General features: G+C 38.1%; 1 protein-coding gene across 1 annotated transcript; it reads left to right on the forward strand.

The window, feature by feature from the left end:
• The first annotated feature begins 26,346 nt into the window (after positions 1-26,346).
• LOC130470015 (uncharacterized) lies at positions 26,347-29,391 on the forward strand. Its single transcript, XM_056839568.1, has one exon. The coding sequence runs from the start codon at positions 26,347-26,349 to the stop codon at positions 29,389-29,391; it is 3,045 nt and encodes a 1,014-aa protein (XP_056695546.1).
• Positions 29,392-72,089: the final 42,698 nt, after the last annotated feature.

Here is a 72,089-nt window from a genome sequence, read left to right on the forward strand (position 1 = left end):
GCCTGCTGGGCCTGGCCTTGCGCTGGGCCTGGCGTGGCTGTTTGTGTGGCGCGCTTGGCTTGCTGGGCGATGGCCTGGCTTCGTGCTGGGCCCTCGTCCGGCAGGCCTCGTCCGATGCTTTTTCGTACGATACGCTTCCGATTAAATTTCCGATTCCGGAATTCATTTCCGATACGAACAATATTTAACATTTCCGATTCCGGAATTAATTTCCGTTTCGAACAAATATTTAATATTTCCGTTTCCGGAATTATTTTCCGATTCCGGTAATATTTCCGATTCTGACAATATTTCCGTTTCCGGCAATATTTCCGATTCTGGTAATATTTCCATTTCCGATAATATTTTCCGATACGTACCATGTTTCCGTTTCCGGCAACATCTACGACTTGGATAATATTTATATTTCCGATACGATCCATATTTCCGTTTCCGGTAATATCATGGTTTCCGGAGTATTCATTTCTTGCCTGTGACGATCTCAGCTCCCACTGAAACCAAGATCCGTCGATTCCGAATATCCATAGATGGAGTATTTAATGCCATTAAATACTTGATCCGTTTACGTACTATTTGTGTGACCCTACGGGTTCAGTCAAGAGTAAGCTGTGGATTAATATCATTAATTCCACTTGAACTGAAGCGGCCTCTAGCTAGGCATTCAGCTCACTTGATCTCACTGAATTATTAACTTGTTAATTAATACTGAACCGCATTTATTAGACTTATCATAGAATGCATACTTGGACCAAGGGCATTATTTCCTTCAATATTAACACAGGGTTTAGCGAATTTGACTTTTTGTTTAGAAGTAATAAAATGGTCGAGTCTTACTAACTTGCCTACATGAGTGAGAATTTCAGCTAGGCTATTAAAAAGACCAATAGTGACAAGTAAGAAGATAAATCTTAACTCATTGATCAACTCCAGTAATTGTGGCATCATGAGGATATAAATCTGAAGACCATTCCAATAAAACGAAGTTCAAGCCTTGTACAAACCAAGGTCTCCCATTTCAAACCATGGATTTATCATCAACATTAGAAATGTGAATTAGAAGCCCGTCATTTCCCATAGGTTTAAAGGTCACATCACCTTTTAAAAAATACAAAGACCTTTTCATTTTACCTTATTTAAGTGTTTTGAATGTGTTCACCAAAGACTTTACCCACAAGACAAGAAGAACACATTTCATTTTTAATAGCCTCATTAGGAGTGGGTATGACAATGATAGGGGTGGCACTGTGTTGAGGGTTTACAGGAGGTGGATGAGCAGATAAAAGAACAGGGTCTGAATTGGGATTAAGCTATGTACCATGGGAAGAGGAAGAAGGAAAACGAGTTTGACTTCCATTACCTGAGGGTTATGAGGCAACATACGTGCATTGAGTTCCATTATAAGTGTGATCACCACCTCCTCGAGCATGTGGTATGGTCCCTAGATTAAGAGGGCCAGTTGGAAAGGATAGGACACTTGAAGCATAGGTAGGGTGAATTGCCACACTAGAAACTAGAGGGGTAATAGGCTGAATTGGGGAGTTATTAGACATGAGGCTAAGAGTATGAACACAAAGGGTATCACAGGAGAGTGAGTATAAATTGGAGACAAATGAAAGCAGTAAGGAATTAAACCAAGTAGCATAAGTTGCTTATTAGTTGTCATACATTAGGTAATTGCATAAGTAATATAGATAAGGGGCCAATCCATGCAACAATTAGGCTTCCTTAAAAGAACACAATCTAATATAATGACATGTATCATGATTTTCTGATGGAAAATAACAAAATTAGGATATATGTTGTGAGTTCTTAAGCTTACACCTCAAAGTAAATAATTAAGAATATAAATTGATAGAGTGACACGTAGTGATAGTAAGCATGTAATTTCAATGAAAATAAGTACACAAAATTATAAGAGAATAGTACTTCCTGATATGGAGTAAGGCCATCCTTCATTTCTGAGAGACAATATGTCATTCTGTGGAGGTTTCCATGAAGAACAACAGGTGTCAATGGACATCTGAGCATTAAAACTCCAAAACTCCTTATAGCGAGTACTATAAACATGCCGTTGATGATGGATTAAAATCCATACTTGCTATATTCTTGAGGTTTCAGTAATGGAACTAGAGAATAAGATGTACCGAGAAGAAAGAGTATCCATATATAGTCAAAGTCGAAACATTTTCATAAATTTAATCCAAATGATATATGGATTAAATAATTTCGTATGGATTTCTAATTTGACAGAAATCTCAATTTGTCGAAATACAAAGGGTTCGGGAGTGTTTGGGCCTACATACATGGCCAGCCCAATTCGATATAAAAAGACGAAAATGCCCTTGGGCCTTAAGAACCAAGGAGGACATTTGTTCATCAGAAGTAGATATAATTACATAATTACCCCTGTGTAATCATATAAATATTCTGCTGTAATCATTAAAAAAGGCTATCTAATCATTACCTAAAAAAGCAAATCAGTCACTCTCTCTCTACTTCTTCTCACTTAACAACAACTTGTCTAATTTTAATACGAAGGTTCCTCGGATACATTCAGGGACTATCTAAGAACGGTAACACAGGTGGTCGGATATAAGGAAATCACGGTCAGACACGTCATCGGTTAAGTTAATTCCCGAGTTATTACATTCATAGTTTCTCCGGCAGAAACAGTTTGGCGCCGTTTGTGGGGAACGCTTAACAAAAAGCCATGGTGAACACCAGACGTGGTCGACGACCGTCACCCATTCGACATCCTTCACCTACCCAGTCAGCCTCTCAAGGAAGATCCTCGGCCTCCAGACATGTGGACGATCAGTCGCGTCATGGTCTAGTGCTGTCTTCTCGACACGATCACGTGCTTGAGTCGATCCATGCCAGCGACCCGCGACCTCATGGAGAAGTCGAAGGACCTTTGCCCGTCACACAGGAAGACCTAAGGAGACTGGCTGAACAGTTCAACGACACCTTAGAGCACAGCCTCAGGGCCGCCGTGTTGAACCTCCGGGATGGTAATGAAGGCCCATCTCGACCTAGAGGGCAACCGAGGTCGTCGGAGGAGGTCCTAGCCCAGCGGGAGACAAGATCACGCCTCCGGCCCCCCAGAAGCACACTCTCTACGAGAGGCCCTCCTCGGTCCGAAAGAGGCCATGAACTACTACTGAATCTTCCTCGACACACAGGGGAACATCGGAAATCGAGAAGCCTTCCCCCGCCACCCCAGAGGCATGGCCGAGGCGATGCTCGAAATGTGATTGTCCAACGAAGACTCAGGAGAGGCGAGCTCGACGCCCGCGAAATCATCAACTCTCGAAGAACCGAGGGGAGACAGGGAGATGCCGAAGGGATTTCTGCTCACTCTCAACATGAGAGTTCAAGAAGACCCCTTGATCATCCCCAACACTCCCTCACCCCAGTGGAAACTCCGAGATCTCGGCACGGATCCTCTCGAGAACGAGATCGAGAAGAAAATTCGATTACATCTGGAAGAAGGGCTGATAGACGCACCCAAACAGAGAGAGAGCCTCCTCGGACTGGGAGACGAGAACCAACCCCCCCTCGAGACGAGGAGCAGCTCGGCAACCTCAGCTTCCTGAGTCCTTTTAGCAGACAGATCATTGAAGCACCGACTCCGAACAAAGTCAAGGTTCCTTCCATCGACCCATATGATGGTACCTCTGATCCGAATGACCATATGGATGCTTACAAGGCCCGAATGACTGTCCAAACAGGAGATGAAGCGGCATGGTGCAGGTTTTTCCCGGCCACTCTCAAAGGGATGGCCCTCTCATGGTTCTCCGGGCTATCGGCTGGTGTCATCACAAGATTCTCAGTGCTCGAAGCTCTATTTAAGTCACAGTTCATTGCCGGACAAGTATACAAGAAGACCAGCATGCATCTCATATCCGTCCGACAACAACCAAACAAAAGCCTCAAGGAATACATCAAGAGATTCAATGACGAGTCCTTGAACATACCGAACTTGCAAGATTCCGTGGCCTTCACCGCACTCATGACCGGGCTAAAGGCAGGAAGCCGATTTCGTTGGGTCTTGGCCGACGAGCAAATATCTACCCTGCCCCAAGCAATGGTCCGGGCACAGAGGTACATTCAATCCGCGGAAATCTGCAATCCGTCGGCCGAAACTGACCTTAAGAGGAAAAAAGAGGTCGTTGGACGAGAAATAGAAAAGAAGCCCAAAGAGACTGATAACGGAAACGACCCTCGGTATAACAGTAACAGGAGGGAGATGAAGGAAATAATGCCCTTGGTCCAAGTATGCATTCTATGATAAGTCTAATAAATGCGGTTCAGTATTAATTAACAAGTTAATAATTCAGTGAGATCAAGTGAGCTGAATGCCAAGCTAGAGGCCGCTTCAGTTCAAGTGGAATTAATGATATTAATCCACAGCTTACTCTTGACTGAACCCGTAGGGTCACACAAATAGTACGTAAACGGATCAAGTATTTAATGGCATTAAATACTCCATCTATGGATATTCGGAATCGACGGATCTTGGTTTCAGTGGGAGCTGAGATCGTCACAGGCAAGAAATGAATACTCCGGAAACGATGATATTACCGGGAACGGAAATATGGATCGTATCGGAAATATAAATATTATCCAAGTCGTAGATGTTGCCGGAAACGGAAACATGGTACGTATCGGAAAATATTATCGGAAATGGAAATATTACCAGAATCGGAAATATTACCGGAAACGGAAATATTGTCAGAATTGGAAATATTACCGGAATCGGAAAAATTCCGGAAACGGAAATATTAAATATTTGTTCGAAACGGAAATTCATTCCGGAATCGGAAATGTTAAATATTGTTCGTATCGGAAATGAATTCCGGAATCGGAAATTTAATCGGAAGCGTATCGTACGAAAAAGCATCGGACGAGGCCTGCCGGACGAGGGCCCAACACGAAGCCAGGCCATCGCCCAGCAAGCCAAGCGCGCCACACAAACAGCCACGCCAGGCCCAGCGCAAGGCCAGGCCCAGCAGGCCGTGGCAGCACGCACAGCGAGCGCAACGCGCGCGGGTGCTTGCGTGGGCTTGTGGCTCGCGCAGGCCTCGCTGCGTGGGCTGCTGCTCGCACGCACGCATGGGCGGCCCATCGTGGCTGCCGTGTGTGTGTGCGTAAGTGTTTGTGTTCGTGCACGTTTCCTAAAACGTGCAGAGTTCGGTTAATGATTAAATTCCTAATTCTATTTGATAAATTAATTAAATTAGAGTTCTTGTAGGATTCTAGGTTTAATTAATTTGTATCTGAATAGGATTCCAATTCCCTTTCCATAACCCTATAAATATGTGGCCTGGGTTCACAATTTATAACGAGTTTCAAAGTATTCAAAGTGAGTTTTTGAGAGAAAAATTCAGCCACACATCTTGCTCAAAAGTGCCGAAAATTCTAGTACCTTAAGGGCGATTCTAGTTGGTCAATCTTAAGGCGGATCCGGACGTGCTGTGGACTATCTACGGAGGGACGACACTTGGAGTCCTAAAGACTTGTTCTTGTTCGGTTCGGGCGCAGCTAGGGAGGGCACGCAACAAAGAGTATGCATCTAAATTATGCTATATGATTATGTGTAAATAATATGTAATCCTGGGTTAATGGTTGTTTCCGCATGATTTATGTAATATCATATGTATCATAACCTAACAGTGGTATCACGAGCCCCTTATTATTTTCATAATCTAAATTGCATGAACATGGTTAAATATTACAAATTTGCAAGAATTAAAAGGGGTGATTAATTTTCGTAATTGTTAATTAATTGCAAATTGCGTTTATTTAATTATACGTACGCAGTTTTTCGGCAGTTTCTTCGTTACTCATCCAAATCGAGTGATTTTAGTGTCAATTCCGCATGTAAAAGGCATTCTAAAATTTTGACAAAAATAGTTTTTTTCTGCCGAACCCAGAATTATCAAATTCGAAGCCTAACTATGACTTTTCGAAGGTTTTAGTTTTTCGAATGCAATATTTCGTAAATTTAAGATGTTAAATTAAATATTTGCGATTCTTGTTGATAAATCTTGAATTTTTGATTGACCTATTGTATATGTTTAACAAGTTTGAATGCCTAGCCTTGTTAATTATGCAATCTAATTTGTAATTATGATTAATTTGTTGAAAATTAGAATAATTTAGAATTAATTTGATTTTCATAATTAATTATAATTTAATTAGAAACCTATGATTAAAAACCACCATAAAAATTGTAAATTTATGATAAATTTTAAATTTTTATGACCTAGACTTGAATCCATAACAATCGGAAATCAATTGAATAATAAATTTTCGATTTTTTCGCCCTAAAATTATGAAATTAATATTATTTATTAATTTGTCATTAATTTTAAATATAAATTTTAAAATTTTATGCGATTCGTTCATATAACTTGCACGCACAAAGCAATGGACGCTTCGTGTTACCCTTAAGGGGTGTTGTATAATGCGGGCATGCGACGACGAGCAAGGGAGCTCGTCGCCCGTGCGGCACGAATGCAATGAGCAAGGTCGTAGTGCACGAGCACAAGGTAGCAGCCCTGCCTTGTGTCGTGGGCCACGAGCAATGGACGAATGGGCATGGGCGAAAGGCAAGCCAAGGCAGTCGCGTGTGGGCAGCAAGCAAGCTGCGCCACAACGCGCGCTGCCTCGCGCAAGAGAGCGCAGCCTCGCGCGCAGCGAGCGCAAGCTCGCGTGCCACGAGCGCTGCGCCCAGCGTTGCTCGCGCGCACAGCGAGCGATGGCTCGCGCGCACAGCGAGCGATGTCGCGCGCACAGCGAGCGATGTCGCGCGCCCAGCGAGCGATGTCGCGCGCCCAGCGAGCGATGTCGCGCGCACAGCGAGCGATGTCGCGCGCCCAGCGAGCAATGGCTCGCGCGCCCAGCGAGCGATGGCTCGCGCGCCCAGCTAGCGATGGCTCGCGCGCACAGCGAGCGCTGGCGAGCGCGCACTGCGAGCGATGGCTCGCGTGCGACGAGCGCTGGCGCGCGCGCAGCATGCACCACAGCGTGCGATGGCTTGCGATGGAGATGCAGCAGCTATGCGACGAGCGCATGGGCTGCGCGCACATGGCCAGCGATGGCTGTGTACGAGCGGCCCATGGGCGTGCAATGCGTAGGGTGTTTGCGTTACGATTAGATCGTTTTGAATGTTTAATTTGAAAATTTCAGTTCACGTAATTTTAATTAATTTTAAAATTAATAATTTAAATTATTTTCTTGGATTTTAATTTTGAATATTGTAATTATAATAAATTTTATTTATTCTAATTATTTTACTAAAATTAAAATCATGAATTAATTTAAACACGACTGAAATTAAATTAAACTTTTGGATTCAATTATAAATTCATATGAGCTTTAAATTTTAATTAAATTTGTATGTTTCCGGTTAGACTAGAAATACATTTTTATGTTTAAAATTAGTAAAGCATATGAATTTATTGGTTTAAGTGGGAGCGCTTTTTAGTCATAAACTCTTGATTAGGTCTACAAATCCTTAAGGTTAAAACAACTTGATTAGAATTAATAAGGACTGAATAATTGGTAGATTATTGGTGCCCTTGATTAATTGCTGCAAATGTTTACGTGATGCATAATGTGTTTTACTAACCAGCTATGTGGGCCATTCATGATAATGAATGGGTGAATGGTATATATTGTATATGTACTGTTTTGCAGGTTATGAAGTGACTAGTATGGCCCAAATAGGATAGAAAATATGGTCTGCGTACCATTAATTTGAATGTAATTGGTCTGAAGTACCAAAGTTATTTTTCAATTCAAATATGGTCTGCGTACCATCAAATAGTTGTAATTAGTTATAGCTTATCCTATTTGAAGAAAATGGTGCCTCCCACGGAGATTTTCAAGACGGACTTTGAAGTTAAAGCTTCAAGATGAAGTCGGGCCATACTAGATCACAAATATCTTATGCATGTTTTAAGTTATTTATTGCTTTTAAATATGTCTTAAAATGCATGAGATCAAAAGCTTGATTATGTTGCATGATTAAGGATTTTAGTTCACTTAAAATCTAACCAACATAGTAAGAGCCTTAAGTTCCAAACTTAAAAATTGAGTTAAAAGGTGCCATGCCAAAATATACACTTGCTTGGATATCCTTTACATCAATCTAGTAATAGTTTTCGCTCAGCGATGTGTTACTTATTGGTCCTAAAGGGGCAAGGTACACAAATAATTGTGAGTACATGTTAGTTTTGGTGAAACTCAACGATATAAGTAAGGAGTCCTTTTATGTCGTGGCAAAATCGATAGGTTTACCTAATAAGTTCTTAGACGTACCTATCAACCAAGAGTAGTTTCTAGACTATTAGCAAAAGGCTTTTGCTTACCTAAAATGTTTTAGAATTGAGTCGACAAACTGTGCTTAATTCTTCAATGGTTTTAGGGTCTTGGAATCATTTTATTCACACCTGCCGGAACAATAAAATCGAATAAAATGCTAATAACTTGTTTGAATTGCATGGTTGCTTTAATTTCAAGTTATTATTCATGATAAATGTTTAGACTTTGCATGCTTCAATGTATGTTTTAATTATTGTTTATAATTAAATATCTTGCACTGCAATAAATCCTTTTAGAAAGGTAACAGTAAATTTCCTCGATTGGTAGTGAATCCAAGAACGATTCACGGAAATGAGAGAAAGTGAGCAATTTAAAATGTACGTTTCTTATATCGACTTTTATGGTTGTTTTCGAGAATCAAAATCGAATGGCAAACCGATTGGTGCTTGTGAATTCAAAATACAATGTAGTTTTGAGATCATAAAGCATTGAGTTTAATACGCTCAGCTTTACCAATGGTTAAAACCTAATATCTTTGTCCATTTAATTCTCGAATGAGTCTAGTCCCTAGACATTCGAATAGATCGATGCTTAGAGAACTTTAGAAGCTTCTGGTAAGATCATCTAGTTGAAACAAAATATTCAACATAAATTAAAATGGTAAAGAACCTTGTTGGTGACATTGGACATGTCTAACAAAGTATAAAAGTCAACACTAAAGAATTCAATTCTTAAGACTATAAGAAAGGGTACAAGAAATAGGAAAACGAGGAACAAATGAAAGGAATTTACGATTCCGTTTCTACCTATAAATTTATGTTTATAGAGAAGTGACCTAGCAATCAAACTTCCTTGGTATCATATACCTCTTGAGGTTCTTACTTCGGTAATAACTCAAACAATGGAAGCTAGGATACACTAATGACCTACAAGTGGGAAATGAAGCATGGCATTGCTACATTAATTGTAGGGTCATCTAAGTTTGTTTTAAGTCCTTTCAAAGGCTGGAACTTAATGGCTATTTTGTTCCATAATCAGCATACCTAAATTTCTGCTTCAAACACAGAAAGACTCACATTCAAGAAAAACAAAAACAATGTTTGTTTGTTTATTTGAATGAAATGGTCAATTACAGGTTGAGTCAATATGCTTGATTAAAACAAACAACTCTTTAAAGAACTTTACTAGGTTCAAATCAACCCCTTGATTTGAGTTCCACTAATCTTTGGCACTGTTGCTTAGACCATATCAACAAGTTAACATTCAAAAGCTCTATTTTGATAGACTTTTGAAAATTGATTGATTTCTAGATCAATTTAAGACAACTAGTCTTACTTGTTGAAAGTAACAAAAGATATGAACTATTGTTAGAACGCCTAAACAATAGAGTTCAAAGCTAAAGAAAGATTTTATGACTTTATTATTTCACATGGATTTAAATGAATATAGGTTTATTTACTCAAATGTGATATAAGTTGAATCTGTTTGGCTAGTTCAAAGATTCAGAAGTATAAAATCCACTTGGCAAGAAATCATAAAGATCCAGGTTAGATCATGTTGATGATTACTTGAGACCAAATATGATCATCAATGATTGTGTGTTGTAATTTCACAATCTAGGTCCATAAGATATGGCATATCTTAGTTGGAATAATCGAAGTCAATTAGTACTTGATTCGATCAATGATGGATCATAAAGACTTTTCCTATAATTTCTAAAACAAAATGCTCAACTACCACCAAACTAAACCAAATTCGTCAAAGCTATTGAAAAGTAATTTTAGAATAACTTTTCATAAAATATATCTAGAGAGTTGCAAAACTCAAGGGGAGCTTAGTGTTTGTCATTTCGACAAACTAAGGCCCAAGTATAGATATATGTTTCATTGTGATTTATTCAAATGAGGCACAAGGGTATTGTTTCTACCACGAATTTTGAGAACATAATGTTTGTTTGCTCGAAATAATGTCCTTTTGGAGATTCGTTTCCAAAATGACAAGTGGGAGAAAATAGACCTCGAAAGTCTTCGAGGCGAACAACAAACATAAACAGACATTCCGGAGGCTTTTCGAAGTGCTTCAGAAAATCCGAACATATTTTGTAAGGACTTTACAAGTGGCTTTAAAGAATAGATATCTCTTAGAAGACTTTACAAGTGCTTCAAGGAGAACAGAATATTCAAAGGACTTTCAAGTGGCTATTGATATTCTATTGTTTAATGTTCTATACCCAAGTAGGCATAAAGTTCAAGTCAATGGAACTATGAGATTCTTCTATTAGATAGTAAAGAAACATAGAGTTCTGGTCAATGAAACTATGAGATTCTTCTATTAGATAGTGAAGAAACCTACAACTTGCAGTCAAACTATTATCATGTAGATTAATGAGTTTGTGACTTGTAAGAAAGCTATGACGAAACCCAGATTCCCTAAAATGGTTAGAGGCCATATATAGACTATATGTTTAATTGGTTAAAGGCCATAAAACATACTCAATGTTTTGATGACAAAATTGAAATTTTGTTGATTTGCAAGAATAGTTTCACACCTATTGGTGGCAAGTTTGTTTTAAAGGATAAAAACCATCAAACATTGAATTGTGTTCACACACAAAGCTAGATTAGTTGCTAAAAGTTACAAGCAAATTCACGGTGTGGATTGTGTTGAAACCTCATGCATAATCGTAATGCTCAAGTCTATATTCAAGCAATGATTGCATATTGGTACATATAGCAATTGGATGACAAAACTTATTCCTCAATCAAATGTTGGAATAAACTATGTACATGGTATGTCATAGGATTTGTGGATCCAAATAAATGCTTGAAAAGGAATGCTAACTTATGAAATCTAAGTACAGATTTAAGCAAGCAGTTGGGAATTGGAACTGTATTTTAGTGAAGCTAATAAGCATTTTAGTTTCATAAAATATACATGATTCTTATAGATATATAAGAAGTTTAGTGGGAGTACGTAAAACTTATTTGGTCCTATGTGTATCACACATATCTCTCTATTGTAAAATAACATTCAAATGCTAAAGACTTAGATTTGAAATTATTCATCAATGATGGACCATGGCGAAACTTAGTACATACTGGGTATTAAGATCTATTTACAAAGATCTTATGATATTGTTTTGGATTAAGTAATGGCATTTACTGAATCAAAACACGAAATACTCCATTGGAGATATTCGACCCATGTGAATAAATCTAAGTAAAGAATGTTGAACTATGTATAAGCATTTACTAAGTTAAACATCAAAGGATCTAAGTAAGATTCTTAACCTATATTATATGTCAAAGAATTTAGCTAGATTTAGTATCTACTAAAATTGAATGAGCTAAAGTTACATGAATAGAATTCAATTGAGAATTATTCTGCAAAAGAATTTATCATGTATGATATAATATGAGGATCGCCAAAAACGTATCGTATGACTTTAGGCATGACGGACATATACCAATCTCTATTGATCTAAGTGAAAATCAACTAGATTGAGATCAAGAACACTTATGGTACTTGAAAAGGTACATAGGAATAGTTCTTGATTCAAGGAAATAAAGATATGCTAAATATTGATGCTACACGCATAAACACTGGCAAAGGATCAAGCAAGACCCTTTGGAGTTAACCATTGATAAGGACGAGCTATAGAGCATCGTGTTTTGAAAATGGCAACATGGGTTGGAGACCATGAGTTGTTGTGTGGGAAATTAAAATAATAATTTCTATGTTCTAAGATATAGTTGGAGAATCTTCCACATATCTATGAACTGCCTGGATAGGTAAATCCAAACAAAGCATCACTAGCAACCTATACAGTTAAAGTAAAAGTAATTATTGCCTAAGAAGCAATAAAACAGGGTTGTTTAAAGTTCTTCACTGAACTTGGGTAGATCACCTATCTGCTGGCTTGATGGTTCTTCATTGAAAAATGCGTAGAACCACTCTTGAAGCAAGAAAAACGTCTGCGAACTTGATGGTTCTTCATTGCAAAATGAGTAAAACCACCATCGAAGTAAGAAAGACTAGATCACATAATAAACAAACTCGAAAAGATCTTATCATCATATCTCAAAGAACATTCGATGAAAAGGATGTTAAGATTGGCAAAGCATGATAACTAAACCTATGCAACAAGTGAAAAGCAACACTCACGTTGTAGCACTGGAAATCAAGCATAGCCTTGAATTCCATGAAATGTTTTAAAGATGGGTTAGAGGCCCATGGTTGTAAAACATTGGGGTTGAACATTTATCATATATGAAATGTATTTTCATATTCCATTTAATCTTGGTTTAGTATTAAATGATGAGTCCCTTCAAATTTGACGATATATATTCAAGATAGACTGTCAGGACCAGTCCTGTGACTAAGAAATGTCTATCAAGTGAACTTGAATGTCAAAGGTTGAAAATGGTCCCTAGTCGGAGTTTTCTATAAAATTGGACGCATAGAAAACGTTAGACGATTAGAATGCAAGATGACTAGTAGTTCTGTTTCTTGAACTATGTGGACATGGCAATGTCATAATCATTTGCATAGATACTTACTTTGGGAAGACTAGTATCGGACAAGACCTATGAAACTTTACTGTAAGAGATGAAAATCTGTCATAAGTAAATTTCATTAAAATTATTAGACACTAAATCCTCAATACCTGAGTGATTTGAAATTACTTGTTTGAGAACTGGTTGCTTTGACGTTGACCAACCGTCGCACCGTAAAAGGAGGCTATAAAGGCAACGCTCAGGTATCACCTATCAAACGAAGTCTAATCTCAAGATCGCAAGATTGAGATTGTCCTCCCATAAATCGGGATGAGATGCTTAAAAGTTGTACAAGGCCACTCGGAGAGCTAGAAACTGTGAAATGCATGGCCGTGCTCGGATGAATCATAGGCTATGATTATCTGTTTATTTGATCAGTTGAACTCTGAAACCGAGGAACACCTCTGGACATAATAAGGATGACAACTCTTACCTTATGTTCAAGAGCAAGCATCGAGAGACAAAGGAATTAGGAAATGCACACTTGTCCCTAAGGACAAGTGGGAGACTGAAGGAAATAATGCCCTTGGTCCAAGTATGCATTCTATGATAAGTCTAATAAATGCGGTTCAGTATTAATTAACAAGTTAATAATTCAGTGAGATCAAGTGAGCTGAATGCCTAGCTAGAGGCCGCTTCAGTTCAAGTGGAATTAATGATATTAATCCACAGCTTACTCTTGACTGAACCCGTAGGGTCACACAAATAGTACGTAAACGGATCAAGTATTTAATGGCATTAAATACTCCATCTATGGATATTCGGAATCGACGGATCTTGGTTTCAGTGGGAGCTGAGATCGTCACAGGCAAGAAATGAATACTCCGGAAACGATGATATTACCGGGAACGGAAATATGGATCGTATCGGAAATATAAATATTATCCAAGTCGTAGATGTTGCCGGAAACGGAAACATGGTACGTATCGGAAAATATTATCGGAAATGGAAATATTACCAGAATCGGAAATATTACCGGAAACAGAAATATTGTCAGATTTGGAAATATTACCGGAATCGGAAAAATTCCGGAAACGGAAATATTAAATATTTGCTCCTCGAAACGGAAATTAATTCCGGAATCGGAAATGTTAAATATTGTTCGTATCGGAAATGAATTCCGGAATCGGAAATTTATTCGGAAGCGTATCGTACGAAAAAGCATCGGACGAGGCCTGCCGGACGAGGGCCCAGCACGAAGCCAGGCCATCGCCCAGCAAGCCAAGCGCGCCACACAAACAGCCACGCCAGGCCCAGCGCAAGGCCAGGCCCAGCAGGCCGTGGCAGCACGCACAGCGCGCGCAGCGCGCGCGGGTGCTTGCGTGGGCTTGTGGCTCGCGCAGGCCTCGCTGCGTGGGCTGCTGCTCGCACGCACGCATGGGCGGCCCATCGTGGCTGCCGTGTGTGTGTGCGTAAGTGTTTGTGTTCGTGCACGTTTCCTAAAACGTGCAGAGTTCGGTTAATGATTAAATTCCTAATTCTATTTGATAAATTAATTAAATTAGAGTTCTTGTAGGATTCTAGGTTTAATTAATTTGTATCTGAATAGGATTCCAATTCCCTTTCCATAACCCTATAAATATGTGGCCTGGGTTCACAATTTATAACGAGTTTCAAAGTATTCAAAGTGAGTTTTTGAGAGAAAAATTCAGCCACACATCTTGCTCAAAAGTGCCGAAAATTCTAGTACCTTAAGGGCGATTCTAGTTGGTCAATCTTAAGGCGGATCCGGACGTGCTGTGGACTATCTATGGAGGGACGACACTTGGAGTCCTAAAGACTTGTTCTTGTTCGGTTCGGGCGCAGCTAGGGAGGGCACGCAACAAAGAGTATGCATCTAAATTATGCTATATGATTATGTGTAAATAATATGTAATCCTGGGTTAATGGTTGTTTCCGCATGATTTATGTAATATCATATGTATCATAACCTAACAGGAGATATACCTTGACATCAAGGAAAAGTCATTGTTGCCAAGTCCAACCCCGATCAGGACCCCCGCGTCCAAAAGAGACAAAAGCCTCTGGTGCGAGTTCCACAAAGAGTGCGGACACACTACCAAGGACTGTCGAGAATTGAAAAGGGCCTTGGACAGACTGGCCGACGAAGGAAAGTTGAACAAATATTTGAAGGGCTCCTCCTCTGACAAGAAGGAAGATAACAAGGGATCAGACGTCCATAGTGATCACACCGGGGATATGTTGGGGTGATAGCAGGGGGTCTCGCATCTGGTGGCCTAACCGGCAACGCCAGAAAAAGACACTTACACGCCCTAACCCATCAGATCCTCGATGTCGAAGCACCTTCATCAAACCTCAAATGCCCACAATAACATTCCAAGAGGACCCCTCTCGAATTATCCATGGTCCACATGATGGTCCCCTGGTTGTTGAGATTAAGGTAGCCAACCGAACAGTTAAAAGAGTATTGATTGATAGCGGAAGCTCGGCTGACATCCTAACTCTTGAATGCCTCAAGAGGCTACGTTACAAGAAAAGTGACCTCGTCGACATCAGCCAACCTCTCGTAGGATTCGGTGGTCAATCAGTATACCCCGTCGGCATGATCAAGCTCCCTGTCCGTATCGGAGAAAAAGGAAAAGGAAGAAGCCTTCCCATAGACTTCATGGTCGTCGACACACCCTTGCCTTACAACATAATAGTGGGGAGGCCTCTGCTAAACAAAATCAAGGCTGCCATCTCAACCTACCAACTCCTCCTCCAATATGAAACGGACAGTGGGGTAGTCGGAAAACTCTACGGAGATCAGCGGTCTGCTTGACAATGTTACAACAACAACTTCAAGAATGAGAAAAATTACTTCCCGAACACAGAACCCCCTCTGAAGAAGAGATGTGTGGAGGAAAAAGAGTCTCCGGCTGACGATCTAGGTGTATTCCTTGGCGAAGATCCAAAATATTATGCCCGCCCTAGACCAGCCGAGGAAGATGAGGAGATAGTGCTTGACAAAGATCCGCTCCATACTGTCCTGGTTGGAAAGAACCTAGTGTTAGGTTATGATACATATGACAATTCATAAATCATGCGGAAAAACCATAAAGCCAGGAAAGCATATTATTTACACATAATCATTTAGCATAGTTTAGATGCATACACTTTGTTGCGTGCCTTCCCTAGCTGCGCCCGAACCGAACAAGAACAAGTCTTTAGGACTCCAAGTGTCGTCCCTCCGTAGATAGTCCACAGCACGTCCGGATCCTCCTTAAGCTTGACCAACTAGGATCGCCCTTAAGGTACTTAGAATTTTCGGCTAATGTAGGCAATTGTATGACTGAATTTTTTCTCTCAAAAATCACTTTGAATACTTGAATTGTTTTTTTTTTTTATAAATTATGACCCTAGGCACCTATTTATAGAGGTATGGAAAAGGAACTGGAATCCTATTAGGATACGAATTAATTAAACTAGAATCCTAATAGAATTCTTATTTAATTAATTCATCCTTTTAGGTTTAGGAATTTAATCATATGTTGAAACCTGATAGCTTTAGGATTCGTATAGCACACAAACACACACACGCACGCACAGCAGCCCACGAGGGGCGCCATGCGCGCGCGCAGCCCGCGAGCTCGCAGCCCATTGCCACGAGGCCCACACGATGCCGCGGCCTTGGCGCGCGCTGGGCCTGCCTTGCGGTGGGCCTGGCGCAGCCTTGGCTGGTGCGTTGTGGCGCGCTGGATTGCTGGGCGATGGCCTGGCTTCGTGCTGGGCCTTCGTCTGGCAGGCCTCGTCCGATGCTAATTCGTACGATACGCTTCCGATTAATTTCCCGATTCCGGAATTCATTTCCGATACGAACAATATTTAATATTTCCGATTCCGGAATTAATTTCCGTTTCGAACAAATATTTAATATTTCCGTTTCCGGAATTATTTTCCGATTCCGATAATATTTCCGATTCTGACAATATTTCCGTTTCCGGCAATATTTCCGATTCCGGCAATATTTCCATTTCCGATAATATTTTCCGATACGTACCATGTTTCCGTTTCCGGCAACATCTACGACTTGGATAATATTTATATTTCCGATACGATCCATATTTCCGTTTTCGGCAATATCATCGTTTCCGGAGTATTCATTTCTTGCCTGTGACGATCTCAGCTCCCACTGAAACCAAGATCCGTCGATTCCGAATATCCATACATGGATTATTTAATGCCATTAAATACTTGATCCGTTTACGTACTATTTGTGTGACCCTACGGGTTCAGTCAAGAGTAAGCTGTGGATTAATATCATTAATTCCACTTGAACTGAAGCGGCCTCTAGCTAGGCATTCAGCTCACTTGATCTCACTGAATTATTAACTTGTTAATTAATACTGAACCGCATTTATTAGACTTGACATAGAATGCATACTTGGACCAAGGGCACTATTTCCTTCAGTCTCCCACTTGTCCTTAGGGACAAGTGTGCATTTCCTAATTCCTTTGTCGCTCGATGCTTGCTCTTGAACATAAGGTAAGAGTTGTCATCCTTATTATGTCCAGAGGTGTTCCTCGGTTTCAGAGTTCAACTGATCAAATAAACAGATAATCATAGCCTATGATTCATCCGAGCACGGCCATGCATTTCACAGTTTCTAGCTCTCCGAGTGGCCATGTACAACTTTTAAGCATCTCATCCCGATTTATGGGAGGACAATCCCAATCTTGCGATCTTGAGATTAGACTTCGTTTGATAGGTGATTACCTGAGCGTTGCCTTTATAGCCTCCTTTTACGGTGCGACGGTTGGTCAACGTCAAAGCAACCAGTTCTCAAACAAGTAATCTCAAATCACTCAGGTATTGAGGATTTAGTGTCTAATAATTTTAATGAAATTTACTTATGACAGATTTTCATCTCTTACAGTAAAGTTTCATAGGTCTTGTCCGATACTAGTCTTCCCAAAGTAAGTATCTATGCAAATGATTATGACATTGCCATGTCCACATAGCTCAAGAAACAGAACTACTAGTCATCTTGCATTCTAGTCGTCTAACGTTTTCTATGCGTCCAATTTTATAGAAAACTCCGACTAGGGACCATTTTCAACTTTTGACATTCAAGTTCACTTGATAGACATTTCTTAGTCACATGACTAGTCCTGACAGTCTATCTTGAATATATCGTCAAATTGAAGGGACTCATCATTTAATACTAAACCAAGATTAAATGGAATATGAAAATACATTTCATATATGATAAATGTTCAACCCCATTGTTTTACAACCATGGGCCTCAAACCCATCTTTAAAACAGTTCATGGAATTCAAAGCTATGCTTGATTTCCAGTGCTACAACGTGAGTGTTGCTTCTCACTTGTTGCATAGGTTTAGTTATCACGCTTTGCCAATCTTAACATCCTTTTCATCGAATGTTCTTCGAGATATGATGATAAGAACTTTTGAGTATGTTTATTTTGTAATCTAGTCTTTCTTGCTACATTAGTGGTTCTACGCATTTTGCAATGAAGAACCATTAAGTCAACAGACATGTGATCTTCCCAAGTTCAATGAAGAACTCATTAATATAAACAACTCTGTTTTATTGTTTCTTAGGCAATAAGTACTTTTACTTCAACTGTTTAGGTTGCTAGTGATGCTTTGTTTGGATTTGCTTATCCAAGCAGTTCACAGATATGTGGAAGACTTTCCAGCTGTATCTTAGAACATAGAAATTAATATTTTAATTTCCCACGCAACAACTCATGGTCTCCAATCCATGTTGCCATTTCAAAACACGATGCTCTATAGCTCGTCCTTATCAATGGTTAACTCCAAAGGGATCTTGCTTGATCCTTTGCCAGTGTTTCTGCGTGTAGCATCAATATTTAGCATATCTTTATTTCCTTGAATCAAGAACTATTCCTATGTACCTTTTCAAGTACCATAAGTATTCTTGATCTCAATCTAGTTGATCTTTACTTAGATCAATAGAGATTGGTATATGTTCGTCATGCCTAAAGTCATACGATACATTTTTGGCGATCCTCATATTATATCATACATGATAAATTCTTTTGCAGAATAATTCTCAATTGAATTGTATTCATGTAACTTTAGCTCATTCAATTTCAGTAGATACTGAATCCAGCTAAATTCTTTGACATATAATATAGGTTAAGTATCTCACTTAGATCCTTTGATGTTTTAACTTAGTAAATGCTTATACATAGTTCAAACATTCTTTACTTAGATTTATTCACATGGGTCGAATATCTCCAATGGAGTCTTTCGTGTTTGATTTAGTAAATTCCATTACTTAATCTAAAACATTAATATAAGATATTTGTAAATAGATCTTAATACCCAGTATGTTCTAAGTTTCGCCTTGGTCCATCATTGATGAATAATTTCAAATCTAAGTCATTAGCATTTGAATGTTATTTCACAATAGAGAGATATGTGTGTGATACACATAGGACCAATTAAGTTTTATGTACTCCCACTAAACTTCTTATATATCTATAAGAATCATGTACATTTTATGAAACAAAAATACTTATTAGCTTCACTAAAATATAGTTCTAATTCCCAATTGCTTGCTTAAATCTGTACTTAGATTTAATAAACTAGCTTTTCTTTTCAAGCATTTATTTGGATCCACAAATCCTATGACATACCATGTACATAGTTTCTTCCAACATTTGACTGAGGAAGATGTTTTGTCATCCAATTGCCATATGCAATCATTGCTTGAATTATAGACTTAAGCATTACGATTTTGCATGAGGTTTCAACACAATCCACACCGTGAATTTGCTTGTAACCTTTAGCAACTAATCTAGCTTTGTGTGTGAACACACTATCATGTTTGATGGTTTTTATCCTTAAAACAAACTTGCAACCAATAGGTGTGAAACTATTCTTGCAAATCAACAAAATTTCAATTTTGTCATCAAAACCTTGAGTATGTTTTATGGCCTCTAACCATTTAAAACATTTGAGTCTATATATGGCCTCTAACCATTTTAGGGAATCTGGGTTTCGTCATAGCTTTCTTACAGGTCACAAACTCATTAATCTACATGATAATAGTTTGACTGCAAGTTGTAGGTTTCTTTACTATCTAATAGAAGAATTGCATAGTTTCAGTGACCTGAACTCCATGTTTCTTCACTATCTAATAGAAGAATCTCATAGTTTCAGTGATTTGAAGTCTATGCCTACTTTGGTATAGAACATCAAACAATAGAATATCAATAGCCACTTGAAAGTCCTTTGAATATTCTGTTCTCCTTAAAGCACTTGTAAAGTCTTCTAAGAGATGTCTATTCTTTAAAGCCACTTCTAAAGTCTTTAAAGAATAAGTTCGGATTTTCTGATGCACTTCGAAAAGCCTCCGGAATGTCCGTTTATGTTTGTTGTTCGCCTCGAAGACTTTCGAGGTCTATTTTCTCCCACTTGTCATTTTGGAAGCGAATCTTCAAAAGGACATCATTTCGAGCAAACAAACATTATGTTCTCAAAAATTCGTGGTAGAAACAATACCCTTGTGTCTCATTTGAATAAATCACAATGAAACATATATCTATACTTGGGCCTTAGTTTGTTGAATAACAAACACTAAGCTCCCACTGAGTTTAGCAACTCTTTAGATATATATAATTGAAAAGATATCCTGAAATTACTTTTCAATAGCTTTGACGAATTTGGTTTAGTTTGGTGGTAGTTGAGCATTTTGTTTTAGAGATTATAGGAAAAGTCTTTATGATTCATCATTAATCGAATCAAGTACTAATTGACTTCGATTATTCCAACTAAGATATGCCATATCTTATGGACCTAGATTGTGAAATTACAACACACAATCATAGACCTAGATTGTGAAATTACAACACACAATCATTGATGATCATATTTGGTCTCAAGTAATCATCAACATGATCTAACCTAGATCTTTATGATTTCTTGCCAAGTGGATTTTATACTTCTGAATCTTTGAACTAGCCAAACAGATTCAACTTATATCACATAAACCTATATTCACTCAAATCCATGTGAAATATTAAAGTCATAAAATCTTTCTTTAGCTTTGAACTCTATCGTCTAGGCGTTCTAACAATAGTTCATATCTTTTGTTACTTTCAACAAGTAAGACTAGTTGTCTTAAAATAATTTAGAAATCAATGAACTTTCAAAAGTCCATCAAAATAGAGCTTTTGAATGTTAACTTATTGATATGGTCTAAGCAACAATGCCAAAGATTAGTGGAACTCAAATCAAGGGGTTGATTTGAACCTAGTAAAGTTCTTTAAAGAGTTGTTTGTTTTAATCAAGCATATTGACTCAACCCGTAAATGACCATTTTATTCAAATAAACAAACAAACAAGCATTGTTTTTGTTCTTCTGAATGTGAGTCTTTCTGTGTTTGAAGCAGAAATTTAGGTATGCTGATTATGGAACAAAATAGCCATTAAGCTCCAGCCTTGAAAGGACTTAAAACAAACTAGATGACCCTACAACTAATGTAGCATTGCCATGCTTCATTTCCCACTTGTAGGTCATTAGTGTAGCCTAGCTTCCATTGTTTGAGTTATTACCGAAGTAAGAACCTCAAGCGGTATATGATACCAAGGAAGTTTGATTGCTAGGTCACTTCTCTTTAAACATAAACTTATAGGTAGAAACGGAATCGTAAATTCCATTCATTTGTTCCTTGTTTTCCTATTTCTTGTACCCTTTCTTATAGTCCTAAGAATTGAATTCTATAGTGTTGACTTTTATACTTTGTTAGACATGTCCGATGTCATTCCAACAGAGTTCTTACCATTTTATTTATGTTGAATATTCTGTTTCAACTAGATGATCTTACCAGAAGCTTCTAAAGTTCTCTAAGCATCAATCTATTCGAATGTCTAGGGACTAGACTCATTCGAGAATTAAATGGACAAAGATATTAGGTTGTTAACCATTGGTAAAGCTGAGTGTTTAAACTCAATGCTTTATGATCTCAAAACTACATTGTATTTTGAATTCACAAGCACCAATCGGTTTGCCATTCGACTTTGATACTCGAAAACAACCATAAAAGTCGCTAAAAGAAACGTACATTTTAAATCGCTCATTTTCTCTCATTTCCGTGAATCGTTCTTGAATTCACTACTAATCGAGGAAATTTACTGTTACCTTTCTAAAAGGATTTATTGCAGTGCAAGATATTTAATTATAAATAATAATTAAAACATTCATTGAAGCATGCAAAGTCTAAACATTTATCATGAATAATAACTTGAAAATTAAAGCAATCATGCAATTTAAACAAGTCATTAGTATTTTATTCGATTTATGTGTTCCGGCAAGTGTGAATAAAATGATTCCAAGACCCTAAAACCATTGAAGAATTAAGCACAGTTTGTCGACTCAATTCTAAAACATTTTAGGTAAGCAAAAACCTTTTGCTAATAGTCTAGAAACTATTCTTGGTTGATAGGCACGTCTAAGAACTTATTAGGTAAACCTATCGATTTTGCCACGACATAAAAGGACTCCTTACTTATATCGTTGAGTTTCACCAAAACTAACATGTACTCACAATTATTTGTGTACCTTGCCCCTTTAGGACCAATAAGTAACACCTCGCTGAGTGAAAACTATTACTAGATTGATGTAAAGGATATCCAAGCAAGTGTATATTTTGGCATGGCACCTTTTAACTCAATTTTTAAGTTTGGAACTTAAGGCTCTTACAATGTTGGTTAGATTTTAAGTGAACTAAAATCCTTAATCATGCAACATAATCAAGCTTTGATCTCATGCATTTTAAGACATATTTAAAAGCAATAAATAACTTAAACATGCATAAGATAAATGTGATCTAGTATGGCCCGACTTCATCTTGAAGCTTTAACTTCAAAGTCCGTCTTGAAAATCTCCGTGGGAGGCATCATTTTCTTCAAATAGGATAAGCTTATAATTAAAACTAATTACAACTATTTGATGGTACGCAGACCATATTTGAATTGAAAAACAACTTTGGTACTTTAGACTAATTACATTCAAATTAATGGTACGCAGACCATATTTTCTATCCTATTTGGGCCATACTAGTCACTTCATAACCTGCAAAACAGTACATATACAATATATACCATTCACCCATTCATTATCATGAATGGCCCACATAGCTGGTTAGTAAAACACATTATGCATCACATAAACATTTGCAGCAATTAATCAAGGGCACCAATAATCTACAAATTATTCAGTCCTTATTAATTCTAATCAAGTTGTTTTAACCTTAAGGATTTGTAGACCTAATCAAGAGTTTATGACTAAAAAGGGCTCCCACTTAAACCAATAAATTCATATGCTTTACTAATTTTAAACATAAAAATGTATTTCTACTCTAACCAGAAACATACAAATTTAATTAAAATTTAAAGCTCATATAAATTTATAATTGAATCCAAAATTTAATTTAATTTCAGTAATATTTAAATTAATTCATGATTTTAATTTTAGTAAAATAATTAGAATAAATAAAATTTATTATAATTACAATATTCAAAATTAAAATCCAAGAAAATAATTTAAATTATTAATTTTAAAATTAATTAAAATTACGTAAACTGAAAATTTCAAATTAAAATTTCAAAACGATCTAATCGCAACGCAACAATCCCACGCAACGCACGCCCATGGGCCACACGCACACAGCCATCGCTGGCCATGTGCGCGCAGCCCATGCGCTGCGTCGCATCGCTGCTGCTCACCATCGCAAGGCATCATGCGAGCTGGTGCTCGCTGCGCGCGCCAGCGCTCGATGCACGCGAGCCATCGCTCGCTGCGCTCGCTTGCCAGCGCTCGATCCATGCGAGCCATCGCTCGCTGCGCGCCTGCCTTTCCCGCACGCGAGCTTGCGCTCATCGCACGAGGCAGCAGTATGCGAGCTGGCGCTCGCTGCGCGCGAGGCATCGACGCTGTGCGTAGCGCTCGTGGCACGCGAGCTTGCGCTCGCTGCGCGCGAGGCTCCGCATGCTTGCGCGAGGCAGTGCGCGCTGTGGCGCAGCACGCTTGCTGCCCACACGCGACTGCTCGTGCCTTGCTTTCGCCCCTGCCCACACGCCCATTGCTCACAGCCCACGACACAAGGCAGGGCTGCTGCCTTGTGCTCGTGCACCATGCCCTTGCTCGCTGCATTCGTACCGCATGGGCGACGAGCTCCCTTGCTCGTCGTCGCATGCCAGCACTATACAACACCCCTTAAGGGTAACACGTAGCGTCCATTGCTTTGTGCGTGCAAGTTATATGAGCGAGTCGCATAAAAATTAAAAATTTATATTCAAAATTAATGACAAATTAATAAATAATATTAATTTCATAATTTTAGGGCGAAAAAATCGAAAATTTATTATTTAATTGATTTCCGATTAACATGGATTCAAGTCTAGATCATAAAAATTTAAAATTTAACATAAATTTACAATTTTTATGGTGGTTTTTAATCATAGGTTTCTAATTAAATTATAACTAATTATGAAAATCAAATTAATTCTAAATTATTTCAATTTTCAACAAATTAATCATAATTACAAATTAGATTGCATAATTAACAAGGCTAGGCATTCAAACTTGTTAAACATATACAGTAGGTCAATCAAAAATTCAAGATTTATCAACAAGAATCGCAAATATTTAATTTAACATCTTAAATTTACGAAATTTTGCATTCGAAAAACTAAAACCTCCAAAAAGTCATAGTTAGGCTTCGAATTTGAGAATTCTGGGTTCGGCCGAAAAATCACTCGATTGACACATGCGGAATTGACACAAAAATCACTCGATTTGGATGAGTAACGAAGAAACTGCCGAAAAACTGCGTACGTATAATTAAATAAACGCAATTTGCAATTAATTAACAATTACGAAAATTAATCACCCCTTTTTAATTCTTGCAAATTTGTAATATTTAACCATGTTCATGCAATTTAGATTATGAAAATAATAAGAGGCTCGTGATACCACTGTTAGGTTATGATACATATGACAATTCATAAATCATGCGGAAAAACCATAAAGCCAGGAAAGCATATTATTTACACATAATCATTTAGCATAGTTTAGATGCATACACTTTGTTGCGTGCCTTCCCTAGCTGCGCCCGAACCGAACAAGAACAAGTCTTTAGGACTCCAAGTGTCGTCCCTCCGTAGATAGTCCACAGCACGTCCGGATCCGCCTTAAGCTTGACCAACTAGGATCGCCCTTAAGGTACTTAGAATTTTCGGCTAATGTAGGCAATTGTATGACTGAATTTTTGCTCTCAAAAATCACTTTGAATACTTGAATTGTTTTTTTTTTTATATAAATTATGACCCTAGGCACCTATTTATAGAGGTATGGAAAAGCAACTGGAATCCTATTAGGATACGAATTAATTAAACTAGAATCCTAATAGAATTCTTATTTAATTAATTCATCCTTTTAGGTTTAGGAATTTAATCAGATGTTGAAACCTGATAGCTTTAGGATTTGTATAGCACACAAACACACACACGCACGCACAGCAGCCCACGAGGGGCGCCATGCGCGCGCGCGCAGCCCGCGAGCTCGCAGCCCATTGCCACGAGGCCCACACGCTGCCGCAGCCTTGGCGCGCGCTGGGCCTGCCTTGCGGTGGGCCTGGCGCAGCCTTGGCTGGTGCGTTGTGGCGCGCTGGCTTGCTGGGCGATGGCCCGGCTTCGTGCTGGGCCTTCGTCTGGCAGGCCTCGTCCGATGCTAATTCGTACGATACGCTTCCGATTAATTTCCCGATTCCGGAATTCATTTCCGATACGAACAATATTTAATATTTCCGATTCCGGAATTAATTTCCGTTTCGAACAAATATTTAATATTTCCGTTTCCGGAATTATTTTCCGATTCCGATAATATTTCCGATTCTGACAATATTTCCGTTTCCGGCAATATTTCCGATTCCGGCAATATTTCCATTTCCGATAATATTTTCCGATACGTACCATGTTTCCGTTTCCGGCAACATCTACGACTTGGATAATATTTATATTTCCGATACGATCCATATTTCCGTTTTCGGCAATATCATCGTTTCCGGAGTATTCATTTCTTGCCTGTGACGATCTCAGCTCCCACTGAAACCAAGATCCGTCGATTCCGAATATCCATACATGGATTATTTAATGCCATTAAATACTTGATCCGTTTACGTACTATTTGTGTGACCCTACGGGTTCAGTCAAGAGTAAGCTGTGGATTAATATCATTAATTCCACTTGAACTGAAGCGGCCTCTAGCTAGGCATTCAGCTCACTTGATCTCACTGAATTATTAACTTGTTAATTAATACTGAACCGCATTTATTAGACTTAACATAGAATGCATACTTGGACCAAGGGCACTATTTCCTTCACCTAGGTGAGGAATTGCGAGGCAAAATCATTGCTATTTTGCGAGAATACAGGGATGTGTTTGCTTTCTCGATCAAGGAAATGTCGGGCATCGACCGACAGATTATGGTACACGAACTGAACATCAAGGAAGGTCATTTACCAATCAAACAGAAGTTGCGGCATCAAGGCGTAGAGCGCAACCAAGCTACTGCTGAGGAAATCCACAAATTGTTGGAGGCAGGGTTTATCCGGGAGTGTCAATACTCAGAGTGGCTCTCTAATGTGGTCTTGGCAAAGAAGCCAAACGGAACCTGGCGAATGTGCATCGACTTCACAGATCTAAATAAAGCTTGCCCCAAGGATGACTATCCTCTGCCAAAAATTGACAGGCTCGTCGACTCGACGGCTGGACACGGCCTGTTCAGCTTTATGGATGCCAATGCAGGCTATCATCAGATTCCCATGTCCGAAAAAGACCAAGCCCACACTGCCTTCATCACCAGCCAAGGAGTATATTGCTACAAAGTGATGCCCTTCGGGCTAAAAAATGCAGGGGCAACTTACCAGAGGCTAGTTAACAAAATCTTTGGAGAACAGATTGGGAGGAACATCGAAGTGTATGTTGATGACATGATCGTCAAGAGCAAACTCCCTGAAGAGCACTCTTCCGACCTCGAAGAAACGCTCAAGACCCTACGCCTACACAACATGAAGCTCAATCCAAAGAAATGCGTGTTTAGAGTCAAAGGTGGGAAGTGCCTCGGATTCCTTGTGGACGAAAGGGGAATCGAAGCGAATCCTGACAAAATACAGGCGCTCCTCGACATGAAATCCCCCCGGTCAGTCAAGGAAGTCCAAAGACTCACTGGATGCATAGCAGCCCTCGGCAGGTTCTTGTCCCGATCAGCTGCTAAAAGTCTTGCTTTCTTCAAAGTGCTAAAAGGAACAGGGTTTAATTGGAATGCCGAAGCCGAGGCCGCTTTCCAACAACTGAAGGCACATCTCTCGACCATTCCCAAGTTGGTCTTGCCGTTGGCAGGAGAAACTTTATACCTTTACTTGGGCATCACTGAGTATGCACTTAGCGCGGTCCTTGTCGTCGAAAGAGAGAAACAGCAACACCCAGTATACTTCATTAGCCACGCATTCCGAGGAGTAGAAGCCAAGTATCCACTCATTGAGAAAATGGTATATGCTCTAGTGATAGCCAGTCGAAAACTCAAACCATACTTCCAGGCATATCCAATCAAGGTCCTGACAAGCCAACCTCTGAGAAAGGTGATTGAGAGTCGAAACCATTCAAACCGCATGACTGAATGGGCAAACCAGCTCTCGGATTTCGGCCTGGAATACGAGCCGAGGAGGGCTATCAAGGCACAAGCCCTCGTCGACTTCATCGTCGAATGCACTAATCGGCCACCCAAAAAAGATACGGCAAGCCAAAAGTCGTGGGAACTTTATGTTGACGGGTCGGCCACAAGGACAGGGTGTGGAGCAGGCATATTGATCAAAACGCCCAATGGTGATCGGCTCGAATATGCGGTTAAGTTCTCGTTCCTAGCCTCCAATAATGAATCAGAATATGAGGCACTTATTCTCGGAATTCAAATGTGTCAAGCCGCGGGAGCCATCTCTGTGCATGCCAAGTCTGACTCACAGCTCATTCTCGGACAAATTCAAGGAGATTTCGAGGCTAAGGAAGACAGTATGAAAATGTACCTTACAAAGGCAAGGAAAGTCATCGACCAACTGCATGATTTCACCATCCGACATATTCCCCGATCAGAAAACCAACAAGCCGATGCCCTCTCAAGGCTAGCAAGTTCCGCAGAGGGGATGGAGCCTAGGACGATCATTTGGGAGGTGCTACAAGAGCCTAACATAAATGTCGAGGCACTCATGAGCCTAGACAGAGGTCCAGATTGGATGGAGAAAATCATAAAGTTCAAAAGAGACAATGTGCTCCCTGACAGTGAAAAAGAGGCGGCATTGATTAAGAAACAAGAAGATTGGTTCCTCTGGCACAACGAGACTCTCTACAAGATTTCATACACCCACCCCTTGCTCAAATGTGTTACCCCAGAGGAAGGAAATTACATACTCCGGGAATTAAATCAAGGGGCATGCGGGAGCCACCAAGGGGCAAGAACCATTGCAGGAAAAGCACTCCGATCGGGCTTCTATTGGCCAACTTTAAGAAAGGATGCGACAGACTTGGTTAAAAGATGTGGTCGATGTCAGGAGTTTACTAATCTCACTCGGATGCCAGCCAATGACCTAACAACCATTGAAGCTGCTTTACCCTTCGACAGGTGGGGGATGGACATCCTCGGCCCATTCCTAGTAGCCTCCGGTCAGAGAAAGTTCTTAATTGTGGCTGTCGACTACTTCACTAAATGGATCGAGGCAGAACCTCTTGCAAAGATAAGTGACAAGCAAGTGCAACAATTCATCTGGAGGAATATCATCACAAGATTTGGAGTCCCTCGGACACTCATATCAGACAATGGTCGACAGTTTGACAGCAAAGCCACCAAGGGATACTGTGATCGCTTCGGCATACAAACTCGATTCACGTCGGTTTCAAGGCCCCAAAGCAATGGCCAAGCAGAATCTGCTAACAAGATTATCTTGAATGGGCTCAAGACAATGATCGAGGGATCTAGTGGTTCTTGGGTTGATGACCTGCCTGGTGTCTTATGGTCGGCTCGAACCACCGTCAAAGAATCTACTAGGCAAACTCCTTTCTCACTTGTCTATGGAAACTACGCCGTCCTTCCCGTTGAAGTTGGCATTCCCTCACCCCGAGTCACTTACTATGATTACGAGAAAAATGAAGCCGAAAAAAGGGTTAATCTCGACTTGCTCCCCGAAACAAGAGGAAACACTCTGCTCAAGTCCATTGCCTATAAGCAGAAGATTGCTCGGTACTTCAACAAGAGAGTTCGTCCTCGGCCATTGCACGAAGGAGATTGGGTACTGAGGAAAATTGAGGCAACTGGCCGAAGAAGCACCCTCGGAAAAATGGGACCTAACTGGGAGGGTCCTTACAAGATTGCAAAAGTTATCCGACCTGGCACCTACAACCTCGTCGACACCAAGGGGCAAGCAACTTCCTCAACCATGGAATGCCGACAACCTTAAGAAATTCTACATCTAAAGTGTCTGGTATGTATTTAAGTATCAATGATGTAATAGGGGCATAATAGGGGCACTGTCGCCAAATGATAAGTAATTTCATCATTGTAATAAATAAAGTGTAAGGCTATGATTGAATGAAACGAAAGAAAGTTTTGAGCCAAAATCAATTATAAGTACTTAGACTTAGTTTCTTAACAAAGTTCCTCTACGAAGGATCAAATTTAGCTCAATATTAATGTTCCTCTACGAAGGATCAAATCTTCAAAGATTATATCATACTAGGTACGAAAAGAAAGCTACAAAAGTAACATAAGAAGATAACAACCATCCGCCTAAGGATCGACGACATCAACATGGCTACCAGCATCATCATCACCACTGCTGCTCGAATCAGAACCCGAAGTACTAGCAGAATCAGAGCCAGACGAATCACCCTCGCCTCCCTCAACCTTGTCCTGAGCAACCAGCTGAGACCGGAGATCCTCTCGCTCCTTGGCCAGAATAGAATCATACCTGCCCTGTATCTCATCCCAACCGATGCTAGGCGCAAACTCAGCCAAAGCAAGCTGAACTCGACGCAATGTATCTGAAGTAACAACAAAAGTCGCCTCAAGGCCTATCTCAACATTATGAGCCTCACCCTCCTCGGAATTCTTCCACTCTTCGACGATCTTCTCCTTCAGACGGTTCTGCAAACTCAAAAGATCACCAATCCTAGCATCGGAGGTCCTAAGTCGATCCTTGGCAACCTCTAACTCAGCTTTCACATCCTTCAACGCCCGGTTAACGGAATCACGCTGGCTCGTGAGAATCGTCGAATCTTCCTTAGCTTTGGCAAGATCAACCCTGGCCTGTTGGAGCTCCCCCTCGTCATTCCTAATGCTTCTCTTAGCACGATCCAACTCAGACTCAGTCCAATGAAGCTCCTTATTCGGTCCACTCACCTCCGAAAAGTGCATCTTCTCTTTCTCCCGGAGTTTCCCGATCTCATCCCTCAGCTTCTCTACCTCATCCGCAGCCCCATTGTAGCATCGGCGTGTGTAAGCCGTCATCTGGATGGAAAACTGAAACATAAAGCCTAGTTAGAAGGAAAGAAGAAAATCATAAAACACAAAACAGAAAGAAAGAGGAAACCATATCAAGAGACTCACCTCGGCCCAACTCTCATGGAGGGCATCGATCTCATGCTTTCCAAGGGAGGACAAATGAGCATCATCGGCAGGAGTAAACAACTCATCCATCGCCTTGCACACGCGCCGATTCTTCAGATTGACGGGAAGCTCTGCAAAAGGCCTCAAACTCCCATCATCGGTCGAAAGACACATCAACGACCCCCAAGCCAAACAAGCCCCCTCGGCGAGATACTCAGAAGACAGTTCATGACCCTCCTCGGACAATGGGGCATGGTGCCTCTCCTCCTCGTCAGGACAAACACTAAGAGGGGCAAGAACCACCCTCTTGGCGGCTTTGGTTCCCTTGGAACCCGAAGCAGCAGTCGTCGACACGGCGCGAGAAACCTTCCTCGGCGCAGGTCCAGTCACAGCAACCGTCGGAACCGGATCAGTAGGCGCCCTTTTCCTCTTCAGTTTTTTGGGATCCTGTCCAAGGAAGAATTAGCATGAAAGCGAAGAATGATGTTTATTCATCAGAAAGTAAAACCCAACATACCTTCGGAGGTTCAGGAACCTTCATCGATCTAGCGGCCAGGTCCTTCCTTATCTGTGCAGCAAGGAGAGCGCTAGCACTAATCCTCCCCGCCATTTCCTCGTCCAACTTCAACTGGGCAATATCTGCAAACCAACAAGCAATCAACAAAATTCACAAGGGAGAATAAAAAGTTAGGAAAGCGAAGTAAAGATCCCTCGGCGCCTACCTTTAGGATAAGCCGGACTCAAACCAAATGATGACAAGAAGTGCTCGTCACTCAACTCCCGTGAACTCGGCAACCAAAATGGGGCAACCATGAATCGCTGACCCTTTACCCACTTCTCCACTTTCTGGAGATATATAGCAACCATCGCCTCCTCTACTGTCATCTTCGGCACTTTTCGATTGAGAGAAAAGTTCGAACCCTCGGACCCGGGAACCAACGGGATATCCCATTCTCCACCATAATACACAAAAACAAACTCATGACGGAACCCTCTATGATTTGAAGGGACGGTGTCGACCACCTTAAAACCCCCTCGGCATTGAAATGACCACCAACCGGGACCATACTCATAAGCCGATACTTCCACCAACTTCATCACCGACCGCCACAACGTCAAAGTACATCGAACCCTCAAAAGATCACAAATGGCCAACACCGAATTTATAGAAGCCCATGAGTTGGGCATCAACTGGCAGATAGACAAGTTATAGGCACTAAGAAATTCAACAATAAAGGGATGTAAGGGAAATCGAAGACTTAGCTGAAGACCCGACTTATACACGGCCGTACAACCCGGAGACGGAGTCAAGATAGTGTGTAACACCCCCAGCCTATACAAAATATACTCACTCTTGAGCGAATATTTCTTATTCAGGTGATCGACGTGCCCTTTCAAGGTTTTCCTCCACTCAGGCTTGAGATAAAAATTAGCCGGACCCCCGGCAGGATCGGGCACAGGATAATCATCGAAGCTAGAAGATGTCAGATCCTCTCCCTCGGACATTATTTGGACGGAACCACTGTTCAAATAAATATCTAAGTAACTATTATGTAAAGGTGGGAAGGCAATTGAAACCTCCCACAGATAAGGACAATGTTCCTCCTCCCCCGCTGAAATAGACTCATCTGACGAAGTAGGAAGGGGTATGGCATCGGGTATCGCCGAGGGATCTAAGCATGATGATACAACATTGACTACTACAACCCCCTCCACTCTTATTTCCCGAGACAAGTCTAATTTCTCGAGGGAGGTAGGTGGGGTGATCGGCTCAGACCGAATACCTCGTTTATTCAGTACAAAGGTATTCGGCCTGAGAAACAACCCCTATTTACAGAAAAGTAAAACTACACTTAAAGAGGAACACAACGGCATACCTCTTGAAGCGTGCCTCCGTAGACCAAAAGAACCAAGAACACGATCCGCCAAACACCTCTCCCAATGAAATTCCGCCAACGAGCTGCTGTTACTGGCGAAACAGAAAAACCCCGATTAGCCTGTCGACGACACCACTCAATAACACCGATATAGCAAGAAGGCGCCCCCTCCAAGCGTCGGCGAATAACTGCTTTGGGGCTATCCAAAATGTGTCGACGGCCGACTAATGGTGAACCGATAAAGGGTGGAAGGCAACCGAACGATGCGTCGACTAACTCCTCAGATAAGGATACCCAGGTTCCTCGACCGTGCCAGTTGAGGATTAAAGGCCTGACGGGATCCTCCAATGAGGACTAACTCCCTCGACGCAAATAGTAGCTTATTCCAATAACCTTTTGTGGATTGATAGAAGAATGAAGGAGTAATAAAGAGAGGCGCCTCCCCCCTTTTTTATACTAAAACTCCAAAAGTTAGGGCAACTAAAGGGGCGGCGACTGGGAGAAAAGGCTAGGGTTAAGCAAGAATCCATTGAAAGGCCCAATATGTTCTCCAACTCGAACCCGCGAACCACTCATCGCTCGACCGTACATGTTCAATTGTTCATGCGCGATGTCGCTTGTCCGTATTAACTCGTCGGCATAAGTGTTACCCAATTTTTCTTGGGCCTATCTTCCGAGATCCGCGTGACTCATTAGCCATTCCTTGGGCCCAAAACCAAACAAAAATAAAGGAAAAAACATTGAATTAAGTGCCTAAAGACCTTCATTCAAGGCGTACTTGAGCATATCGTTCAAAGTATTTGAAAGACCTTCATCCAAAGGCACCCTCCTCTTATTGAGGTCGGGCTACACTACGCATCGGATCTCGCTCTTGGGGCTTATTAACCCCTCGACTAATCCAATATATCTTCACTGAACCACCGAGAGAGACGTTCGGCGCAAAGTAATTACCCACGCGTAAATAACTCTCCTCGGCCGAATGTCATCGTATGATAGCATGAAATAATATTTATGATATAACGCCATTTGAAACAGGTGGAAAGAGAGTCCTCGGCCCACTATGAATAAGATATCAGGTTCGATGATGTAACGACATCATACCTCTAACACCGAAAATAAGCAGTGTTAGTCCAACCAAGGTCAAGAAGCTCCTCGGCCAAAGCCAAGAAGTTCCTCGACCAAAAATAAGGAGCACCCAAACATGGAAGTGTAAAACGCGGGAGCATTAATTGATCCCTCGACCGAGGACAGAAGACCGAATGTCATTGCCGGAACAATGAAGCTCCTCGACAAACTGATACCAAGCGAGCATAGGGGAAGTCCCTCGACAAGACACGGCCCAAAGAGTAGGTCGTTGACCAATATGTCCCTCAACCAAACCTAATTAAAAACATGGGGTTGCTCCTCGACCTCGTGTGGCATTAGGGCTCATATTATGACACCAAGGAACTCGACTTTCAAAAACAAGGGGAGTGTTCCTTGACCAAACCTTGTTAACACCCAACAGCGCGGAAGGTTCCTCGGCCGAATGCCCACGCTCAAATGAGAGAAAAAGCCCCCAGCCGAGTTAAATGAGAAACGAGAGGGTGACGCTCCTCGACGCAAGGCAATGACCATATCAAAGGGTGCGTCCCTCGACAAAGTGCCGCCCAACATCATGCCCTTCCTCGGTATGCTCCTCGACCGAGCCCATCCAACTCCCAACATAATGCAAGGCTCCTCGACCAAAAAATTCTTGTTCGAACAAAAATGTTGTTCCTCGACCGGCTAAACAGCGCGCAAGTGAGGTTCCTCGACAAGGAGGAGTTCCAGCATCATGCCCTTCCTCGGCATGCTCCTCGACCGAGCCCATCCAACTCCCAATATAATGAGGTCCCTCGGCAAGCGTCCCTGCTCACACAAAGTGGCATGTTCCTCGACATCAACGCAGACGAATCAAGAAAAACAAACGGGAAGAATTCGCTCAACATACGACATGCCGAAGACGTCATCTCCTATGTCAAGCGTGGGGCTAATTGTTTGGGCATACATACATGGCCAGCCCAATTCGATATAAAAAGACGAAAATGCCCTTGGGCCTTAAGAACCAAGGAGGACAGCTGTTCATCAGAAGTAGATATAATTACATAATTACCCCTGTGTAATCATATAAATACTCTGTTGTAATCATTAAAAAAGGCTATCTAATCATTACCTAAAAAAGCAAATCAGTCACTCTCTCTCTACTTCTTCTCACTTAACAACAACTTGTCTAATTTTAATACGAAGGTTCCTCGGATACATTCAGGGACTATCTAAGAACGGTAACACAGGTAGTCGGATATAAGGAAATCACGGTCAGACACGTCATCGGTTAAGTTAATTCCCGAGTTATTACATTCATAGTTTCTCCGGCAGAAACAGGGAGGTTTGAAATTAAGGTGATAATTTTGGGGTAAGAAAAAATAATAAAAAGGGGGATACTTGAAGGAATGATTGGAGTACAACCATGGATCTGTAATAGAGAGAGCTAATGGATTATTGATGTTCAGATTTTTTGGGAGTAAATTCACCAATTTCCATAGTTTTTTGATGGAGGAAAACCGTATAAATTTTATGAGTTGATTTGGGGTATTGCTTTGGAGAATCAATCATGAAAATTGATAGATACTTGGGGCAAAACACATGAGAATTGAAGATATTCAAAGGGAAAAGCGTACCGATTGCCATTATTGAGATGGGAATTTGCTGAAAATTTGGTGGATCTTGACGAAGACTATGCATATTGGGTTGAAATTGATAATCAGTTGAGAGAATTTTCTCTCTCATTCTTTTATCTCTCTAGAACAAGAGTGGGTCACAAGTTCAATGGTATTTAAATGAGAGAAAACTCTCTTTGAATTAGAACAAGTTCAAGTCTTGGAGCATATCAAAGATGAGATGTTTTTAGCATGAAAGTTCTAATCTTTGAGTATCTAGTCTCCTCATTTCAATATTCAAGTTCAAGTTCAAGTTCAATGTTCAAGTTCAAAATCGATGATACTTTTAATGAGCGACCACATTTTTAAGTTAGATTCATACAAAAATTGGATTCAAGGGGAAACATGCCATGCTTGAACAAAGCTTTCCTCGATTGAATTTTCAAGATCGCACCTTTCAATTCCTTTATTGCAAGTTCGAGCATAAATAATTTTACTTTTATGCACCTTATACTATTGCTTGAGATGATTTCCTTTACATGTTTATTGATTTCATCACCTCACATGTTAATAAACCAAATACAAAGGTTCTATCACGCTTAAAACAAGATAATTTTTGGACAACCGAATTAGGTTCCTTGAATTTGATTAAAGCACAAAGATCACGTACAAATTAGCAAAATTCTTTGTTCTAAATGCATGCCAAAAGCCGCCTAAACTAGTGTCATGATTAGGATTTCTCTATACAAAAATGATCCTTGTCTTGAATAAACCAAAGTTTGTGAATCTTTCTAAATAGGTGCCTTGTTCCCGAATCTGGATCTCTATTCGGTTTTCGAGTCCAATTGCCTTACCCGAGTCATGGTCTTTCCAAACGGACCCTTAAAAAGTTTGGTGGCAACTCCGTCTAAATTCAATGTTCTAAACCGCAGGGGCCCTTACGCTGTATTTTTGAATTTCGATTTACAATGTTCAAAAATTGGTTAACGTCATTAGTGTGACCCTAAAAAATGGCTCACCTTGGGGGTTGGATTGTAAAAAATAAAGCCAATTCTAGTTGTCACGCTTCCCGATAAACCAGTTTAAATTTGGTTGTTTGGCGATCTCAAAACGGATTTCGTCAAGCCTCTAATACTTACATTCAAAATAAAAATATACAAGAATACGAGAATTTAAAGCCCCCCAAAACTAAGACCTTGAAAATAAATGTAATTAGTAAATAGAGAAATGAAAGAACATATTAAACATTTACAGTTAACAAAAATTAACTAAGAAAAGAACTTATTGTGTAATCAGTCCCAAAATAAAAGTTACACCCTTGATACTTCAACTCCAATTGATTTTTGTTTAATAGAATGGCCCAAGACTCGAAAATATTGGATAAGATAAACTTATCAGGAAGCAAACATTGCATTCATCTCGAGTTATTTTATGGACCAAACCATAAACAAAAATCTCAACCCTCTTGCACAACAATTAATTTATGTCAGTTTCTAAATAATTGATGTATATACTTAACTAGTTGGTTATATTGCTGTAAATCCTAAACTAATTGGTTATATTTCTTAACTAATTGGTTCTATTTCTTAACTAATTAGTTTCAGTGCTTAACTAATTATTCCCACTGCTTAACTAATTAGTTTCGGTGTTAACTAATTGCTTTCATGGCTTAACTAATTGGTTCCATTTCTAAACTAATTGGATATCAGGCTTAACTAATTGAATTTCTCTATTTCTACAAACTTACTTATTTCATTGGTTAACTAAGTAGTTCAATTGCTTAACTGATTGGTTGACATGCTTAACTAAATCACATGAATTGAAAACTAATAGGTTGAAATGCTTAACTAATGGTTAAAATTCTTAACTAAATGAAATGAACAGAATAACTAAAATACAGGAACATCAAGAGTCAACTTACTTTGGATTAACAAACTCATCATCAAGAAAACAGAAGTCCAACACTTTTTTTTTACCCTCATCTCACCGGCGAGGGTCTTTGGGTACTTGAACATAAAAACGTAGACAAAGAAAACTTGTTCATCGGGTGAACCAGGTGGTATGCTGCTACAAAGACTCTTATATTCAGATGGACCACCAGCAGCTTTGTCAGTCGTTGATGGAACATTACCAGAAGCAATCAACATTCTTCTAGGTAAAACCTTGACCAACATCATCGACATTATTACCACTGGCACCTGCACCAGAAGCATCAGCATTATTACCACTTGCGGCCACCTACACTAGGACCAGCAGCACCACTACCACCACCACCACCACCATCATATCCACCACCACCAGCATTGTTATCTTTCTTCAAGTCCTCAGCATATGCAACAATCGAGTCGACATTCCCCAAAATTACTGGATCTCCATATCCAGGACTATCAGACATTTGTCGTCTATCTGCCTTTAACTGAGTTATATGTTGCTGATGAAAAGTTAAAACAACATATAAATCTCGGCAATAGATTTCATTGCCGATTGCAACTCCTTCACAAAAAATGAAAACATAAAATCATAAAATGTTAAGTAAAACACAAATTAGCTGATAGTAATAGTAGGAATCAATGTATAACTAATTGACTTCACAACCTAACTAATACCAGTCACTATGTGACTAAGTGTTTTAAATACTTAACTAATTACTTTAAATAATTAACTAATTGCTCTAACTAATTTCATTAACTAATTGCTTAAATACTTTACTTATTGCATTTGTTGTCACAATGTAACTAATTCCTTTAATTACTGGACTAATTTGTGTCATAGCTTAACTTATTGAATGAAATGTTAACTACTTTAATTAAATGTTTAACTAATTTCTTTTATAGATGAACTAATTGGTGTCATTTTATAACTAATATGTATAATTTCTTAACTAAACAGAACAAAAGAAATAAATATTGATATTTTGATTAAGAACAAAAGAAATAAATATGAAATAAATAAACTGACTTACATCATTGCAGCTCTCTTCAATTTCAGCATTTGTTTCAATGCCTTCGAGAAGTGAAAATTCAATCATCTAACTTCTCGGTAGGGGTGAGCAAAAAAATCCGAATAAATGGATATCGATATTTCCGATCCGTTATCCGGTTTAAATATCCAAATTTCCGGATAACCGATCCGATAAAACCGGATTGGATATCCCATCCGAATTTTTGTGCAAAATATCGGATCGGATTCGGATCACGATTTTTAAGATTTGGATATCCAGATCCGATCCGAATTTTGCAATTTCATATGAAAAATAATAATTCAAGATTTAAATAACAAAATAAAAAAAGAAACCCTATACAAGATAAACTCTTGTAGACTAAGGTATATTATTAGATTTACAACATAACTGTTGTAACGTGACTTGCAACCCTAGAAGAGTACAAAGACTACTTATTAACACTTTGGAGCATATTTTATTTTTGTCAAACAATTGTTTCTTTCGGTATTGTAGTATTGACGTATTGGATTTTTGACAGAGGTATTTTCGGTCGTTGACGAATACACCTTTATCAAATAAAATTTATAGATTCACCTACCTAACCGACTATATGAGCTATAGTGGTAAGATTGGGATCGTCCCAAGGAAACGGAGTGAAGTGAGTTTCCTAGTCAAGATAGTTTAGGATGGAGTTTGAATTTGATTATCAACTACAAAGCTATGCTATCAAACGAGTTATGCAATTAAGGAAAGCGTTAGGGAATTGGGGATAGACATAGGGTAAATTAGGGGAAGGACGAAGTTTAATCACACAATGACGATGCAACGACTTGACACATAGGGGAAAAGCAACGAATGACGCGTTCGCCACCTCTCGGATAGAACGCGCTTAGCTCTCTAATCTAGGAAGAGCTCTCGCATAATCCAAAGAATAAACAACTAGCAATTGAAACCAACTCTTTACATGCAACATAGAGATTCACAATCTCTTGCCAAATCAAAATGAAGCACTCCAATCTATCCTAATTGAACTAGCATTTGCAACTACTAATTCACTAGTCATGGAATTCCTAGCATCAAATCAGAATTTAATCACATCAATAATCATGAATCATCCTTCAATTTCCCCCAATTCAATTTCCCCCTTATCCCTAACTAGAAACTACTCCCTCCGTCCCGGAATACTTGACCTGTTTTCCTTATCGAGCCGTCCCTTAATACTTGACCTGTTTCTAAAAATGGAAATATTCTAACAATATTATATTATTTCTCACTCCAGCCCTATTAACACACCTACCCCCTACTCCATACAAAAAATAATTAAAAATTCAACCCCTACTCTCCCCCAACCCCACCTCCCACTAACTACATTAAAATAATACCCCACTATCAACTACTACCTATTAAATTAAATAAGTCAATTCAAGTCCCTTAAACTCTGTGCCGGTCAAACTGGGTCGAGTATTCCGGGACGGAGGGAGTACTCACTACTCATAGTTTTAACTAAGGAAATCAAATATTGAAGGCAACTAGACATTGAATTGAAAGATTGAATTAAGAGAATCAAAAGCTAAGAATTCAATTGAGAACCAATGGAAAATAAGAATCAACCAAAACTATCATCAAAGAAATTGAAAGAGAAACTTCATATTGGAAGAATAGCAAAGCATTAAAGATTGAATTGAAATTGCAATAAAGAATTCAAGAGTTGAAAGAGAATTACAAGTTGAGCTTCTTCCAATATGAAGTTTCTCTTTCCTAATCCAAAGCTTGAAAGACTAAGAACTCTCTCTCTAATATTCTGAAAATCTAATTATGATATTCTAAAATTGAATGATCATGAATTAAAATCGAAAAAGCTATTTATATGCTTCCCCAAATAGCAACTTAAAATTCAAATAAACCCACCTTGCGTCGACGTTCGGCCGCACAACCCTCTGTGCGATCGAACGGAGTAAAATCGTGTGGGCACACATAATCTTTGCGCAAGCAAACAGAGCGAAGATCAATCTCCTTCGCCATGTTCGACCGCACGAAATTTCTGTGCGATCGAACAGACCTGCCTTAGCCAAATTCCTCAAAGTCTTCAGTGTGGTCGCACAACAACTTTGTGTGGGCGCACAAAAATCTTGTGCGGGCGAGTGATATCCTGTGCGATCGAATCCAAAATCTGGGGACATTTTGCCTAGAAATTCCATTTTGTGCGGCCGTTGAACAGAGCACGACTGCACAAGGGCTCCACTGTGCGATCGAACAAGAAAGTCGTTCGACCACACAGCGGTACTTCTTCCTTCAGTCCACCTTTTCTTCACTACTCTAGCGCACAAGACCATGTTCGGTCGCACAGCTCTGTTTTTGCTCCAATCTACTTGGTTTTCCACCATTTTCCACAAGATTCACCTATAATGCACAAGATGGAAAGAAAACATAAAAATGCTACGAAAAACTATATAAACTACGAAAATCATAATAAAACTAATACGAAAACCTAAGCTAGGAGCGACATAAATGCCTCTCATCAATTTTTGATACTAATAGTTAATTAACTAAGAATATATGATTATTAGAAGAAACATAAAATATCTTATTAACAAGGTATTAAGAATTATTTTTGAATAAATCGAATTCGGTTATCCCAATTTCCGACCCGGTTACATCGGATATCCGAAAAACCGGACATCCGGTTAAACAGGGTCGGATTCGGATCTTGATTTTCGTGATTTGGAAAACCGGGTATCCGATCCGGTTTATAAAACCGGACCGGATATCCGATTTTTCTTACCCCTACTTCTTGGTGCAGAATGAGGTTCTGCAGACACTTTTAACAGGGTGGAGTCCCGCTAACAAATTAGCTAAAGACTTAGACAAAGGGGTAGCTCTTTAAATCAACTAGAGGTACCCCAAAACCCATTTCCCCCTCTGTAAGTAAACGCTCAGTCACTTGAGCAGGATACCAATATTCCAGAAGGGGATTTCTGTGGGGGGACTTACACCCCAGAATAATGATCTCTTAAGATATATAATCTCCCGGAATAAATAGAAAACAACCACCAACTTTGTCATTCTTAAAATTTTCCCTCCACCTTTCAACAGCCAAACCCAAATGGTTTAGCACATACTTACACCAATTTTGTTTCACTAATTGAAATGAAAGTTTACTAATTGATTTTATTGCTGAACTAATTGGTTTCAGTCCATAACTAATTGAATTGCATGTTTAACTAATTGGTTTCTAAGCTTAACTAATTACTTTCACTGGTTAACTAATTGATTAAGTACAAGAACCAATTAGATAAGCAGAGAAAGCACTTAGTTCAAAAATGAATTAATAGTTGAACAATGAAATATATTAGTTAAGACTTTCAACCAATTAGTTAAATATGAACTGTGTCGAAGAAAAAGATTAGGTGAGAACTCAAAAAATCTTAGCTAATATGTTTTAGTGCTTAACTAATTTGTTTATATGCTAAACTAATGTATTTTGATTGCATCCAGTAAATAAATCACATGTTAAAACAAACATTAAACCGCATTAAAAATAAATACAAAGAGGATAGGATTTATACCTATACAACTCAATTGTTTTACCATCCTCTGAAGGAAATAATGTCCTTGGTCCAAATTTTCATTTAATACATTTAATGCTAAGTCTAATAAATGCGGTTCAGTATCAATTAAAAAGTTAATAATTAAGTGAGATCAAGTGATCTTAATGCCTAGCTAGAGGCCGCTTCAGTTGAAGTGGAATTAATAATATTAATCCACAGCTTACTCTACACCGAGCTCGTAGGGTCACACAAATAGTGCGTGAGTGGATCAAGTATTTAAGTGAATATAAAATTCATTAAGTACTCTATTTATGGTCATTCCGAAATGATGGATCTCGGTTCCAATAGGAGCTAAAATCATCAGGAGGCAAAGAAAGAATATTTGTCTGAAATGAAAATTTTGCCAGAAACATAAATATGGTTCATAACGGAAATATAAATATTATCCAAGTCGAAGATATTGCCGGAAACGGAAATATGTTTCGTATCGGGAAATATTATCGGAAATAGAAATATTGCCGGAATCGGAAATACAGTCGAAATCGGAAAATATTATCGGAATCAGAAATATTATCGGAAACTTAGATATTGTTCGAATCGGAAATAAATTCCGGAATCGGAAAACGAATCGGAAGCACGACGCGCGACTAGTCGACGAGCAAGCCTGCGAGACGCAAGGCCCAGGCGCCCAGCGCAAGCGCCAAGACAAGCGCCCAACAGGCCTGGGCAAATGGAGCAGCAACGATGGGCCAGCAGCCACAGCGTGCCCTGTAGGGCTTGCGTGGGCGGCAAGCACACAGCGCCCAGCATGGGCCTACAGTGTGTGTGCCAAGGCACCGTGGGCACCAAGGCAGTGTGGGCTTGTAGTGTGCACGCCAAGGCACCATGGGGACCAAGGCCGTGTGGGCGGCAAGGTCGGGCTTGCGCGCCAAGGCCCAAGCCCACACGCATGTCATCAACTTAGGCGCCAAGTTACTTGGGCCATAAGTTGTTCCTTTTCCTAATCCTACGTTAATTAGAATTCTAGGACAAATCTAATACTTAATTAGTGTTTGATTATTCCTAGAATACTAAGTGGTTATGTTTAACCAGAATCCTAATGGGTTATGTTATTCGATTCCTAGTAGGAGTGGACTTCTCTAATATTCCACCCTATAAATATATGGTTCATGATAACAAATTTGTAACATACAACATACTTTAAATTCAACTGAGTTTAATATTTGCCTATCACATATTGTCAGTTCCCGAGTGCATAAAACCTTAGAGAATATCCTAGTTGGTTGAACCTAAGGCGAATCCGAACGTGTTGTGGACTATCTACGGAGGGGCGACATTTGAGCTCTATACTTGTTCTTGTTCGGTTCGGGAGCAGCTAGGGAAGGCACGCATCACATAGTATGTATACTAAATTATGCTAATTGATTACGTGACAATTAATTTGGATTCCTGGCTTTATGGTTTTTTCCGCATGAATTATATTGTACGTTCACAACCTTACAGTAGTATCATGAGCCTCTAATTAATCGCATAATCAATTATAGTTAGCATGAATTAAATTTATAAATTTGCAAAGAATTAAAGGGGTGATTAATTTCTTTGATGTAATTAATTGCAAATTCGTGCGATTATTTAATTATATGTTCGCAGATTTTCGGCAGTTTTGTCAATAATTGTCGGAATCTTATGTTTTTATGGTGAATTCCGCATGTAAACGACGTTTTAAAATTTTGACAAAAATTGTTCATTTCGGCCGAACCCAGAATTCCCAAATTCAAAGCCTAACTATGACTTTTCGGAGGTTTTTATTTTTCGTATGCAAAATTTATAATTTTTATGATGTTAAATTAAATATTTGCGATTCTTTTATGTAAATATTGAATTTTATAATTGACCTGCTGCATATGTTTAACAATTTTAAGGTCTAAATTTTTTAATTATGCACCCCAATTTGTAATTATAATTAATTTGTTGAATTACGAATAAATTAGATTTCGTTTCATTTTTCATAATTAATTGATAATTTAATTGGGATCCTATGATTAAAAAACACCATAAATTTGTTAAAGTTTGGACCTTTAAAATTTTATGACCTAGATTTTACTCCCTAGAAATCATGTAATCGGAATTGTTTTAATTAATAAATTTTCGATTTTTTCGCCAAATTTTATGAAATTAATATGTTTTATTATTTTTTTATAATATTTAAAATTTAAAATTTAAAATTTTTATAAATCGTTCACAATCTTGCACGTAAGAACAAGGTCGCAAGGGCCAGCAACACCAGTACCACCACCACCACCACCATCATATCCACCACCACCAGCATTGTTATCTTTCTTCAAGTCCTCATCATATGCAACAATCGAGTCGACAATCTCCAAAAATACTGAATCTCCATATCCAGGACTATCAGACATTTGTCGTCTATCTGCCTTTAACTAAGTTATATGTTACTGATGAAAAGTTGAAACAACATATAAATCTCTGCAATAGATTTCATTGCCGATTGCAACTCCTTCACAAAAAATGAAAACATAAAATCATAAAATGTTAAGTAAAACACAAATTAGCTGATAGTAATAGTAGGAGTCAATGTATAACTAATTGATTTCACAACCAAACTAATACCAGTCACTATGTGACTAAGTGTTTTAAATACTTAACTAAAACTTTAAATAATTAACTAATTGCTTTAACTAATTTCATTAACTAATTGCTTAAATACTTTACTTATTGCAGTTGTTGTCACAATGTAACTAATTCCTTTAAATATTGGACTAATTTGTGTCACAACTTAACTTATTGAATGAAATGTTAACTACTTTAATTAAATGTTTAACTAATTGCTTTTGTAGATGAACTAATTGGTTCATTTCATAACTAATATGTATAATTTCTTAACTAAACAAAACAAAAGAAATAAATATGAAATAAATAAACTGACTTACATCATTGCAGCTCTCTTCAATTTCAGCATTTGTTTCAGTGTCTTCGGGAAGTGAAAATTCAATCATCCTACTCTTGGTAGGGGTGAGCAAAAATCCGAATAAATGGATATCGATATTTTCGATCCATTATCCGGTTTAAATATCCGAATTTCCGGATAACCAATCCGATAAAACCGGAATGGATATCCGATCCGAATTTTTGAGCAAAAAATCGGATCGGATTCGGATCACGATTTTTAAGATTCGGATATCCGAATCCGATCCGAATTTTGCAATTTCATATAAAAAAAAAAGTTCAAGATTTAAATAACAAAATAAAAAAGAAACCCTATACAAGATAAACTCTTGTATACTAAGGTATATTATTAGGTTTACAACATAACGTCTGTAACGTGACTTGCAACCCTAGAAGAGTACAAAGACTACTTATTAACACTTTGGAGCATATTTTATTTTTGTCAAACAATTATTTCTTTCGGTATTGTAGTATTGTCGTATTGGAATTTTTATACTAATAGTTATTTAACTAAGAATATATGATTATTAGAAGAAACATAAAAGATCTTATTAAGAAGGTATTAAGAATTATTTTTGAATAAATCGGATTCGGTTATCTAAATTTCGACCCGGTTAAATCGGATATCCGAAAAACAGGATATCCGTTTAAACCAGGTCGAATTCGGATCATAATTTTCGTGATCTGGAAAACCGGGTATCCGATCCGATTTATAAAACCGGGCCGGATATCCGGTTTTTCTCACCCTTACTTCTCGGGGCAAAATGAGGTTCTGCAGACACTTCAGCAACCTCAACTTTAACAGGGTTGAGTCCCGCTAACAAATTAGCTAAAGCCTTAGACAAAGGGGTAGCTCTTTAAATCAACTGGAGATACCCAAAACCCATTTTCCCCTCTGTAAGTAAACGCTCAGTCACTTGAGCAGGATACCAATATTCCACAAGGGGGATTTCCGTGGGGGGACTTACACCCCAAAATAATGATCTCTTAAGATATATAATCTCCCGGAATATATAGAAAACAACCACCAACTTTGTCATTTTTAAAATTTACCCTCCACCTTTCAACAGCCAAACCCAAATGGTTTAGCACATACTTATACCAATTTTGTTTCACAATCCGTGAAACATTCTCAACAGCCTTCAAAAGCTTAATGTCTAACAACCTGTTAGATGTGGTAGCTTAATAAAAAAAAACCTAAAGTGTAAACGAAAAATGCACGCTTAAAATCATCTTCATACTCTTCAGTTTTAAGAATATAAACCTCCAATCTAGGGGCTACCCTTCCTTTTCTTGTTAAAAAAATAAGAAAAGGAAGGGTAGCCCCTAGATTGGAGGTTTATCAATGAAAATGATAATTTTTTGTTAAAAAAAACAAGATTGTTAATGAATGAAAATGATATAAATTATCAATGAAAATGATAATTTTTAGTTAAAAAAACAAGATTGTTAGTAATATATATAAAAAAAAATATTTTAGCGTTGCGTAATGTCGCATATAACAATAGATTTTGGAACTTTTCCTTTGATTATTCGCGTTTGTACATACACGTACAAGTACGGGTTAATACATATTTAGATAGTTAATTATGCGGTATTTGTTTACCTGTACGGATTTTATAATCACGTTGTCACATGAGCCTTAAAGACGGGTAATTACATATACTACTCCGCATTGAGTCTTGTCGTGTGTTAGTTTGTTGGGACATAACCTTACGTCCTTATTCATACAATGGGGCTACGGAAATAAGTGGTGTTTTCTAGAGAGACCTTTTTGTTTTTCATATAGAGTTATTGACGATGACCCACTCACTAATATAACGTATATATCTCATTGCTCTTATGAGGTAATTGTCCACATATTTATGAGCCCGGTCCCTGGATCACCTTTTATGTGGGAAAGCTTATTACTTTAAGTACTTTAGTGGTAGCCTACTTGAAGTTTTGGGACTTATTCTTGAAAATATAAGAACACTTATTTTTTCGTAAGGAGTACTAGTTGTTTTGGCCTCGGTGCGTAAGAAAATATTAGATGTTGACAATTTAGTTACCTCCTAGGGAAATTATAGCCCGTTACCCAACGTTAGGCATGACCACCTTTCATCTTGTTACATACTTCGTATATCTTAGACTTGTACAATCTAATTTCAAATTTATATAGTCTACGTTATTGAGTGTACAGAAAACTGATTAGGTATAAGCCAAAGATCTTTACTTGGCATTATTTTACCAACCTTTTTTCTCCCATGTGTAGATATTAGAGGGGTAACATAATTTAGTTAGTAAAAAGGGAAGAAAAGAGTGAGTATACACTTGTTCTTCATTCCCGTTTTTTGAGGGGCAGTCCCACGAAACACCTCCGATCAAGGGTCAAACGTGGTCCGTTTTTGCTAAAATTTGGTCAGCCTGTTCGGGACATATAGCCCTTCTTTTCCACCAAAAATCTTGTCTTTTCGTGCCCCAGAGTAAAAGTTACAGCAGCCGCACTAAGTCTTATTTTATGATCAATATCATATCATTCTCTCAACTTACTTTCCCTTATTATAACTTCTATTATTTTCTCATGTTATCGGGATACTTATTATCCTTGTCCGATAAATTTCTATTTTTAATCATACCCATAATATAAATTGGAGGTGGTGATTCGTTTATATTTTGGAAAGAAAAGGCAATAGTGAGATGATAAAATACAAAGAAATGAAATTATTTACACAGTAACTGTAAATGATTTCCGCATTTCGTGCGGTAACATTTATAGCAATGCAGCTTTTCCTAAAGAAATTTGTACATATGAAACAAATTACAGTGGGTCCATAATGAAACACCACCATAATTTACCTCACATTCAACTTCCTTGACCGACAATATCAATCTATCATGCAAGTTGATGATTATAATAGCAATAATAATAATAATATTATAATAATAATAATAATAATAATAATAATAATAATAATAATTGATATCTACTATATGCAGTAAATGTGTTGGACTAAACCCGTCGTTTTACTCGTGTTCGTTTACCTGTGTTGTCCTAGTCTATTATTTAACATCATTGTTCAGACCTTTTTGTCCTTAAGCTTTCTATACTTAGTCATATGACGAAATAAGTCATACTTAGAAACTCCGAATTAGTCCTATCTTGAGGCAATCGTGCGCACGTAGACTCGAACTTTTCGTCCTGGGATCATATTCCTTGAACTTTTTAGTATATTAATCCGTGTCATAGTACAAGGTTAACTAGGGGCATATATTACTTATCCCAAAAGACCAACTTTTAAATCCGTATGTTGTATAAACTTACGTGTCCCTACATTATTAGAAGGGTTCACAAGTACTGTAAACTTGGTTATACGGTAATAAAAAGGTTGTTGTATACACACAAATTATTATACCCGTCGTATACGAATATACTATGATAAATAGTAAATATACGGTTAAGATTTTTACCTTATAAAAAGAGATTTTCCTTATCCAATCCACCATTCACCACTTATTTCTTATCTTCTCATTCTTAATCTTACCCAAACCCATCCATTTCTTCATTTTCACGGCCACCATGGTTCCTAACAAGCAAGAAAATCCTTTTTCTTCGGTTCAGGAGGATTTACGAATGTTAAAATTATACATGGTTTATATTATGGGGCTAATAGCCTTGTTAATGGCCATAGTGGTTTTTATCATCATGAGTAAGTGAAGATTACGAGTTTTCTGGCGAGACAAGACTAGACAAAAAATACACATTCTATCATTGTACTTTGATTTTGTATTAATCTTAAGGTAGAAGTACATTTTGTAAGGATTATGTGTATTTTTGGAAATTATTAATGAAGTATTATTATTTATTTATTATTGTTATTCGCGTTTTGGTTGTTCGTGTTGTTCTTTTAAAGTTGTTAATTATTGGTAAATATTTCCATGATTATAATTATAAAAAAAAAAAAACGGAATCGTACAACATGAAAAAGAAAAGGAAGTAAAAAATATAACAAAAACGGGGATCAAAATTTGGTGTCTACAACACCAAAAGTTAAGCTAAAAACACACCAAAAATAATAAGAATAAAAACTAAGAAATTAGAAGATCATACCATATGTACAACGTAAAACATCCCCCCAAGCTAAATCAGACAATGTCCTTATTGGCAAAAGGGGAAAATAGTAAGGGAACGAGGCGTCAAACCATGTTGAGATGACCGTGAAAGTAAAAGAAATTTTGTTTTTTTTTCATCCACCCGACGGGCCGCTTGTCGCCCGATCGGGCAGCCATTCGGCCATCAGGGGAATTAATACATAAATCTCCCATGTGCACGCACCCGATCGGGCTCCCTTCGCCTGATGACTATCGGGCGGTCGGCTTGGTGCCCCGTTTCTACGAATTTGCAATATTTACGCACTTGGGGCCTCAAATCTGCACACAACTCAACATTCAAAAGGTAAAATTCACTTCTCTCACCTCTCTAATACCACACAAAAATAAAAATAAAAAATAAACCAAAAAGAACTAAGTAAATCTAATTGAACTACACTAAATAGCGGTAAATGGGTAGTGAAGTACTCATTCCCAAGTTAGATTGATGCAATGTCCTCAGTGCTTGAAGGAGTGGAGATCGAGGGTCTCAATCGTCATTGAACCCCTCTAGGGGTCCAACTCTTCTGTGCCTCCCGCTCAACCTTGGTTAGTAAATAACCAACCAACGAGCGCAGAAGTTTGTCATGCGAACTTGCACAACTTTCGTGCAACAGGACATGCACAATAATCAACAACAAAATTTGCATAAATTCCGAACGAACTCTATGCCAGTAACGAGTGGGATGCCTAAAGGAAGAAGAACAAAAGGAAAAAAAAATAATAGAAGAAGAATAGGAAAAAGAAGGAAAAGAGAAAGTAGGCATAGTCTCCTCAAGGAAGCTGTTTTTGTGGACTATTGATTCTTCAACCTCAATGATCAATGAAATAGCTCTCTCTGTGTTGTGGCATTCATGGTGGACAAGCTCTTCACCATATAGATCTATCAGCAAAGCCTCCACCCCTTCTTTGTAAGTACTGCAAGTACCTGCAAAAGATTCACAAAGAGGAACAAACTCTATTGGGTCGTTGGCCTTTTGACTTTTGGGGGGAGGAGGAAGGTCCTCAAGCAAAGGTTTTATGAGGAAAGAGAAGGGGAGTGAGATGGTGTAAACGGGGCTAAGAATAACCCTTCTTGGACTTGGAATATGAGGGATAGGGGTTGACACAACAACAAGGGGTTTATAAACTTCAACTTCCTCATGCACTTGCTCTATAACGTATGGTTTTTCAGCTTCAACAAATCCTTCATCCATTGATCCAACAGTCACATCATCATCCTCCAACTCATCCTCAACTTTCGTTATAAGTTTCTCACTCTCTTGGTTACCTATTGGTTCACTCAGTTGACCCTCATCTCTAACACAACTCGAATCATTATTTTCAATAATTTTTTGAGATTTTCTAAATCTCTCAAGAGCAGCCTTACTAGATTTAATAATCACATTAGTAGCCTCTTAAGATCTAATACACTGAATCTCAATCTCATAGTTTAAACTTCTTAATTCCCTTAAGAAGTTATCTCTGCTTTCTAATTCGGGTTGAACAAGATTGGGCATGGGTTCACAATAACATACGGGAGAAGCAACAGTGGAATTATGAGGCAAAACATTGATATTCATGCAAGGGTTAGTGAAGTGATTAGAATATGCATGATTATCATATACATTAGAATTCACCTCATTATAACAAGCATTCAAGGGAGAGGGGGTAGAAACATGTAGATTATGCTCATAATTTGGATTAGCACATGGAACATGTGAAGGAAATAATGCCCTTGGTCCAAGTATGCATTCTATGATAAGTCTAATAAATGCGGTTCAGTATTAATTAACAAGTTAATAATTCAGTGAGATCAAGTGAGCTGAATGCCTAGCTAGAGGCCGCTTCAGTTCAAGTGGAATTAATGATATTAATCCACAGCTTACTCTTGACTGAACCCGTAGGGTCACACAAATAGTACGTAAACGGATCAAGTATTTAATGGCATTAAATACTCCATCTATGAATATTCGGAATCGACGGATCTTGGTTTCAGTGGAAGCTGAGATCGTCACAGGCAAGAAATGAATACTCCGGAAACGATGATATTACCGGAAACGGAAATATGGATCGTATCGGAAATATAAATATTATCCAAGTCGTAGATGTTGCCGGAAACGGAAACATGGTACGTATCGGAAAATATTATCGGAAATGGAAATATTGCCAGAATCGGAAATATTGCCGGAAACGGAAATATTGTCAGAATCGGAAATATTATCGGAATCGGAAAATAATTCCGGAAACGGAAATATTAAATATTTGTTCGAAACGGAAATTAATTCCGGAATCGGAAATATTAAATATTGTTCGTATCGGAAATGAATTCCGGAATCGGAAATTTAATCGGAAGCGTATCGTACGAATAAGCATCGGACGAGGCCTGCCGGACGAGGGCCCAGCACGAAGCCAGGCCATCGCCCATCAAGCCAAGCGCGCCACACGAACAGCCAAGGCCACGCCAGGCCCAGCGCAAGGCCAGGCCCAGCTGGCCGAGGCAGCGCGCACAGCGCGCGCAGCGCGCGCAGGAGCTACGTGGGCTTGTAGCTCGCGTAGGCCTCGCTGCGTGGGCTGCTGCTCGCACGCACGCGCATGGGCGGCCCATCGTGGCTGCCGTGTGTGTGTGCGTGAGTGTTTGTGTTCATGCACGATTCCTAAAGCATGCAGAGTTCGGTTAACGATTAAATTCCTAATTCTATTAGATAAATTAATTAATTAGAGTTCTTGTAGGATTCTAGGTTTAATTAATTTGTATCTGAATAGGATTCCAATTCCCTTTCCATACCCCTATAAATATGTGGCCTGGGTTCACAATTTATAACGAGTTTCAAAGTATTCAAAGTGAGTTTTTGAGAGAAAAATTCAATCACACATCTTGCTCAAAAGTGCCGAAAATTCTAGTACCTTAGGGGCGATTCTAGTTGGTCAATCTTAAGGCGGATCCGGACGTGCTGTGGACTATCTACGGAGGGACGACACTTGGAGTCCTAAAGACTTGTTCTTGTTCGGTTCGGGCGCAGCTAGGGAGGGCACGCAACAAAGAGTATGCATCTAAATTATGCTATATGATTATGTGTAAATAATATGTATTCCTGGGTTAATGGTTGTTTCCGCATGATTTATGTAATATCATATGTATCATAACCTAACAACATGAATGGCCATTTCACGCTCATACAAATCCCTTGCAAACCACATATAGTAATCCCACATATCATCCAAAGACAAGGCTCGAAAATCACCATTAAATCTACTTTCTATCACATTCCTTATATACTTATTTAAACCACCATAAGAAAAACAACGAGAATCCCAAAGATTGAAATTGTGGTAACCAATAAAATCATTTAATCTATCGAAATCCACCCAAAAAGGCTCATTTACGAATTGGTGGAAAGAATAATAATCCATTTTTTTCAAAGAAAAACTAAGAAAATAAAATATATACATGGTCTCAGAGAACTGGATTATTAAGTTCTCTAAGACCTAAGAAAATAATCTAGACCACAAAATTAATATCAGAAAATTAAACCTTTTCCCCGGCAACGGCGCCAAAATTTGACAGGCTAAAGTCGTATCAACTAATCAAAAATAAACCTAAATTCACTAACTAAATAGCAAAGGAAGTTAGGCTAATATCATTGAACTCTAACACCGAGAAATACCTCTGGACATAATAAGGATGAATACTCTTACCTTATGTTCATAAGCAGGCATCAAGCGGCAAAGGAATTAGGAAATGCACACTTGTCCCTATGACAAGTGGGAGACTGGAGGAAATAATGCCTTGGTTCAAGTTTGCATTTAATGTTAAGTCTAATAAATGCGATTCAGTATTAATTAACAAGTTAATAATTCAGTGAGATCAAGTGATCTGAATACTTAGCTAGAGGCCGCTTCAGTTCAAGTGGAATTAATAATATTAATCCACGGCTTACGCTTTACTGAACCCGTAGGGTCATATAAATAGTGCGTAAACGGATCAAGTATTTAAGTGAATATAATATTCATTAAGTACTCTATTTATGGTCATTCGTAAATGATGGATCTTGATTCCAGTGGGAGCTAAAATCATCAAAAGGCAAAGAAAGAATATTTGTCTTAAACAAAGATATTGTCGGAAACAGAAATATGGTTCATAACGGAAATATAAATATTATCCAAGTCGAAGATATTGCCGGAAACGGAAATATGTTCGCATTGGAAATATATTATCGGAAATATAATTATTTCCGGAATCGGAAATATTGTCGAAATCGAAAAATATTATCGGAATCGGAAATATTATCGGAAACGTAAATATTGTTCGAATCGGAAATAAATTCCGGAATCGGAAAACGAATCGGAAGCACGACGAGCGACTCGTCGACGAGCAAGCCTGCGAGACGCAAGGCCCATCGCCCATCAGGCCTGCGTGAACGGAGCAACAACGATGGGCCAGCAGCCACAACGTAGCCTGTGGGGCTTGCGTGGACGGCAAGCACACAACGCCCAACGTGGGCCCGTAGTGTGCGCGCCAAGGAACCGTGGGCACCAAGGCAACGTGGGTGGCAAGGCCGGCCTTGCGCGCCAAGGCCCAAGCCCACACGCATGTCATCAACTTAGGCGTCAAGTTACTTGGGCCATAAGTTGTTCGTTTTCCTTGTAACGCCCCGGCTTTTTGGTACCTTAATTATCAGTAATAAACCGTACTTAACTCATCATTAGCAGCGGAATTAGGCAATAAAATAATCCTGGGACCTGTGGGTATGGGCCCACGAATAAGGTAATCCTCAAATAATATTCCATAAATAATACAATATTCCCAAAATAAATATAATTCAGTATTCTCATAATAAAAAAAATCAATATTTGGATTTCCATAATAAATCATTTCTCGTCTCAAAATCTCCAAAATAAAGTACTAACTCCAGTAATAACTTTGACTTGAGCAACTCGAGCTCCTTAGTCAAACCTGTACATCATCATAAAAATAGAATACATGAAAAACACAGATAAATTCCAAAAATGAGTGGAAAACTCAGTAACATTACTTCAGTCCGTCAAAACGGTTTATTTTCGAAATTCATTTGACTCATATCAAACAAGCATTTATTGTTCGGAAATAACTTAATCTCGTTATCGAGAAAACATGTGTCTGGCAAGGAATTATTTCCTTTACAGCTCATTGGCAAGTACAGGCTTTGGCGGGACTTTTCTTACTTCATTCGGGGGGAACTGGTTCCCTTTTAACTTTAAATTAACATGGCCTCCACGTGTAACTTGCCCATTTACTAGTTTAGTTCACTTTTCCATGCCGACAAAAGCAACATCGTCTTTCTTTAAAATAACTTTAGAAATATCATAATTATTTCCGAACAACGTCTTTAACATCATAACATATCATAAAATAATGAAGTACATTAACATATCATCATAATCATACTCGTAATACTTTAAATCATACATCATGCCATTAGCACATAAATCACATGACAAGCATATAATCACACAAAATATACATACGGATATATAAAGCTTAAATACTGAACATAATAATTACACCTTAAAATATTATACGAGCATATACATAAGTGATGGACATAAAAATTACATAACACATACGGAGACATGTAGGTTAAAATGCTAGACATAATAATTACCTTAATCCTCAAATATCATCTCCCATATAATCAAGCACCGTACCATTGCATGTAGAACATATAGATGCATAAAGCGGAATTTCAGGAAACAATTTCCTAACATCTATCACAGGATCTCATGCATAACGATAGTATAGATCAGATTAAGTCGAAAGAATAATCACCTTTGAAGCGTGTTCTCCCGTTCGTATGCAAGCTTCGAAGATCTTAGAGCCCCACTTGTTGCTCCTCTACTCAGTCCACAAGCACGAATTGAATCCCACGTATGCTAGTACGGAAGAGAACGATCACAATCTGTCTCTTGCTTTGTTTGGGATGTACGGCGTTTAGAGAATTACAGTTAGGGTTTTGTGTTTGCTTTTTGTGTCAGATATTCAATGAACGTGCTTTCTAAATCCCTGACATTATAACTATTATAATGTGAGAGTTTTAGGTTAACACAAAACCAAAGCCCAACATTCTTCCCTTAACAAACCGGTTGCCATCGGGCCTTTTGGGCCCATTCCAATTAATGCTTATATGTGTGACCTTATAGGATTAATATATTTTAGTTGTAGGTCCAATCAATATTGTCCTACTAATCACATTTATTCTCTAGCAAGCAAATATGATTACTAAAATAATTAATTTATTATCTTCATAATTAATTCCTATTTATATTTAGTAATTGCCGGAAATGTCTAAGGACATAATTCCTTCAATCTCCCACTTGTCCGAAGACAAGAACGCAATGCTAAATTCCTTAAGTCTCTTAATGCCAAAACTTGATAACACACTGTTATTCTCAAATTCTAGTTTCTTGATCGCCGAGTTCGAACTGTTCAAATAAAGATTAACTTTTAATCCCATTCCTCATGGCCATGCAATTTTCAGTTCTCGCGCATCAAGAGGCCCAGACACCATTCCTATCAAATAGGAGGACTTATTCACTCTTGTATGACCATAACTCCCACTCAATTCTTAGCCCACCTGATCACTGCCTTTATAACCTCCTTTTACGGCGCGGCGTTTAACAGCGTCAAAGTTAAACTAATTGTCTCGTGGTTATTAAGACATACTCATGTCTAAGGAATCCACTAAATATAGAAGTTTGATTCTACTTTTAGAATCTAGTTAGGTCAAGTCTCAATGCATCAAGTATACATCCATATAATCAATTAGACATCCCTATGTCTCCATAGCCCATGGAACTGCACTATCAATTAATTACATGCTAGTCTTCACATAAATCACTTATGCCCAATTTAGTGATTTAGACTAGGGACTTAATAAGTTGTGATTTCAGTTCACTTTATAGGGTTCCATTATCAAAACGTTTTCGATAATCCTATTTGAAAACACAAGTTATTTGGACATTTTATTTAATACTAAACCAAACAATTAAATAAGAATGAATTTTTATTGATAAACATTCAAAGCATAATAAATGTCTTTACAATTGTAAACATAAAGTAAACAAACTAAAGCCATTCTCCCATATGCCTAAGCCCCATAGACCTAGTATGACTCTCATGCTTAGGTTGAGAAAGCGGTTTAGTCAGAGGATCAGCCACGTTATCCTCAGTATGAACCTTGCTTACTTTCACATCCCCTCTTTCAACGATCTCTCGAATAAGATGGAATCTCCTGAGCACATGTTTGGATTTTTGGTGCGATCTGGGTTCCTTGGACTGGGAAATGGCACCATTGTTGTCACAATACAACTCAATGCCATTTTCAATGCTAGGAACTACACCAAGTTCACTAATGAACTTTTTGATCCAAACAGCTTCTTTTGCTGCATCACTTGCTGCAATATACTCAGCCTCTGTTGTAGAATCTGCGATGGTACTCTGCTTAGAACTCTTCCAGCTCACAGCCCCTCCATTGAGACAAAATATGAAACCAGATTGTGATCGGAAATCATCTTTGTCACTTTGGAAGCTTGCATCGGTGTATCCAGTGGCAACCAACTCATTATCTCCACCATAGACCAAGAAATCATCCTTAGTCCTTCTTAAGTACTTAAGGATATTCTTTGCTGCCATCCAGTGCGCCTCTCCTGGGTTTGACTGGTATCTGCTGCACATACTCAAAGCATATGCAACATCCGGTCGAGTGCATACCATGGCATACATAATGGACCCTACTGCAGAGGCATAAGGAACATTACTCATGCGCTTGACCTCATCAGCTGTCGAAGGACACTGAGTCTTGCCAAGTGAAATGCCATGTTGCATGGGAATGAAACCTCTTTTGGAGTTTTCCAGCTTGAACCTTGCAAGAACCTTATCAATATAAGTCTCTTGGCTAAGTCCAATCAGCCTTTTGGATCTATCTCTATGGATCCTTATTCCCAAGATGTATTCAGCTTCTCCTAGGTCTTTCATGGAAAAACAACTTTTAAGCCATTCCTTGACTGACTCAAGCATGGTCTTGTCGTTTCCTATGAGAAGTATGTCATCCACATACAAGACTAGGAAAGCAATACTACTCCCACTCAACTTCTTGTATATACAAGATTCCTCTTCATTTCTGAGGAAGCCAAAAGATTTAACTGCCTCATCAAATCTGAGGTTCCAACTCCGGGATGCTTGCTTAAGCCCATAAATGGACTTCTTAAGCTTGCAAACTTTTCTTGGACTGTTTGGATCTTCAAAACCTTGTGGTTGTGTCATGTACACATCCTCTTTCAAGAACCCATTCAAGAAAGCGGTTTTGACGTCCATCTGCCAGATCTCATAGTCATGAAAGGCAGCAATCGCAAGAATTATCCTAATGGATTTCAGCATGGCTACTGCTGAGAAGGTTTCATCATAGTCAATACCATGAATTTGTCTAAAACCTTTTGCCACTAGTCTTGCCTTAAAGACATCAATGTTTCCATCTTTGTCCTTTTTCAGTTTGAAAATCCATTTGCAACCTATGGGTTTAACCCCATCAGGCAAAGCAACCAAGTCCCATACTTGATTTTCAAACATCGAATCCATTTCGGATCTCATGGCTTCAAGCCATTTCTCGGAGTCTTGACTCGTCAAAGCATTTGTGTAGCTAGTAGGTTCCTCATGTCCTAAAATCTCTATTTCAGAACTTTCAGTCAAAAGGAAATCAATATATCTCTTTGACGGAATGACGGTCCTACTAGACCTACGTTGGGGAGCAACAGGAGAAGTTTCCACCTCATTAGGTTGAGGGACTTCGCATGGATTATCTCCAAGTGGGACGGTAGAAGGCGCATGAATGGAATGCACCGCCTCCTGAGCATTTTCATGCTGGGTCGTCTCTGACGAGGTGTGAACCTCATCCATTTGTTGCTCATCTCGAATTTCTTCGAGATATACATTACTCCCACTTGTTTTTCTGGAAATAAACTCCTTTTCCAGAAAGACACCATCGCGAGCAACAAACACTTTGTTTTCGCTTTGGTTGTAGAAGTAGTATCCCTTAGTCTGTTTTGGGTAACCCACAAAAAGACACTTATCGGACTTGGGAGAAAGCTTATCAGAAAGTAAACGTTTTACATAAACTTCACAACCCCATGTCCTTAGAAAAGACAATTTTGGAACTTTTCCAGTCCACATCTCATATGGCGTCTTTTCTACTGCTTTGGACGGAGCTCTGTTGAGTGTGAATGCCGCTGTTTCAAGCGCAAATCCCCAAAATGAGGCAGGAAGGTTAGCAAGACTCATCATGGACCGAACCATATCTAATAAAGTTCGATTCCTTCTTTCGGAAACCCCATTCAACTGTGGTGTCCCTGGTGGAGTCAATTGCGAAAGTATTCCACAATCTTTCAAATGATCACCAAACTCTTGAGATAAATATTCACCACCACGATCGGATCGCAATGCTTTAATTTTCTTTCCAAGTTGGTTTTGTACTTCATTTTGGAATTCCTTGAACTTTTCAAAGGATTCCGACTTATGTCGCATGAGGTAAACATATCCAAATCTGCTCACATCATCAGTAAAAGTAATGAAATACCCGTACCCTCCCCTAGCCAAAGTACTCATAGGTCCGCAAACATCAGTATGTATGAGGGCTAAAAGATCATTGGCCCTTTCACTTGAGCCTGTGAAAGGAGACTTTGTCATTTTTCCCATTAAGCAAAATTCACATACTTCAAATGATTCAAAATCAAATGATTTGAGAATTCCATCCTTATGAAGTTTCTCTATGCGCTTTGAGCTTATATGACCTAATCGACAATGCCATAGGTAAGTAGGGTTCAAATCATTTGGTTTGTGTTTCTTGTTTTCTATGTGATAGATATGGTTTTGTAAGTCTAGTACATATAAACCATTTGATAATTTAGCAGAGACATAGAACATACCATTCAAATATGCTGAACAACAATTATTCATAATTTGAAATGAAAAACCTTCCGAATCCAAAATCGGAATAGAAATTATGTTCTTGGTAATAACTGGAACGTAATAACAATTATAAAGTTCTAATATTAAACCAGAAGGCAAGCGTAAACTATAATCTCCTACAGCTAAAGCAGCAACTCTTTCTCCATTGCCTACTCGGAGATCTACTTCGCCTTTGCTCAAGCTTCTACTTCTTTTTAGTCCTTGCACATTACCAATAATGTGCGACCCACAAGCGGTATCAAATACCCAAGAAGTAGTTGTAGCTAAATTAACTTCTATGACATTAATACTCTTGAACTGCTTACCTCTCTTGACCATTAGAACATCCTTATGTTCAGGCTCACCAAGTAAGTTCCCCTCGTCCTGAACCATCATACTATGCAACCTCCCTAATCTAGCATTCTTCTGAAACAAAGTTTTCAGTTGCTGGATTATTGTGTAGGCATCCAGACCATCAAAACGCTTTTGATACTCTGGTTCCATACAAGCAAGCATCAAACATGTTACTTGCAGAGAGTTATCCTGGAGAGTTTGTTTAGCTCGACATTGAGCTTCAGTAGCATTTTGTGGCAGGGGTTCAAGATGGAGTGGATTTTCAAGAACACTTTCTTTTCCTTCCGCTCTGAGAACAATTCTCATAGCCTTTTCCCATTGTAGGAAGTTGTGTGCATTCAGTTTGTTTTCAATTAGAGGGCACAAGTTAAAAGTAGAGTTGTTGTTTGCACCAGACATGATAACTACAATAAAAGGTAAAGCAAGATTCAATATAATGTTTATCAAAAGTAGCAATTAAACAAATTCAATTCACTACTACCCTTTATTCAAAATTAGAAGTCCCCATTGAATAAAGAATTAACCAAGATCCCCTCCCACTACAATTAAACGGACTTTGGCCCTGCTACTTTAATTTATAGTATTCGAGGTAAGTAAACATTTTACTAATTATAACTGATTATAACTCTTGGTAGACAGGTTAACAACTCTTTGTATTTTCCTATCTCTTAGCTTCACAACCCAAAACTTTGTCTTTTGATAGTTTTGTTGAGTTTAACCAAACATTAACATGTAAGTTTCAAAAACCTACCCTACTATCCCCGGAATTATAAGCAACACCCTGCTTTGGCAGAACCTATTACTCATGATCTAAGGCTTTATAGGTGTTGTATGGAAAAGCACATAAACTCAATATTATTTGGGACCTAAGTTTACTATGTTGGTTAATTAAAAGTGAACACATTGCTTTAAATAACCACATACATAAACTCAATAGGCATTTTAAGGCAATATAAAATGCATAAAAAAATAAATGTGATCCTAGTATGGCCCCTAAAAAATAAGCTCAAATCTTCTTGGGTTCCTGTTCATCTTTCTTGGATCTCCATCCTTGAATTTTTGATTGAACCTTCTTACTTCATCGAACTCATAATACGAACTTTATAATCTAATTTAAACTTTTAAATTAAATTACAACAATACAGAACGATGCGCAGATCGTATTTCAAAATTTACAAGAATACAAAACGATACGCAGATCGTATTTTCTATCCTATTTTGGGCCATACTAGTCACTTGCCTGTAACAAAATATCATAATATTCCATACACGCATATAATATTAAAATATATTAGACAAAAATTATTTACTTATTAACTATTAATAAGCAAATAACATTTCCAAAATAATACTAAAAAACTTAAACAATTTAAGTTTAACGTTATTTGGGAAACTTTATTATTTTAATTCAATTACTATTTAAATATGGCTAGAATAATCTTATTAATCAAAAATTTGCATTTGAAAGGAAATTTATGGATTTATGCTCAACATTGAAAATATGTTTTTCAAAAAAAATATTTTCAAGTTACTCAAAATATATTTTGGAAATTATTTTTAATTTAGAAGAACTAAACCCAAGTTAATTTCCAACTCTTCTTATCAATTTCAATTAATAAATGAGAATCGAACCAAAACACCAAATTTCCAAAACCTTCAACCCAGACTATTTCCCAAAACCTTTTGGAAAACAATCTTTAATTTGAGAAAATTTCTAACTTTTCCAAAAAATTAGGAGATCTTATTTCCAATTTTTAATTCCCTTTTCCCGCCGGAACGCCGCCCTAATTATCCTCCACCGTGGCTCCACCGTCGCGGGTGGTGGCCACCCAGCCATGGAGGTTGTTATTTTAATTTGGGTAACAATTACCTAAATTAAATTAATCTTTATTCAACTTTTGTTAAAGATTAACAATTTAATTAGGGTTTAATTATCCGAAAATAATGGCAAAAAATTTGAATAAATTAACAATCCTTAAACTGAATTTTAGGGTTGTTAGAAGTTAGATTTCAATTTAAACTCTTTATTAAAATTAAATCTAACAAGAATTCAAAATTTAAGGCATAATTATCTCATTTTATTCAAATAATTCAATAAAATAACAATTATTGTCCGAAAAATTCGAATTAAATTACCAGGCAGATCTATTGAATTTTCTTAACAAATAAAATCAAAAATTTTAATTGTTATCCTTAAATTTTATGATTAATCGAATTAAACATAAAAATTAACCAAATTCAATAATTAATATACAAAAATTCCGAAAATTAGTAAAAAAATTACCAAAAAATTTCGGCTATTGTATAAAAGTTAGGGGATAATCAGTAGATTTATTTAACAAATTAAAAATCAAATCTTTAATTGTTAACAAATTATTTCCATGATTAATCTTATTAACCATTAAATAATTTAAAATCTGACGAATTTAATTTTAAAAAATCCGAAAATTTTTATGTGATATTAACTGTTAATTTCGACCCTGTGATAAAAATTTCGGAATTTATAAATTTATTTTGAGCAAAAATTAATTAAATCACGATTTAATGATTCCAATCAATTAATATCATATATTAATTGTGCAAATTCAAGCCATAAATAAATCTTCCCTTAATTGAATCAAAATAATAATGTTGCATACAATCATGATCATAAAATATTATGCAAGAGGCTAAAACTGATACCACTGTAGAACATATAGATGCATAAAGCGGAATTTCAGGAAACAATTTCCTAACATCTATCACAGGATCTCATGCATAACGATAGTATAGATCAGATTAAGTCGAAAGAATAATCACCTTTGAAGCGTGTTCTCCCGTTCGTATGCAAGCTTCGAAGATCTTAGAGCCCCACTTGTTGCTCCTCTACTCAGTCCACAAGCACGAATTGAATCCCACGTATGCTAGTACGGAAGAGAACGATCACAATCTGTCTCTTGCTTTGTTTGGGATGTACGGCGTTTAGAGAATTACAGTTAGGGTTTTGTGTTTGCTTTTTGTGTCAGATATTCAATGAACGTGCTTTCTAAATTCCTGACATTATAACTATTATAATGTGAGAGTTTTAGGTTAACACAAAACCAAAGCCCAACATTCTTCCCTTAACAAACCGGTTGCCATCGGGCCTTTTGGGCCCATTCCAATTAATGCTTATATGTGTGACCTTATAGGATTAATATATTTTAGTTGTAGGTCCAATCAATATTGTCCTACTAATCACATTTATTCTCTAGCAAGCAAATATGATTACTAAAATAATTAATTTATTATCTTCATAATTAATTCCTATTTATATTTAGTAATTGCCGGAAATGTCTAAGGACATAATTCCTTCATTGCAAACTTCCGAGCTTATTAACATGCGAAATATACCCCATAATTAGAAATAAATTACTTATCAAAGTTTAATTATAAACCTTAATTATAAGGATACTTACTTTCAACTAAAAGATAATTGTTACTCCTCACGGTCCACTTAACCAAAGAAATTACTCTTCAAATTCTTTATAAATGGCGGGCCTTAATTTACTTGAAAGATAATGGGCTAAGAATTTCACAGGTGGAAATCAAGTTGGCATTTTGAGTTGGTGAAAAGGGGCGACAATATTAGAAGAAAAAATGACAAGAGAACAACAACAATGTCATCAACAACATAGCACCGCATCACACAATACATAGACGAGGAAGCTTGAAAACAAGGGTGAACGAGAGGCGGCTGGAAGCAGTTGCCGGCAGATAGGGCAGAAGCGGTGGCCGAGAAGGTGGCGCCGTCGTGGTCGAATGGAGGAGAGAGAAAATGAGTAGTCAAAACTAATGGGGTAAAAAGCTCCAAGCTTTAACAATGGTGTTTTTAATTTAATTACTCAAATTTGAGTTGGATTTGTAAGCTTGGGGATGACTGAAAATTACAATGCTATTTATAGAATTATTGACATTGATGAGTCATAGAAGAAGAGGAAGAAATTGGACAATTGACAATTCAAATTGACAAGGTTTTGCCACGCACAAGAGGAAGAAATTGAATTTAACATGAACTTGAACTGAATTTGGAAACAAATAAAAAAGTCAGAAATCTTTGTGAGTAAGCTCACCAGGTCATACGAAGAAGAAAAGGAGAAATGGGACTTTGGTATTTGACCAAGGTTAAAAATATAATTTCCAACCCAAGAATAAATATCAGATTTTCTTTGTTATTGTTTCAATATTTGGTCTTGAAGATGGAAACTCACGTATGAGTCATGACTAATGAATTGTGCTCAAATAATTCTTATCATGTCACAATAAAAAGGTAAACATAATAAGATAATTAATAAATCGGAAAATTTAGGACTTAATTATGTAAAAAAATCGTAAATATAGAATAATAAAAGAGGCTTAAAAATACGGGGTGTTACATTCCTAATCCTACGTCAATTAGAATTCTAGGATAAATCTAATACGTACTTAATTAGTTTTTTTATTATTCCTAGATTACTAAGTGGTTATGTTTAACAAGAATCCTAATGGGTTTAGTTATTCGATTCTTAGTAGAAGTGGACTGATAGGGTGTTTTTTCGTCGTTAAATAGAACAACACCTCACCAAACAAAATTTATAAAACACCTAACTAACCGGCTATATGAACTATAGCGGCAATTATAGGGATCGTCCCATAGGAATGGATATGTTTGACTATTCAATCTATGCGTTCACAAGCTAGTTCGAATGGAATTTAAGTTTTTGAATTAAACTAATCAAAGCTAGAAATGCAAACAAATAAAGAAATTATAGAGGATTTGGGAATCGGCAATGGAAATCGAATCAAAGAAATAACAAGGTCAAGACATTCATGAATATGCAACGACATAGTAAATAGGGGAATGAAACCAAATGACGTGCTCGTCACCTCTCGGATGGAGCACGCGAAGCAACCTAGCCTATGGAAGAGCTTTCGCCTAATCCTAAACTAGATAAGCTTGCATATAATAGGAGCTATCATTCACTTGCACAAATTAGGCTCACAATGTCTTGCCAAACCTAATCATACATTCCAATCTAATCCAATCAAATAGCATTCGCGACTACTACTCAATTAGTCATGGAAATCCTATCACTAAATCACATTTAATCACAACATCAATCATGAGTTTTCCCTAAAATTCCCCAAATTCAATGCCAAAGCTTCATCCCTAACCTCTAGACTAAACTACTCAATTAGCATGATTAACATCAACATTAAACTAACATTAATCCTAATCATGAAACTAATTGAACTAATGAAGCTAATTGAAACAATAAAATTCAGAAAATTCAAACCACAAAAATTGGGGGAAAATCAATGAAATTCAAAATGTGAAACTAATTCTAGAATTCAAGCATGAAATCAAAGCATAAACGAAATTAATGAAGCAATTAAAGAATTAAAGAACTAATCAAAAAGAAATGAAGAATTATACCTTGAATTGAAGAATTTGCATTAAACTTGAAGCACAAAAATGAAGAACAAAACTCAAGAGAAAGAGAAAAGAAATATGAAATGATGATTGAATTGAATTTAGAATCAAGAATTTGAGGCTAAGAATCCTTAATCCTAATCTCTAATCTAAGCCCTAAACTAATTCTAGAGAGAGAATTCTAAGCTAAGCCTAAAATGAAAATTACGTAATTAACAAAATGAAAGCCTCCTTAAAAGTTGCTGCGATTTTCGTATTTATAATAGCAGCTCCGCAATCGAATTCGGTTGCACACTAGGTGTTGTGTGGTCGCACAGATTCTGTGCGGTCGAACAAGATTATGCATTCGATTGTTTACCAAAAATCAGAGCTTCTGTCTGAGAATTCCAGTTTGTTCGACCGCACAGAATGAACTGTTCGACCGAACAGCTATGATTCGATCGCACAAAGAGGATTCGAGTGCACAGACTGCTCATTTCAGGTTCTGCGCGTGCTGCTGTGACTACTTCTCTTGTGATGCTACAAAGATTCTATCAAGGTAATGCAAGGGGGCACATAGGAGGGCACTTGAGGCTGCTGCAAAGGCAAATGAACAACTACTGTCATTGCGTTGTTTCCGTGCCATTGCTGTGGCTGCTTCTGTTCTGCTGCGTGCTGTGCGTTGGCTCTTGCTCGTATTGCTGTGGCTGCATTCCTTGTTCATTGCAGCTATAACACTTGCTTATTCTTGCCACTATCATGGAGCTACAAGGCTGAATCAAGGCTGTTGTACTGAGATGAATAATAGCTGAAAGTGTGCACAGCAACAGCAGCTATGTTGTGTGTTTGTACGTGTACAGAGGCTGCTGTGAGTGTTGATGTGAGTGTCTTGCCTTGGCTCGCGTGGCTGCAATTGCAAGGCTCGTGTGGCTGCACACACACACAAGAGCAAAGTGCCGTAAAACATTAGTAAATCGTCAAGCATGTTATTAAAAATCGAAAACATTATTATTAATTCGTTTATCGTTTTTGCAAATCGTGAAGCATATAACTCGTCGACAAGCATAATGAAACAATATTAACACGTTAATACTCAAAACGAACCTTACGCAATGAGAATGCGCGCAAAAGGCATATTTAGAGCAAAAACGACTAAAATATGCGCAAAACGAGAAAATGTAAGGATTAATGCAAAAATACGATAAACGAACTAAAAACGATAAAACTAAGCGAAAATAATAATAAAATGCTAATAAAATGAACTAAAATCCTAAGCTAAGAGCGACATAAATGTCGCTCATCAAACTCCCCCAAGCTAACCCTTTGCTTGTCCTCAAGCAAAGCTAGAATGAGAAACGGGGAGGAGAATGAGCTTAATTATTCAAAATCAAAATTACGAAAATAACTACAAGAATGCACACTAACTCACTTTCGTAGGAATCACGGTTGCATTTAAGCGCATGCAACAAGCTCTTTGAACCCCACAATCGCTCATGAGGGCGAGTGGGATCTCGCAAGGGTTTCCAAAGAGAAACACCCATAACTCTTCCAAAAATTTGAATCAAGGCAAGACCTAAAATGAAAAACAAACCAAGAAAAGGAAAGAAAAGAAAAGAAAAAGAAAAGAAAGGAAAAGAAAAGAAAAGAAAGAAAAAGAAAAAGAAAAAGAAAAACGAAACTACAAAACTCAAGATAAGGGCCTTTATTATGGAACGAGTATAAAAGAACACTAATATTACTAACCAAATAGACGAGCGCACGCTAACCAATGTCCTAAATCGAGTGAAAGATTCGAGCGTCAAGCAAAGCGAACTAAGGGCAAGCACTAATCAATTCCCCTTCAACCGAGCATACCACGTCAAATCTCTAGATCCTTTCCACCCTTGAGAATAGCGTCTCGAGACACCGCGAAGCGCCGGAGAAAACAAGATAGGCTACCCGACATCTTAGCATGACAATCCCATTCCATAAACTTGACCAAATCCTCCCTCCACCGACAATGACTCAACTCAAAAGGGTCAAAAGGACTTTTTAGGGTGTAACGTAGGCTAGGGGTAAGGTGTGGAACAAATTTGGAATTTGGTGCTCAAAACTAAAGTGAAGCGCAATGATAGAACTCAACTCAAGCAAATCGAACCAAAAACAAACTCATACCACTTATTTGGGGTACCCCCAAGCTTATTCAACAACTATTCTAATCTACAAATCTTTTTTCCACTTTTCTTGATTTGATTTTCTCTTTTTTTGTGTTTCAATTGAAACTTTTCTCATGCCTTGTTTTTCTCTATTTTTGGCTTTTTCAAAACTTTTGCTTTTGCTTATTTATTCACTATATACAACATACTTCCCAAACATTGCCATTCATACCAATAACAATCATTCCTCAACTATGCATATTCATTCAAAACCATCAAGCATCATAACTCAAAGCTTCACTATCACTTCTAAGGGTGAAAACAAAACAAAGGCTATTAGGCTTGTAATGTGCTCATAAGAAATGAAGGGGAAAGGCTCAAATGGCTAGCCAGGGGGCAAATGCAAACAAAAACATATGAAAAAAATAGAAAATAAAGTCCTAAACTAAAAAGAAAAATAGTCACCGAAAGAAATGCCTCTATCGTCCCCTAAAGTAGTTCGGTCGCGGTCTCGGGAAGGAAATAATCAAATTCGGGAGATAAGAAAGTCAATGCCAAGGATCCATGCCACTCAATATATGTATATGTGTTTGGGCTATTTTGAACATGAACCCTCACATGGGAGCAAATACCACTCTCTCCGGTTTCAAGTCACTAGAGAGATCGACACCATCTTACCACAAGCCAAGGGTTCAAGACGCATGCTACCCAAAGTTCTAACCAACTTCCTTGACAACTAAATCCTAAATTTGACCCAAGACAATAAAAACCGTGCAACCATCTACCAATTAGGAATAAAAGCATTCTAACCTACAAGTTCCAATTTTATTTGCCCAAATCAAGAATAATGCCTAAAAAGCTAGAAAAGCTTGCCTTGACAAAGATCGAAAAGGAAAAGAAAAGAAAAGAAATGAAAAAGGCAACCAAGGAAAAGAAAAGAAAGTAAAAAGAAAAAGAAAAATAAAGAAAATATTCACAAAATCAATGAAACTAATCAAGAAATATGCACAAATTCCAAAATATTCACAAAATCAAGCAATCCATCACACGGAGATCAAAGTAGCAACAATAGAATCTCCCCCCAAGCTCGAATTAGGCCATGTCCTCAAGGCCTAAAACAAAACTAGGAGGGGCACAGCTACCCATCCAACCAATGCCCCATATGAAAAATGCCCGCCCCCAAAGAATGCAAGAGAGTTAGAATGATATTACTGGAAGTGTCGTGGGAGCAAGTCCCGCAAAGAACCGTAATAACGAACGAACTCACCAATAAGAATAGCCGGACATAGCAAAGATGGATGCAAAGGTTTCCACATCAAGAAAGCTTGAGCCACAAAAAAAACTTCAAAAATCAAGAAAAAATTAGTATACATGGGCCAAGTGGCCAACACCCACGGGTTGCCTCCCGAGAAGCGCTCTTTTTACGTCATTAGCTTGACGCTTCTTACCTCTAGTAAATACCCCGACAACGATCGCAATAGTTTGTCATATGCAATGGAAAACATATCCAATAGTAACAAGTAGGCAAGAGTCAAATGAGATGCAAGCACAAAGTAGAATGCAACTCTATGCCTACAAGGGGTAGGGAACCAAAAATAAGATGTAATACCCCGAATTTTTAAAACTCGATTAATTATGCTTAATTATTCTATTTAGCTTAAAATCGTTTTAAATCCTAAATTCGAACTTTATTTTTATTTAACGAAGTTTTATTTTGCTTGATTTTTTTTTTATATTGCTACACGATTTATTTATTTTCAATTTATAATTTAAATTCGTATTTACGAGCTTAACGACCTTTTTAAATTTTAATTATTTTCGGATTTTTAATAATTTCGGAATATTCTTATTTTATTCGAAAACTAAATTTAATTTTTCGTTAACGATAGTTTATAAAGAATTATTTTAGCTAAAACATTTCTATTTTTAATCAATTGTTGAAAATAGAAATCAATTTTCTGAATTTTAGCCTAATTAAGTGAAATTACCCAAATAACCCTAACATCACCAATAAGCAAACTTCACTTTCTCTTCTCCTCTTTGGTCGTGTAAATGCCAGTATACTTGGCAAGCATGGAGCTTGCCAAGCAATTCCACTTTTTTTGACTTCCCTTTTTCCCTAAATTCAGTCTATATACATTCCTTGGTCTCCAAGCACTTTCCCTTCTTCATTACTCTACCATGAAACCATAGATGATATAATGTGAGCTTCATAAACAGAACAACATCCTGCTCAAATTAACCACACCAAAATCAGTTTCAATAACAATTACAGTTAAGCATTTCTTTTCCCTTTTTCTCTACAATACAGTGATGGAAACAACCATTACTGCCCCATGTAACCACCACCCGACCACCACCTGAAGCACCAAACCACCCCTGCGTACTGCCCTCCTCCTCGGCTTTCTCTCTCGCCCTCGTCCCTGCCTTACCTTTTCCCCCCATCGCAGCGCTGCACCACCAAAAGCAGTGCCGCTACTAATGTCCAGGCACCACCGCACTCCCATGTCCCTTCTTCATTTTCTTCCCTTGCGGCACCACCAGCGTCGCACCACTGCTCCCAACCACCCCCGCCACCTTGTAAACCCACTTCCGTTCCCAAATACTCCGGCGACCATTGTGCCGCCGCCCAAAACCGCCCAACTCACCACCCCTTCCCCTACTTTCCCCTGTTCGTGCAACACCCCCTCCCTCCCCTCGTGCTCTGCCGTCGCAAATCACCTTCCACCGTCGCCTTTCGGCGCGGTTTCTCTCGGCTGCACCGCCGTGCCGCCAGCCACCCCCCTCCCATTTCCTTCTCCCTCCTTCGTGCCCTCCTTCCTCTTTCCTGGACCGTGTTTTCCCTTTCCAGAAAACCAAATATCAAGTTTCAATTTGAAACTTGATTCATTCTCCTAAACCCAACTTAAATTGGGCCATCTTTATTTGGGCTTTGGGTAAGACAACTATAAACTTTCAGATTTCAATTAATCAATATTCATGTTGTAATGAATTTTGTTCCTTTTAATTATTTACTAATAAATTGTTTATTATTTTTCAGATTTAATTATCGATTTTACTGAAATAAATTACTAGCTTTATTTACCAAAAATGAAATTAAATAATATTCATGTAAATCGATTTATGAAATTTTGATTGAAATTGCGTTTAATAATATTTTCAATAATTTATAAAAATTATATATATTTTTTAATTAAATTCATGATTTCAAAATTCATTATCTATGAATTCATTATTTATAAAATATTGGTTTTAAAGTATTTATCGTTTTAATACTAATTCAATAATTTGACACTTTGAAAGAAATCGAACTCGGAGCTCAGGAAGAACGAACCAACGAAAAAGGCTAAGCAAATCGTGGAATTGAGGTAACGGTTATTGCTAGTACCCGCAATCCCTTCAAAATGTATTTATGTACGAATGATGTTATGAATGATTGATGTTTTACAATGATGTTTTATGATTTGCGGGATTACAAATGTGATTTCATTGAATTATTTTATGATAATGTAGCTTTATGCTAAGTATCGATTTAATAAATTATTATTCCTGAAAGAATGATTTTATGAAATAACGAGTTTTAATGGTTTTATAGAACTATCCTGAACGAATGAGATTTTCCTGATTAATGTTCAATTAAAAGAAATGTAAACATGATAAATGAAAGTGTAAGAACTGGTCAAGTTCCCCTGATATGGAGTCCAGGCTCCCCCTGATAAGAAGCACTGGCTTCCCCTGATATGGAACCAAGGTTCCCCCTGATAAAAAGCACTGGCTTCCCCTGATATGGAACCAAGGTTCCCCCTGATAAGAAGCACTGGCTTCCCCTGTTATGGAGCACTGACTCCCCCTGTTATGAAACTAGCACTGGCTTCGCCTGTTCGTAGGAGACGTCCTACCATGTTTTCCTGTAAAGTCATGACGACCAGAATAATACTGTTAAAAGGAAAAAGGTTAAAGAAATAATGTTCCTGAAATGATGTTCCTGAAATGATGTTTATGAAATGACGTTTCTAAAATTATGTTTCTGAAATGATGATGCTTCTGAAATAATGATTTATTAAATGTTTTACTATATTCTATTCTCCCTGTTTATTAAATAAAATGAATTGAAATGATGTTGCGATGCTAGGGTAACTCGTTACTGAGTCTTCGGCTCACCGTTTTGTTTTCCGTTTTAGGTACTGTTGGGGACCACGGAAACGAGTAGTGGCGAGGATTTCACTATTACAAAGTTCACCTAAGTTAATGTTAAGTTGTAACAAGTTTAAGTAAAGATTCTTGATTAAGTTACGTACTTTTATTAAGGAATTAAAAAGGATTATTATGTTAATTTTGGAGTTTAATAACTTATGATTGATAGTTGCCTTGTAATTCCCAAGAGGGAGTTACGGCAGGTAATGTCCCAACCGAATTAGGTTAATTCCGATGCTAATTATCTTCTAATAATTGAATTAGAGGTCGGGGTGTTACATAAGAAAAATCAAAATGAAAAACAAAAGAAATACTCCCTTCTTCATGCTCCTTTGAGTAAGGAGAATCATTAGGATCAATGGAGGAAAAGGAATCCTCAAGCGGTGGGAGTCTTGACAAAAAGGGAAAAGAAATGGGAAATGAAGGATAAATGTTGAGTTTTTTCTTTCGGAAAGGGGAATGAGGGAAGGGAGTGGGAACAAAATATTCACAAACAACTTCGCTCACATCACATAAAGCACAAGAAATCTCAACATAAGATCCTTCATTCACTTTAAAATCTTTTTGGTTGGCACATTCACTCTTTTCCTCAATTTGAATCGATTTAAGCACTTCAAGGCAAAATGGAGCAAATAAATGTTCATCACCATCATCGAGGCATTCACTCAAAGAGGAACGAGTAGGAACAAACTCTCCAATACTCAACTCCTCAATGTCATGCATCATAGGTGGCAATGTAGCCTCAAACTCATCTCTTTTCCATGAAACTTCCTTAATAGATTCTTGCAATAGGTTAGAAATTCCCAAAAAGCCTTTTACAACTTGTTGGGACATGACCACTAATGAATTTAAACTATAATCTATTCTTTGCTCTTCTTGAATTTCAAGATACTTCATGAGGAGAAGCCTCTCAAACAATGATTTTGGATATTCAAAATTCCAAAGCGCTTAGGAATTGTCATGGAGAAAGAGAAGATCATCAAGTGAAATCGACTCATCATCTTGAGAAACAAAAGAATTTGCCATTTTTTTCGGTTTTCAAAGAAAAAGAAAATGAAAAATGAACTGGACTAGCGAACTAGAATGACGAATCAAACAATGATGTCATTCCCCGGCAACGGCGCCATTTTGATAGGGTGTTTTTCCGTCTTTAAATAGAACAACACCTCGCCAAACAAAATTTATAAAACACCTAACTAACCGGCTATATGAACTATAGCGGCAAGTATAGGGATCGTCCCATAGGAATGGATATGTTTGACTATTCAATCTATGCGTTCACAAGCTAGTTCGAATGGAATTTGAGTTTTGAATTAAACTAATCAAAGCTAGAAATGCAAACAAATAAAGAAATTATAGA

This window comes from Spinacia oleracea, chromosome 3 (assembly GCF_020520425.1).
Source record: "Spinacia oleracea cultivar Varoflay chromosome 3, BTI_SOV_V1, whole genome shotgun sequence".
Classification (NCBI taxonomy): domain Eukaryota; kingdom Viridiplantae; phylum Streptophyta; class Magnoliopsida; order Caryophyllales; family Amaranthaceae; genus Spinacia; species Spinacia oleracea.

Coding starts and splice junctions, on each gene's coding strand:
- LOC130470015 (XM_056839568.1), top strand. CDS start 26,347: ATGTCGGGCATCGACCGACAGATTATGGTACACGAACTGAACATCAAG.